The sequence below is a fragment of the Triticum aestivum genome, chromosome 7A (genome assembly GCF_018294505.1).
Source record: "Triticum aestivum cultivar Chinese Spring chromosome 7A, IWGSC CS RefSeq v2.1, whole genome shotgun sequence".
In the NCBI taxonomy this organism is placed as follows: domain Eukaryota; kingdom Viridiplantae; phylum Streptophyta; class Magnoliopsida; order Poales; family Poaceae; genus Triticum; species Triticum aestivum.
The window spans coordinates 695,968,034-696,040,122 of NC_057812.1; the positions used below are offsets into that span (position 1 = coordinate 695,968,034).

The 72,089-nt window shown below is 44.7% G+C and overlaps 2 protein-coding genes, 3 non-coding genes and 2 pseudogenes across 6 annotated transcripts; 2 read left to right on the plus strand and 5 right to left on the minus strand.

Moving 5' to 3' along the window:
- Positions 1-18,450: 18,450 nt before the first annotated feature.
- Positions 18,451-20,291, minus strand: LOC123154891 (fibroin heavy chain). 2 transcript variants are annotated; one of them, XM_044573507.1, is made up of 3 exons: positions 19,453-20,291; positions 19,075-19,368; positions 18,451-18,880 (listed from the first exon to the last, which is right to left on the minus strand). In XM_044573507.1, exons 1-3 carry the CDS (start codon positions 20,258-20,260, stop codon positions 18,627-18,629), a joined length of 1,356 nt encoding a protein of 451 aa, XP_044429442.1. In that variant the 5' UTR covers positions 20,261-20,291; the 3' UTR covers positions 18,451-18,626. The 2 variants fall into 2 exon arrangements, with proteins under 2 accessions (XP_044429442.1, XP_044429441.1); XM_044573506.1 differs by having other exon boundaries at positions 19,039-19,368.
- Positions 20,292-22,633: 2,342 nt separating this feature from the next.
- TRNAE-CUC (transfer RNA glutamic acid (anticodon CUC)) lies at positions 22,634-22,706 on the minus strand. Its single transcript has one exon. It is a non-coding gene; the product is annotated as a tRNA-Glu (tRNA).
- Positions 22,707-25,511: 2,805 nt separating this feature from the next.
- Positions 25,512-25,584, minus strand: TRNAE-CUC (transfer RNA glutamic acid (anticodon CUC)). The gene has a single exon. It is a non-coding gene; the product is annotated as a tRNA-Glu (tRNA).
- A 472-nt stretch (positions 25,585-26,056) lies between these two features.
- Positions 26,057-27,812, minus strand: LOC123154892 (E3 ubiquitin-protein ligase GW2-like). The gene is made up of 5 exons (XM_044573508.1): positions 27,428-27,812; positions 27,275-27,326; positions 27,069-27,114; positions 26,754-26,835; positions 26,057-26,663 (listed from the first exon to the last, which is right to left on the minus strand). The coding sequence occupies exons 1-5, from the start codon at positions 27,614-27,616 to the stop codon at positions 26,589-26,591; spliced, it is 444 nt and encodes a 147-aa protein (XP_044429443.1). The 5' UTR covers positions 27,617-27,812; the 3' UTR covers positions 26,057-26,588.
- A 655-nt stretch (positions 27,813-28,467) lies between these two features.
- TRNAE-CUC (transfer RNA glutamic acid (anticodon CUC)) lies at positions 28,468-28,540 on the minus strand. Its single transcript has one exon. It is a non-coding gene; the product is annotated as a tRNA-Glu (tRNA).
- Positions 28,541-31,537: 2,997 nt separating this feature from the next.
- On the plus strand, positions 31,538-33,436 carry LOC123148504 (uncharacterized; annotated as a pseudogene).
- A 3,735-nt stretch (positions 33,437-37,171) lies between these two features.
- On the plus strand, positions 37,172-47,046 carry LOC123153760 (uncharacterized; annotated as a pseudogene).
- The last annotated feature ends 25,043 nt before the right edge of the window (positions 47,047-72,089 follow it).

Genomic DNA, 72,089 nt, shown 5'->3' on the forward strand with positions numbered 1-72,089 from the left:
TCCTTATTTCAAGCCAATAAAAAATGGCTCCTCCAAGTGGATTTCTGACATCTGGGTCCCATGCCATTGTCAACATAGTCAATAAACGAGAGAATTGCACAACGAGCGGCTGACACCAAGGACCCAACAGCTCGCCCAGTTATTTTTGTTTTGGGTTAATTTGATAAATGCCACTCCAAATCTGGTGTATCCGAGAAATGCCACTGCAATTTCCAAACTTTGAAAAATGCCATTTGATGCCATTTCTAGTGGCATTTTTCGAAGTCTGGAGTGGCGTTTTTCAAAGTTTGCAAACTGCAGTGGCGTTTTTCAAAATTTGCAAAAATTACAGTGGCATTTTTCAAAGTTTGGAAATTGCAGTGGCATTTTTATGAATCGCCATAATTGAGTGGCATTTATCTAATTTGTTTTTGAGACGGAAGCAGGGTGTCAACTGGGCTGTGCGGGACACTCTGGCCTGTCTAGACAACCTTTTCTTTTATGTTTACCGCAGACCAGCCCAGTAGTTTTTTTCTTTCTGAAAATGGAAAGCCCAGCTTTTTTTGTGATTTGTCAAATAAGTCGTTTTATCAGGCCTGTTGGGCTGCAAATCTTTCAAGACGAGGAGAGCTTCATTCGGCTGGCCGAGAAAATGGCCTATCAGTAATGAGAAATGGGTTGTACATTTTTAAAACACATCAAACCGGCAATTAGTTTCAAATATCTTTTTTTCATTTCGAGATTTTAAATTGCATTGATTTTTATGCGTGGACAATTTATTGGATTTTATATTGATATACATTTATTTTTAAAATCAGTCTGAATGTGACTCGAAATTTCGGGATTAAAAACAGTTCAGACCGCACCGACATATGCAAAATTTCGTATAATTTTTTAACCGTGGCCACAATATGGGCTGTGATGCTAACAAAAAGAATATGAGCTCCAAAAAAACCCGTAAGAATTAGCAAATGGGCTGTAAATTATTTGAAATAATGGCAGATAGGCTGTATGTTGTTTTCCACAGATTTGAGGCTTTCCACAGATGGCATGTATACTATTGGATGTCCATCCAACGGCCGTCGTGCTTCTTCAATATCTGCTCTTCCTGCTCCAGCCGCTCAAACAAGCGCCGGCGGGACTGCCTGCTCCCTCCTCCCCGCGGTCGGCTGTGCTGCCACGTAGTCCTCAGCGGCCCACCGTACTCCCATTGCTGGCCTAGTCATCCCTCTACTCACTCACACATGCTGTTATTCTCCCGCGACGGCAGACGAACCAGTAAACCCTCGTACAGTCGTACTCCCCTCCACGTGGGAAGCAAAAACAACTTCCGAGTCTTCCCTACCTCCGTGTCGTTCCCTTCATAGGCCTCGCCGTCGTCCAGTGCCCTGGTGCTCTCGGCGTGGCGTGGTCAATGTGGTCGACGACCGACATGCATCTGAAGTGGACTGTACGTGGAGAGGCTGACAGCTGGGTCCATGGCCGCACGCAAGGAAATGCCTCCTTATTACGCGCAAAATAATGATTCCTCCACCTGACATCTGGGAGCCACCGAAAGGGCTTCTATATTTCGCGAAAAAAACGTTACCGCCGCTGACAGCTCGGACCCACCAGCTATATCTTCGCACACAAGGAAGTGCCTCCTTATTACGCACAAAAAAATGAACACTCCCCTGCTAGCTGGGACCCAGTATAGTGGGCCTACTAAGTGGACGGGGACGAAGGGCTTTGTCAACTTAGTCAATATGCACGATTCTAGCTCGACTGACCGTACGATGTCCATCCAACGGCCGTAGTGCTTCTTCAACCTCTGGTCTTCTTGCTCCAGCCGCCCAAAGCAGCGCCGGTCATGCCGCCTGCTCCTGCCTCCCGTGGCCGGCTGTGCTGTCGCGGAGGCCTCACCGCCCCCATACTACTCCCACCGCTGGCCAGGCCATCCCTCCACTCCACTCACCCACACCCCATGTTATTCTACGACGACGACAGCGCAGCCGAACCAGTGAACCCTCGTACTCCTCTCCGCGTGGGTATCCACTACCGCGTCTTCCCCGGCTCCGCGTCATCCCCTTCCTAGGACTCGCTGTCGTCCACCGCCGTGGTGCTCTCGGCGTGGCGTGGTCAATGTGGTCAACGACCGAATTCCATCGGAAAAATACTGTACGTGGAGAGGCTGACAGCTGGGTCCACGGAAGCCGCAAGGAAGTGCCTCCTTATTACGCGGAAAATAATTATTCCTCCACCTGACAGCAGGGACCCACCGGACGCCCACCAGTATTTCACGAAAAAACGTTTGCCCCTGACTGCTCGGACCCACCCGACGGGCCACCGTATTTCGCGAAAAAAACGTTCCCCCTGAAGGAAATATGCCCTAGAGGCAATAATAAAGTTATTATTTATTTCCTTATATCATGATAAATGTTTATTATTCATGCTAGAATTGTATTAACCAGAAACATAATACATGTGTGAATACATAGACAAACAGAGTGTCACTAGTATGCCTCTACTTGACTAGCTCGTTGATCAAAGATGGTTATGTTTCCTAACCATAGACATGAGTCGTCATTTGATTAACGGGATCACATCATTAGGAGAATGATGTGATTGACTTGACCCATTCCGTTAGCATAGCACTTGATCAATTAGTTTGTTGCTATTGCTTTCTTCATGACTTATACATGTTCCTATGACTATGAGATTATGCAACTCCCGTTTACCAGAGGAACACTTTGTGTGCTACCAAACGTCACAACGTAACTGTGTGATTATAAAGGTGCTCTACAGGTGTCTCCGAAGGTACTTGTTGGGTTGGCGTATATCGAGATTAGGATTTGTCACTCCGATTGTCGAAGAGGTATCTTTGGGCCCTCTCGGTAATGCACATCACTTAAGCCTTGCAAGCATTGCAACTAATGAGTTAGTTACGGGATGATGTATTATAGAACGAGTAAAGAGACTTGCCGGTAACGATATTGAACTAGGTATTGAGATACCTAAAGGAAATATGCCATAGAGGCAATAATAAAGTTATTATTTATTTCCTTATTTCATGATAAATGTTTATTATTCATGCTAGAATTGTATTAACCGGAAACATAATACATGTGTGAATACATAGACAAACAGAGTGTCACTAGTATGCCTCTACTTGACTAGCTCGTTGATCGAAGATGGTTATGTTTCCTAGCCATAGACATGAGTTGTCATTTGATTAATGGGATCACATCATTAGGAGAATGATGTGATTAACTTGACCCATTCCATTAGCTTAGCACTTGATTGTTTAGTTTGTTGCTATTGATTTCTTCATAACTTATACATGTTCCTGTGACTATGAGATTATGCAACTCCCGTTTACCGGAGGAACACTTTGTGTGCTACCAAACGTCACAACGTAACTGGGTGATTATAAAGGTTCTCTACAGGTGTCTCTGAAGGTACTTGTTGGGTTGGCGTATTTTGAGATTAGGATTTGTCACTCCGACTGTCGGAGAGGTATCTCTGGGCCCTCTCGGTAATGCACATCACTTAAGCCTTGCAAACATTGCAACTAATGAGTTAGTTGCGGGATGATGTATTACGGAACGAGTAAAGAGACTTGCCGGTAACGAGATTGAACTAGGTATTGAGATACCAACGATCGAATCTCGGGCAAGTAACATACCGATGACAAAGGAAACAACGTATGTTGTTATGCGGTCTGACCGATAAAGATCTTCCTAGAAAATGTAGGAGCCAATATGAGCATCCAGGTTCTGCTATTGGTTATTGACCAGAGAGATGTCTCGGTCATGTCTACATTGTTCTCGAACCCGTAGGGTCCGCACGCTTAACGTTACGATGACGGTTTCATTATGAGTTTATATATTTTGATGTACCAAAGGTTGTTCGGAGTCCCGAATATGATCACGGACATGACGAGGAGTCTCGAAATGGTTGAGAGATGAAGATTGATATATTGGAAGCCTATGTTTGGACATCGGAAGTGTTCCGGGTGAAATCGGCATTTTACTGGAGTATCGGGAGGTTACCGGAACCCCCCGGTAACCTAATGGGCCTTAATGGGCCTAGTGGAGGAAGTGGAGAGGAGGCCAAGGGGCAGTCGCACGCCCTTCCCCCCAGTCTGAATTGGACAAGGAGGGGGGTCGGCGCCCCCCCCCCCCCTTTCCTTTTCCCTCTCTCTCCTTTCCCCCCAAGTCCTAGTCCAACATGGAAAGGGGGGAGTCCTACTCCCAGGAGGAGTAGGACTCCTCCTGGCGCGCCCCTTGCCTGGCCGCACCTCCTCCCCCTTGCTCCTTTATATACAGGGGCAGGGGGGCACCCCAGACACAACAGTTGATCATTGATCTCTTAGCCGTGTGCGGTGCCCCCTCCACCATAGTCCTCGATAATATTGTAGTGGTGCTTAGGCGAAGCCCTGCGACAGTAGAACATCAAGATCGTCACCATGCCATCGTGCTGATGGAACTCTTCCCCGACATTCTGCTGGATCGGAGTCCGGGGATCGTCATCGAGTTGAACGTGTGCTAGAACTCGGAGGTGCCGTAGTTTCGGTGCTTGATCGGTCGGGCCGTGAAGACGTACGACTACATCAACCGCGTTGTGCTAACGCTTCCGCTTTCGGTCTACGAGGGTACGTGGACAATACTCTCCCCTCTCGTTGCTATGCATCACCATGATCTTGCGTGTGCGTAGGAATTTTTTTGAAATTACTACGTTCCCCAACACCGGCCGCACCTCTCCCCTCCCTCCTTTATATACGGGGGCAAGGGGGCACCCCATGACACACAAGTTGATCTTCGTGATCGTTCCTTAGCCGTGTGCGGTGCCCCCTTCCACCATATTCCACCTCGGTCATATCGTAGCACTACTTAGGCGAAGCCCTGCGTCGGTAGAACATCATCACCGTCATCACGCTGTCGTGCTGACGAAACTCTCCCTCAACACTCGGCTGGATCGGAGCTCGAGGGACGTCACCGAGTTGAACGTGTGCAGAACTCGGAGGTGCCGTACGTTCGGTACTTCGATCGGTCGGATCGGGAAGACGTATGACTACTTCCTCTACGTTGTGTCAACGCTTCCATTGCCGGTCTACGAGGGTACGTAGACAATACTCTCCCCTCTCGTTGCTATGCATCACCATGATCTTGCGTGTGCGTAGGAATTTTTTTGAAATTACTACGTTCCCTAACACCCCCTGCTGTCAGCTCGGACCCACCGGAAGTGCCTCCTTATTACGCACAAAAAAATGAATACCCCCTGCTAGCTGGGACTCACCTTGGTGGGAGGCTGACTTGTGGGCCTACTAAGTTGAGGGGGACGGAGGGCTTTGTCAACTTAGTCAATATAAATGATTCTAGCTCTAGTGACCGTACGATGTCCATCCAACGGCCGCAGTGCTTCTTCAACCTCTGATTTTCTTGCTCCAGCCGCCCAAAGCAGCGCCGGTCGTGCCACATCCTCCTGCCTCCCGTGGCCGAATGTGCTGCCGCGGAGGCCTCACCGCCCCTACTATTCCCACCGCTGGCCAGGCCCTACGACGACAGCAGCCTCACACTGTAGCCGAACCAGTGAACCCTCGTACTCCTCTCCGCGCGGGCTTCCACTGCCGCGTCGTCCCCTTCCTAGGCCTCGCCGTCGTCCACCGCCCTGGTGCTCTCGGCACGGCGTGGTCAACGTGGTCAAGGAACGACTTCCATCGGACGTGGACTGTACGTGGAGAGGCTAACAGCTGGGTCCACGGCCGCAGCAAGGAAGTGCCTCCTTATTATGCAGAAAATAATGATTCCTCCACCTGACAGCTGGGACCCACAGGACAGGCCACTATATTTCGTGAAAAAATGTTTCCCCTAACTTTTGGGATCCACCAGCTACATCTTCGCACGCAAGGAAGTGCGTCCGGGCAAAAAAAAACGATTCGCCCCCCTGACTGCTGGGACCCACCAGCTACATCTTCGCACGCAAGGAAGTGCGTCCGGGCAAAAAAAATGATTCGCCCCCCTGATTGCTGGGACCCACCAGCTACATCTTCGCACGCAAGGAAGTGCCTGACAGTCGGGACCCACATGGTCGAAGCGTACGTAGCGTTGTCATTTTGGTCGCGAACGTGTACGTACATATATACTGGTGAATATAGAGGCGCGCAAATAGCATGTACACGTACATACAGCGGCCAGGGTGCAAGAAAGAAAATACGCCACGTATGTGTACATACGGGGCGGGGTCTCGAACGCCTACTCGCGGATAAGTAAGGCGAGGGCTCGTGTACATGGCTGGGTCGGAACGGAGAAACAATGTCGTCGTCGTGTTCATGGGGAGGCAACGAAATGCGTCGTGTTCATGGGGAGGCAACGGAATGCGTCGTGTTCATCGGGAGGCAACGGAATGCGTGGGAGCCAACCGGCTGGGTCGGAACGGAATGCGTGGTCGTGTTCATCGGGGGGGCTTGGACGGAACAGGTGATGGAAACGAGGCCTGGCGTACCGCAGAACGGAGGAAACGGACCTCCTACAGTCGAAACGGGGGTCCTGTTGATCGGGACGGGTGTGGCGTACCGCAAAACGGAGGAAACGGACCTCCTATGATCGAAACGGGGGTCCTGTTGATCGGGAGGGGTGTGGCGTACCGCAAAACGGACGAAACAGACCTCCTACGGTCGAAACGGGGGTCCTGTTCATCAGGAGGGGTGTGGCGTACCGCAAAACGGGACTCCACGGGATATTGTTCATCTCCACCGTCGACCTCCTCCAGCCTCCACGGGCTACCGTCGACCTCCTCCAGCCTCCACGGGCTCCTGTTCATCCAGCCTCCACCACGCGCTACTCCACCGACTACTGTTCAACCACCCCTCCACCGTCTATTGTTCATCCAGCCCTGCACACCACGGGGTTCTGTTCAACCACCCCTCCACGGGCACCCCTCCACCGTCTACTGTTCATCCAGCCCTCCACCACACCACGGGGTCCTGTTCATCAAGAGGCAACGCCACCGTTCACTGTTCATCCAACCCCCACGGCAACGCTCACTGTTCGTCCAATCGATCGGCTTCAGTTAGCAGCAGTAGCGAAGGAATCACTCGATTGGGTTCAGTTAACAGCCATCGATCGATCGCTCGGGTTCAATAACGCATAGCCTTCAGTGCAATCGCTCGGGTTCAGTTAGAGCCCAACGCCTCGTTCGGGTTCAGTTAGAGCCAACGCCTTGCACACACGCGCGTACGTGTACGAGAGAAACGCGCATCGCTCGGCCCCCGACCTCCCACCGTAACCGGGAACTCCCCGAAATCCCCTCCCCCCCCTCGCTTCTACCACGGTTTTTTCTGTCATGGACGGCCCAAAGAATGTCATATAGCTACGTCTCCGGCCTGCCCAAGACGAAAAACCCATTTTCTGTCATGACTTTTTGTCATAGAAGTAGGAGCCCACCACATCTATGATGATACCGGGTTTTGTCACAATTATCGTCATAGAAGTGTCATATCTATGACAGAAAAAAATTTCATTCGGCCCAAAATGTCACGGATGTGTCTTTTTTTTGTAGTGCTTACGCTTCCAGCAGCTTATTTTTTTTCAAATCGATCTTCGATGCATTTCCATTCTTTATTAGTCAATTTACGATGTTGAATCGGAGTACCTAGATAATTGAACGGTAAGGATCCCAATTCACATCCGAACAAATGCCGATATACATCTGGTCCTTTTTAGCCCTACCAAAGCAAAACAATTCGATCTTATGAAAGCTAATCTTTAGTCCCAACAGTTGTTCAAAAAATACACAGCAGTAGCTTCATATTCCTAGCCTTTGCAAGATCATGCTCCATGAAAATGACAGTGTCGTCGGCATATTGTAGGATGGAGACTCCCCCATCGACCAGATGAGGGACGAGTCCACCCACTTGGCCGTTCTCCTTTGCACGACCAATAAGCACGACCAACATGTCAGCCACTATGCTGAATAAGATAGGAGACATCGAATCTCCTTGATTTAAACCCGTATGAGTCTGAAAATAATGACCGATGTCATCATTTACCTTTACCTGACACTACCTTTTTGGACCAAGGAATCCACCTAATTCCTCCATGTTTTGTTAAACCCCTTCATGAGCATGGCCTGCTGAAGGAACGGTCACTTGACTTTATCATATGCCTTCTCGAAATCCACTTTGAAGATCACTCCATCAAGTTTCTTCTAATGGATTTCATGCAACGTTTCATTTAAGACAACAATCCTTTTTAGGACATGTCTCCCAGGCATGAAAGCGGTTTGACTCGGTTGCACCACCGAATGTGCGATCCGTGTCAGTCTATTGGTTCCGACTTTTGCGAGTATTTTGAAACTCACATTCAAAAACCAAATTGGCCTAAACTGCTCGATTCGAACTGCTTCTTTTTTCTTTGGTAGCAACGTTATCGTACCAAAATTGAGATGGGGGAGTTGCAGGTGAGGAGGGGCACTAATTAGTAATTACATAGAGTAGGCTGATGATCATTCGCTGTCCGTCTCCGAGATGTTTGTGGAGGTAGGGTACTACTACAAGTCAGTCTGCGTGCCTATCGTGTGATGGCCAAACTGAACCGCATGTAGGTAATCCATCTTATGATGGTATATCAATACTGTAGCTGGCTGCACCGGACCGTGTCCCGCGGTCCTTTGGTCCAGCCCGGCCGTTGCGGCCGTCTTGTCAGGTATATTTAGCAGACAGATGAGGGTTAACGTGGGTCCCGTCTCAGTTCTGACGATGACTAGGAGCAACACTAACAGGTGTGTCATATTCGCAGCCTTCAGATTTGTTATAGAGCGTCCTGCATGATATTTCGAGGTGGAGTGAATATCAATGGAAGTCAGTCTACGTGCCTGTCAGATTTGCATCAGATTAACGAACCCGAAGTGTATATGTGGGTATCCCTGGATGATAGGGCATGCTATGAGTTCACTGCACAACGCCTGACAGCCCGACTGTTGCAGCCGTCTTGTCAGGTTTAATTGGCAGGCAAGTTAACTATCATACAGAGCAGGGTCTGATGTGCGTCCCATCCAATCTTTCAGTTTTGACGATGACGAGCCAACCAGGGCTTGAGATCAAGATCTGGATGCCTCACATGGTTACTGATGCCTACAAGTCTAAATAACTCCATGCATGTGCTGCTTCATACATTTGTTAGTGGCTGTGAGTGTGACCCACGCATTTGAGTGGCTAGATTGTTATATATTTTGGTGTTTGTTATTGCTATATCTGTCTTCTAATGTTGGAAGCACTTATGGTAAAAATACATTTACAATTTCACTTTTTCGGCCGTACACACAGGGGATGCCCAGCAAGAAGGATAAACTAACTTCTCTGAAGAATATTCAAAATGACTATGTCTAGGTCTTAGTCAAGTGACATAAGATGTATGAAGAAAAAACTAAAAAGAAAAATTCTTCATGAATGTTCACTCAAGATCTAACAAATATAGCATGGACTGAGATTCAACAAATGCTGATTCAACACAAAGTCTCATTGGGCTTTCTTTTTGAGTCAATTATTTGCACCATGTACATTATTTCATTACGAAAACCAGTTTCGTACTTTTAACGCTGGTAACGTCATCAATAATAGAGTTATTTACCCAAAACCACCACACTTGGGGCTAGGGTAACCGGTCGGTATCACATTTAAGCCATGTCACAAAAAACCACCAACTCTGGGACTAATCGGTACCGCGGAGCACTGACTGGCCGTTTTAGCCGCGAAAACAGCGAAACCGACAGGTCGGGCCCACCTATCGGGTCGACATGGCGCGGGATGACGGACGCCGTTAGACGGAGGGGGACGGCCGTTTCCGCGCCCGTGTATTAGGTCACGCCCCTGCCATTTCGTCCTCCAATCCCCGATTCAGTTTCCCTCCCGCGCGTTCCTCCCGCTCTGCTCATGGCGACCAGCTCCGGTGGCGGCTATGGCGGAGAAGGTCTCGACGGCTCCGGCGGCGGTGGTCATTCTTCCGGTGGCCACCGCCCGCAATGCGACTCCATTGGCAAGTTGGGCCCCAACCCTGATGGCGATTCGCACTCGACGGCGGATTGGGGAAAAGCTGTCCTGCCGCCACCGTTGCAGCATGCAGAGGAGGCAGAGAAGGATGTTGCGGACATGGAGAAGGCGTCGGCGGCGGCTGATTCGTTGGGGGAGGAAGTACCCCTCGGGCATCCATCTCCACCCAGGTAAATCTCAGTGCAAAAATCTAGGGTTAGGGTTCTAGCAATACTGCTTAGTTAGAGTACTCAGTTAGTTAGGATGCCTAGGGTTACTTCTAGCAATACTGCTTCGTTGGGGGAGGAAGCTCCTATGCCTAGATGATGTTTTTTCTTTGTTTTTTTCTGAATTACTAAATGTATCATAGTTTATTCTGCATTTGTTGGCTCTTGTGGCATAGACCTTATTGCTGTTACTTTGTTTTATATGTGAATATGTCATAGTTTTTATTGTGGCACTCAAAATGTCATGGTCATGAATTTGATTTGTGTTCTGTAGGCTTGAAAATGTTACTGAAAATGTCATGGTCATTAATATGTTTAATATGTTTTGTTTTGTAGGCCTGAGGAGCCATGGTCATTATATTTTCAGTTTCCTTCTAAAGATGCTGCCAAAAAATATGCCCTTGTGAAGATGTATGAGAGAGACATCACTTATGGCAGTTTGCTTAATGTGATGGTCAGAAATGGATATGGAAGTGATGACAGTATTTGCTACTTGAGGAAGGATTGCACAGGGCTGCAAGGGATTACTTTCGTCAGAAACAACACTGAAGTGGATGAGATGATAAAGCAGTTTAAAAGCAGTCAGACACTGTGTTTGTATGTTAAAGAGGGGAAATTAGATATAAAGCAAGCACCAGTTAACAAAAGTGCAGAAGATGAAGAAGTGGACCCAGATGAAACAATTGAAGATTTAACAGTGGACCCACCAGTTGTATTTGCTGTTAATGAGTCAGGTGTTGTGCACAAAACAAACACTGATCATGTTGGCTCATCATATTTTCTTGGTACACAAGAAAGTGTGAACTATATGCCAATAAAATCAGTTCCTCCACCATGCCAGTTACTGCTTGGGACACAAGATCACCCAATTGAGCCAGAGATGGTAGATGCAGATGAGGAAAATAATGCATTGCAGCAGGTTAACACTCAAGTTAGTGTTAATTATGCAGATTTCCAGTTTGATACAGATGAGGAAGAGCATGCAGGAAATGAGGACACATCTGATGAAGATGATGACTCAGTATTTGATGAAGACTTTGTAGCTCATGAAGACCTCTCAGATGCAGATTCAGATTCCATGGACTATGAAGAAGAAGATAATGTAGCTAGAGAAGAAGAACAGAGGAGGAAAGTGGACAGTGATCTGAAAGACACAATTGCTGACATTAAGAGGAAGAGAGCTCAATACATGAGCAGTACACACTGTGAAGGAGACACAGACCCTGAAGATTTATATGACATAGACTTGGAGGAAGAGGATGATGACTGTCAAGAGATAGCAGTTCCCGAGCCTGTTGAGAAGAAGATAAAGAGGCCTGGGCCTACTAGTAGGTCCCACTCTAGTGCTAACAGAAGCATGAATGAGGACTGGTATCCATCTTCAGAAGAGGATGATACAGGCTTTGAAGCTGATGATGATGGCAATGAACCTATGTCTTTTATAATCCCCTCTGGTAGAAAGAGCAGAGCTAAGAAAAGACCACCTAGGGTCTGGTATGATGAGGGCAGGCTGCATCCAGAGCAGCAATTCCAGCTTAGGCTTTGTTTCAGAGATGTGTACCAATTTAGAGAGGCTCTTGTGAATTTGCATGTGAAACAACTTAGAAGATACAAATATCACAGAAACTGCAGTGATAGGGTAATAGTGTGTTGTGATGGAGAGGGCTGTCAGTTCCACATGGTTGCAGCAAAGATCAGTAATGAGCCCACTTTCTGCATTAAGAAGATGGTATTGGAGCACACCTGTCCCACCCAATCTGAGAAGACAAGGATCAGCTCCAAGTGGCTTGGCAACAAAATGCTTGAAACTATCAGATCAGACCCCAACACTACTGTACCTGCTATAGTTGACAAGGTAAAGAGGCAGTTTGGTGTTGAGGTGCCCAAGATGATGGCATGGAGAGCAAAGAGGAAAGCAAAGGAGATTGTGCTTGGAGATCACAAGAGGCAATACAAGAGGCTGAGAGATTTTTTGGAGACTGTGAAGGCTACAAATCCTGGATCAAGATGCATTGTCAGTACTGTGAGTGGAAAAACAAGAGAAAACCCAACTGCAGGACCAAGGTTTCATGGTCTTTTTTCTGTTTGAATGCATGTGTTGAGGGATTTTTGAATGGATGCAGGCCATTCATAGGCCTAGATGGTTGTTTCATTAAGTTAACTAGTGGGGCACAAATACTAGCTGCTACTGGAAGGGATGCAAACAACAATATGTACCCCATAGCATTTGGAGTGGTTGGAGTTGAAGACACACCAAATTGGTCATGGTTTTTGACTCAACTCAAATATGCCCTAGGAGGGATTGGAGAGGGAAAATTTGGGAAGTACACATTCATGTCTGATAGATAGAAGGTGAGTTTATCTACATCGTCACTTGTCCCTAAATTAGTACTCTAATTAGTTCATTAATTTGTTTAATTAGTTATGCATTTAGTGTATTTAGTCTAATTAGTTCTGCATTTAGTGTATTTAGTTCATTAATTTGTTGAACACTTACCCTAGTTGGCATGTGTATAGTGGTCAAGGTAGCCTAGGGTGACCCTTATGGGCCACCATAGCCCAACCAACCTCCCACCTACCCTAGTTGGCATGTGTCGAGTGGTAACGCATCTTGTCGATACTTCGGTCAAGATAGCCTAGGGTGACCCTTATGGGACACCATAGCCCAACCAACCTCCCACCTACCCTAGTTGGCATGTGTCGAGTGGTAACGCATCTTGTCGACACTTCGGTCAAGGTAGCCTAGGGTGACCCTTATGGGCCACCATAGCCCAACCAACCTCCCACCTACCCTAGTTGGCATGTGTCGAGTGGTAACGCATCTTGTCGATACTTCGGTCAAGATAGCCTAGGGTGACCCTTATGGGCCACCATAGCCCAACCAACCTCCCACCTACCCTAGTTGGCATGTGTCGAGTGGTAACGCATCTTGTCGATACTTCGGTCAAGATAGCCTAGGGTGACCCTTATGGGCCACCATAGCCCAACCAACCTCCCACCTACCCTAGTTGGCATGTGTCGAGTGGTAACGCATCTTGTCGATACTTCGGTCAAGATAGCCTAGGGTGACCCTTATGGGCCACCATAGCCCAACCAACCTCCCACCTACCCTAGTTGGCATGTGTCGAGTGGTAACGCATCTTGTCGACACTTCGGTCAAGGTAGCCTAGGGTGACCCTTATGGGCCAACATAGGACAAGCTACAACAATTAAATTGAATTAAATCAATGTAATATTAAATCAATATAATATTACTACAACAATTAAATTGAATTAAAATTTGTTTTGATAATTTATTTCATTTTAACAAATTCAAAATCCTTTGCAGGGTCTGTTGAATGCAGTCACAACAGTCTTTCCCAACTGCCCTCATAGGTACTGCTTGAGGCACATTTATGCCAACTTTCAGAGAGCAGGATTCAGAGGAGAAGACTTGAAGAAATGCATGGATGCAGCTGCATATGCTTACACTGAACATGACTTTCAGTTGGCAATGGAGAGCATGAAGGCTGAGTGCAAGGCTGCTTGGGAGTGGATGTCAAGGATTCCTCCAAAAGCTTGGTCAAGACATGCAATGGATACTAACTGCAAAACTGATCTGGTTGTCAATAACTTAAGTGAAGTTTTTAATAAGTACATACTTGATGTAAGGAACAAGCCAATTGTCACCATGATCAATGGGATCAAGGACAAACTTCTGGTAAGGTATCAGCAAAAGAGAGAGGGTGGACTAGTTTCAAGATGGGAAATTGCACCAACTTATGTTGAGAGGTTAGAGATGAACAAGAGATATGCAAGGGACTGCAAATCATTGATAGCTGGACCAGGTCTTTTCCAAGTGAGTAGTGGGGATAAGACCTACTCTGTTGACACTAATCTGAAAACATGTGGTTGTAAGAAGTGGGACATCTCTGGAATTCCTTGCAACCATGGTTGTTCTGCCATCTACAGGTCCAAACAACTACCAGAGGACCATGTAAATATTTTCTTCAAAAAGGCTATGTACTTGGAGTCATACAAGCCTATCATTTACCCAGTTCCTGGTCCTGATTGTTGGGTGAAAACTGCAACTCCTGACATTGACCCACCTCAGTTCAAAGAAGACAAGAAGGGACCAGCAGAAGAGAAAAGGAAGAAAGGCAGGTTTGAGCCTCCTCAAGCAAAGCAGACATCAAGAATGGCTACAATAACTTGTAGTAACTGCAAGTTGCAGGGCCACAAATACACAAGTTGTGCAAAGCCATTGAGGCCAGATCTGCAAATCAGGAAGAACAAACACATGGTATGTTATTTTTGACTTCCTTCTCTATCTCATCACTCATTAAGTATCACTGAAATTTATCCAACAAAAATAATTGCAGGAAAACAGGACAGCCCCTGCATGGCAGCAAGGGGGAAGCTCAACATCTGGTACAACAACTCCTAGGGGTGCAAGCTCTACATCTGCTTCAAGGGGATCTGCTGCTGCTGCTGCTTCAAGGGGCAAATCTGCTAGAGCTGCTACATCTGCTAGAGCTGGTTCATCTGCTAGAGCTGCAAATTCTTCTCCTTCTGGTGCTGGTACTGCTGCTGCAAGGAGAGGTGCAAAAACAGGTGCAAGAAGCTTCAATCCTCCAAGAACTACTGCAGAAGCTTCAACTAGCCAGCCAACAGGAAATAGGCCGAAAAGGGCAAGATACATGAGCAAAAGGATGGAGGGGTACTTCTATGCCAGTGGGAACTACTGAGAGTTCTTGTTTGACTATGTATCCAAGTGCATGTGTGCTCCATCAGGCACTAGAGCACTTTATCTATGCCAACACTAAATTTGAACTTATGTAATGCTGTGTTGAACCTATGTGTGCCACTATGAACTACTGTTGTGTAATGTTATGCTAAACCTATGTATGGATCTTGGTTTTATGCTATGAGGAACTACTATCTATTATTCTTGTGTACTGCTATGTTGGCTTGCTTCAATCATCATGTACCTATCTACAATTATGTGCTTGCACTGCTACATTTACTCTGTACTGCTATGTTGTTTGCACTCCCTGATCATCACATTATGTGCATAATAATAATGCCAGAAGTTCCTGGTATACTCATGCCATAAGTTACTAGTATTTCAAATTTTTCTGTGCACAATAATTTGACTATCACACCAGTTTCACCTGGAGTGAAGTAAATATAATAGAGTACTCAATATGATACAAGAGATAGCACTACAAATTAAGTTCAAATTCATGCCATAAGTTCAAAATCTAGACTTGCAGATAAAAACTGCATAATTCAGTACAAATTTAACCATTACAACAGTACAGTGCACTTCTAGTAGGGCTGATTATTCAGTGCAACAGAGCACAACTACACCAGTACAATGCCACATTACATAATTAAAATTCATCACAGATCTCCTTCAACTTCTTGATCTTGTCCTTGTAGCCATGCTTCTGTTTCAGCAAATCAGAGATGATGTACTCTAGCTTTTTCTTCTCTTCCTTTAGTTGGTCTCTCTCTGTGAGCACTTGGTCTCTCTCTACCACAAGCTTGTCCCTCTCCTTCTCTGCCTTTGCCCTGAGTAACTGATGTAGGTTTGTGCAACCATGGTCTGCCAGCTTCTTCTTCTCCATCTCCTCTTTCAGATCATTGAGAGCCAACCTAGTATTGCCCAGCTCAGTAATAGCATCCTCCTTGTCAGCCACCATTTTTGCAAAATCAAGTTTGAAAAAGCTCAGCTCTTCTTCCATCTTCCTCTTTTCTCCAACTAATTTGTAATTCTGATCACCAAGCTGAACATTGTCTCTCACCCTGTCATTGATTTCTTTGTCATACATGCCCCACAATTCAGTTAGGCAGAACTGCATAACCACTGACCACTCAGGGTCTATCCACTCCAAATAGTTGCACTTTAGTTCAGCCTATAATTTAGAAAAAATATTGTCAATCATACTACACAAGAGAGCCTATCAAATTAATATGTGTTGTCAATAAGAAAGCCTATCAAATTGTGTTCATTTAAATGCACAAACAATTAAGAAAGCCTATCAAATTAATATGTGTTGTCAATAAGAAATTTTTGTCACTTTTAACGGCATATAAACTAAATATATGTTGTCATTAGTAAGTACAAAATTTAGTGCTGGCACTAACAATGTTGTACACTACTTAATTATTTGAGCAAATTACACTGCCATAGCATAATTTCCTACTGGCACTAACAATGTTGTACACTACTTAATTATTTGGAGCAAATTACACTGGCGTAGCATAATTTACTACTGTCAGAGCATAATTAAATCCAACTGTGGGCAATGACAATTGTTCACACTAATAAGCAGAGCAAAATTTCCTTTTGGCATTTGAATGGAGCAAAAACTAACTAAGGTTAACGAAATACAGTACTAACCAACATACCTTCTCCTCAGCGCAAGCAAGAAAATGTTGGCCAGTGTCCGTAGATTCAAATGCTACTAGAAAGCTTAAAACCAAAGAGATTGAAGAAATCAGTGACTTGGTAAGAAATCCTCAACTCAAGAACCCTAACCCTAACCCTAAATGTTGGAATCCTCAAATGAACGTACCTGGCTAGTCACTGACTCGTCGTCCGAAGAAGAAGAGCTTGACCCCTCGCTCCAGGAAACCATGGCGGACCGGCGGACGGCGGCGAGACGACGGTGGCGGCGGCGGCGGCGGTCGTCGAGGTCGAGACAGAGGGGTCAGATGTGCACTGGTGCGGTCTGGTCCGACGAGCGACCCGCACGGCCCACTAATACACGGTCGCGAAAACGGCCGTCCCCCTCCGTTTAACGGCGCCCGTCAGCCCGCGCCACGTCGACCCGACCGGTGGGCCCGACCTGTCGGTTTCGCTGTTTCCACGGCTAAAACGACCAATCAGTGCTCCGCGGTACCGATTAGTCCCAGAGTTGGTGGTTTTTTATGACATGGCTTAAATGTGGTACTGACCGGTTACCCTAGCCCCAAGTGTGGTGGTTTTGGGTAAATAACTCTCAATAACATCGCAAAACATGTAGCGATTATTTTGTCTCAGGTAAATATCTGTAAACACTTTTGATGCTAGAGCCAGAAATGTGATTTCTTTTGGTATTTCGGTTGTGAATTTGGACAGTTTGGAAAACTCATAATGAATGCTCGGTATTTGATGGGTGGCGATGGACTCGTGTAGGAGGACGATACTGACTGGCGTCGTGGTGGCGTCGATGGCAGATAGGCCTGGCAAGATCGATGCGTCAGTATCGGATATGAGGATGGATCGATGGATGAAGGAGATGACGGCCCTTGTAGCGTGCGCATGTGGTGTCCACTGAAATATAGAACACCCCCCATTAGTGTTTCGGTGTTTGGCGTCGTGAGCTAGGTGTCGGATTTAAAACCTGGCGTAGAAGTCACGCGGTATACTTTGGTTCAGCAATGAAACTAGAAGCTGTGTTCCTCTCTTCAAGGGAAAAAAATGGTTGCATCATTTCGAACATGAAGAGGGGGGAGGAGAGGGGAGAATCCAACCAAAAATGTTTTATAAACATATACGTCTCTTCTATATTCTCTCTCATAAACATTGTTATCAAGATATTATTAGGCACTGGTGATGATTTCTTTTCAAAAATTTCCGTTCCAAAAGCATAATAGTGTTTTTTTAGAACAAAAAGAATAGTGGTTGTTAGAAAAGTAGAGTAGTAAAAATGTGTACCTACACCAATACGTCCACTTCATCTGAACAAAAAGAATAGTGGTTGTTAGAAAAGCAGAGCAGCGCATACGGAGCGCTCCATGTGCTCCACGAACGCGTGTCCCGACCCGTGCCGAGAGCAGCGGAACGGCCGGGCGGCCGGATGGAGTCGCGCGTCAGGATCGATCGCCGGAGCGCCCGTCTCGTGCATGGCGACGGGGTCCGGCCGGCGGTACGTGCGTGCCTGCCCAGATCGGGGAGCGGTGCCCTGGCGCGCGCGACGCGCCGGCGCGTGGCCTTTGCCTCGCCCTTTTCCGGCTAGCTTCCGTGCCCTTGCCGGCACGGACGATCGAAACGGATACCGGTGACGTCTCATCGGCCCATTCACCGGCCGGGTCCGCCGGATCGCCGGACGGGACGAGATCGACCGATCGACCGCGGCCGGGAATCACGTGGCACAAGAGCTCAAGCAATGCCGGTTTCGACGACCCGACAAGGGAACAGCCTGCCGGCAACGTGACTTGCCGAGGAGTTTCGCTCAACTTTTCCATGACTTGTTCTTCACAAACGCATGATTCTGCAACGATCCATTCGATTGAAATCGCAAACTCGTCCACGAGACGTAAAATAAACAAGTTGGTGCATGCGTACACCACCCAACCAGAAACAAACGAAAAATATCACGCGTGATGAAGGCCTTAAAAAGTGCACGTGAACGATCACTCGTTCACTCGACGAGGATCAGTTTTCAGTGGTGCTTGCCCCAGCCAGACCCGCCACCGGACCCGTAACCCGCGCCGTAGCCTGTTCCTCCTCCGCCCACGCCGAACCCCGGCCGTCCCCCGGGACCGAACCCTGCGCCCGAGGTTGAGCCGGACGTCGAGCTGGACCAGCTGGAGGATCCTGCTCCGGAGAATGAGCCGGGGTTCGAGCCGGAGCCGGCGCCGGACCAGGCGCTCGAGCTAGAACCGGCGCCCGTGCTGGAACCGAATCCAGTAGACCCTGTAGAAAAATCAAGCACGTGTTACACTTGATTGCAGTTGCAATGAATAAAACTTTTTGTGGGGTTGCAAACGTAGGATTAGAACATTGTGCAATGTTACATATCAACGTGCAATCCTGTAAAGTACTCCAGTAATGACGAGGAGTAAACATCGAACCTGAGCTCGAGTCGGATGCTGAGCTTGAGCCGGAACCTGAACTAGACATGGAGTTTGATCCACTACCGGATGCACCGAACGCACCAGAGCTCGAACCAGCATCCGAGTTTGCACCCGACATAGAGCCGGAGTTAGAGCTTGACCCCGAACCCGACATGGAGTTTGATCCACCGCCTGATGCACCGAACGCACCCGAGTTTGCACTTGACATGGAGTTTGATCCACTACCTGATGCACCGATTGCACCAGAATTTGACCCTGAGTTTGCACCCGACGTAGAGCCAGAGTTGGAGTTTGAACCGACACGTGATCCACCAAATGAAGCCGCACCTGAGACACGCAAAACCTTGGTGAGACACGTGAAAAAAAGCGTGAATGTTAGCAACGAGAAGAGTAACCAAACACAACACTAACCTGACCCAGAAGATGAACCTGAACCTGAACCTGAGCCAGAGGAATCATATCCCGAGCCTACGCTTGAGCCGGACCCAGCTGCAGTATTCGAGTAAGAACCGGCATTCGACCCACCATACGAGTTGGAGCCTGAACCAGTGCCCGAATTCGAATTTGAATTCGACGAGGAGCCACCAACAACACCACCAATGCCGGAACCACAAGATAAGCACCCACCACTTGGCCCGACATTCGACCCGCCGCCAACCCCGGACGATACACCAGAACCCGACCCAATACCAGATGACTCACGCCCACGTGAGGAATATGAACCTCCACCTGACCCGGACCCGGACCCAGAGCCCGAACCCAAGCCCGCTCCGGAACCATAGTTCGACCCGGTACCCGTGTTACAGTCCGGACCACCGTTCGCCCCACCATTCGAGCCGACGCTGACACCAACACCGACATTTATCGATGTGTCCAAGCCTACGGAGCCAGAGCCAGAACCCGAACCCGAGCAAGACGACGTACCCGAACCGCAACCGAAAGCTGAGCCCCCATTAGCAGAGCCCGAGCCATACCCGTAACCGGAGCCCGTGCCCGACCCACGACCGGACGCGGTGTGAGAGCCACCGTTCTGACCCGACCAAGCACTGTAACCCGACCCCTGGCCCGAACCCGATCCACCGAGCCCAAGATCAAGCCCTATGCCTAGCCCACCACCTAAACCCAGACCCAAGTCGCTTCTCACCGGCCTGCCCATTGCAACACCTGCTGCCATTGACACTAGCAGCGCCACAAGAAGAACCCGACGGGACGACGCCATTGGCGATTGATGTGACTGTGTTAGTACTATGATCTTTGCTGGTGATGTGTGCAGTCCTGTGCCGTGTATGCGTGTTTATATAGCCGCAGCTTGATGCATAATGTATTGGTGGCACATGATGCTTACTGTAAAAGGTGGCGCGAACGGTGACTGGACGGATTCCTTCACGGGCGCTATGGCATGTGAAACATGACCTAACTCTTTGGAGCTTAACCATTGGCGGTTCGTGTTATCTTAGGAGCTGACGAGGGGTTTGGCTCAATCTATGGTCGCTATTGCCAGTTTGCTAATACTATATACTGGTACTTCTCGTGAGTTCTGGATGGAAGTTTCTAGACTGGTTCCAGATGGCTTTGGTATGAAAATGCATCCCTGAAAATGGACTCTGTAATGTAAGCATGGTAGCATGCAGAATGTTCTGCAATGTAATTCATCAGTAAACATATTGTAAATGCGCATAGTGAGTAAACAGTTTTCAAAACAAAACTGAGCTCCAACATATCATCGCAAGAAGCTGGAATGGAGTTATCAATTGTAACATCTAACAAAGGAAGTGGATCTAGTTTGCATCTCATATGAAGAATCTCCAATCGAGCAAAAAGTTTTCATCTGATCTGAAGAATAAATTTGATGCTGATGTCGCATTCCGAACTTTGACAGTAGTTAAGAGTGAGCGCAAACCTCCGAACCTTAACGGGCTAATAAAAATGATAAAGACAAAATAATTACAGGCTGGGATTCTGTAGTAGGGAAGGTGCACCGCATGGAACAAAAGCAACTGCGGCAGCATGATGACTGGACGCTAACGTGGAGTTCTTGACCACCACAAATATAATTTAGGCCTGAACATTTGGGACTTTATCTTTGTCTTCAGAGCCGCCCACAGAATCGTTCTACACTCCTTCCCATGAATAATACTAATCATTCTACACTCCTGTACCAAATCGCCATTCTAACTGCCACTGGCAGATTTGTTTTTTCTTTCAACATGCAGTGTAGCAATTACTCTGTTCATCATACATCTATATCTAGAACAGTTTCTTCCCATTGTCTCAGAATCATACAGACAAATGATATCTGAAAAATTTCAGGTACGGTCATGGGAGCCATGAGATCTCTCTCTCTGAAAGTCAGAAAAATCAACAGTTTACCAAGTGAGCTTTTAGCACTGCAGTGGGCTTGCAAGTTGCAACTACTATGGTGGTAGAATATGTGTCCACCGGTGTTCTTGGAATGTCTTCTCGTCGCAGCCTCATTAATGCTATGTTGTTCCTGGAAGAAATTCAGAAGAAGGACCTGTTGGAAATCATCAGGTAGCATGATGCTGTATGTTGATCAGAATCACTGGGCAGAAAGCTTACCTCTTGCTGAAGTTTTTTCCCACTCAAGGTTCTAGCACCTCGGTATTTAACAGCGTAGTTTGTGGTTTTGCAGAATGGGCAGCTGCATTGCTAGTTAAGGTTCCAAAGGGCAGATGCAAAATTCAGCTAGAGAGCAGTAAGATTTTAGGTCCAATACATCATTCAAAGTAAAGAGTCTTCAGTATAAACGCGTATCAGATTAAATTTGGTACAGATGTTCATGGGGTACAGTACATGTGCAGAGTATTGCACGGCTAGGTAGCAAAGTAGGATACTGGACAGATTTGGAAGCCTTCGACAGCATCAACTGCAAGAAGCACTCTGCACAACCTTGAAACATGATAGGCTATTTGAGAACTTCTTAGAATAATGATGACAGTGAAAAACTTCTCTGAGATGAAGCATTATTTTGGAGGAATGGGGGAATATGCTTTATAAGCAATGATATTCAGTTAGTAGTGACTTCTGGGATCGGGTTTATAGCCCCGCCGCGGCCGCATCGGTGTGACCTGCGGGTGTGCAAGGAGCAGAGCCGGAGAGCGGGAGGTGGCTGTCGGTGGCTGCTTTTCGATCGGCGGAGGGAAAGGAGAAGAGGGAAGGAAGCAAGGGATCAAAATTTGGACTCTTTCTTTTCAGGCGGGGTCGGAGCGGAGTGGACGGCCGTGATGAGCCGATCATGACGTCTCTTTCCGCATAAACAGATTACCAAACTTAACTGAAAAAAATAGATAGTGAAATGAAAAGGCTCCTGAATATACTTACTTTTCAGTGTCAATGAGGGTTCAACTTTAGGAAAAAAGTAATCAAATTTTAGACTCCTCTTTCTTTTCAAACGGGATCGGAGCGGAGTGGACGGCCGCGATGCGCCGATCGTGACGTCTGTTTCCGCAGAAGCAGATTGCCAAACTGAACTGAAAAAATAGATAGAGAAATGAAAAGGCTTCTGAATATACTGTACTTTTCAGTGTCAATGAGGGTTCAACTTTAGGAAAAGCAGTTATAAAAAAAAAGCTTCCGTCGCCGGGACTTGAACCCGGGTCTCTCGGGTGAGAGCCGAGTATCCTAACCACCTAGACTACGACGGAATGAGTAACAATGCAAATACTACTGCATATCTCTTTTGGCACACCACACAAACATGCACTAGTACATGCAAGCCATATTCTTGGCTAGCTGAGCATAAAGTGACATGGCTAGACACCAACCACAAACAGAGAGAAAACTACATTTGCTCTATTTGATCAATTACATATTTGAATTCCGCCATGCATGCGAACACATGGACTGTCCATAATTCAGACAAAGCGGATCATGAGAATCCAAACCAACATATCATGTGTTTGTCTTGGCCAAAATTTCCAGCAATCTTCCAGCCTCCTCCCTACGTTGGAAGTTTCTAGGCTTGGTTTTGGTATGAAAATGCATCCCTCGAAAATGGAAATGGACGCCCTTCATGAACAGTTCAGGTAAACTGCATTCTTTTTCAGACAGTGCACTGAATGTTCTGTAATCTGATTCAGTAAGCATACTGTGAATGCACATTGGTGCTTACACAGCCTTCAGCTTCTAACAGTACAGTACAAAGTTCATAGCACAACTGATTCCAACGTACTATTGCAAGAAATTGAAATCGAATATTCTGATATTGATAGTAAGGTCTAACAAATGAATTGCAACTAGTTTTCATCCGGGATGAAGAATACATTTGATATTGTGACATTCTGTAACTTCGAAGCGCACTCCGAAGCTTACCAAACTAGAAATGATAAAGACAAAAGAATGACAGGCTGGGATTCTGCAGCAGGAAAGGTGCACCGCACGACACCAGAGTGACTCCGGCTGCCTGATGGCTGACGCTAACGTGGAGTTCTTGGCTGCCACAAATACAATTTAGGGCCTGAAAACTTTGGACTTGATCTTTGTCTTCAGAGCCAGTTACAGAATCGTTCTATACTTCTGCACCAAATCCTCACTCTACTCTACCAGTGCCGCTGGCAGAATATTTTTTGTCTCAGCATGCAGTACTAGCATTTATTCTGTTCTGCATACCTCTTGTATCTAAAACAGTTCTTTCCATTGTCCCAAAATAATGCAGAGAAATGATATCTGAAACATTTCAGGTACAATCATGGAAGCCTTGAAATATCTCTCGAAGGGTTCGAAAAATCAATAGTTTGGTAGGGAGCTTCTAGCACTGCAAAATCGAGCTTGCAACTCCTACGGTGGGAGAATCTGTCCACCGATATTCCGAGTCTTGGAATGTATTCTCATCGTAGCCTCATTAACGTTCTGTTCTTCCTGCAGCAAGTTCAAAATAGAAGGCTTGTTGGAAATTATAAAGTAGTATGGTGCTGTTGATCAGAATATCTGGGCACAAAGCTTACTTCTTGTTGAAGTTTCTTATCACTCAAGGTTCTAGCACCGCGGTATTTAACCGCGTAGTTGGCGGTTTTGCAGAATGGGCAGCTGCATTGCTAGTTAAGGACACCCACACTGAATTCAGATACAACAATCAAGGCAAAATATATTCTTCAGTATGAAACATAAGCATCATGCACAGTGCATCTTTGAGATCGAATTTAGTAAAGATGTTCAAAGGGATACAATATGCAGAGTATTGGAGACTAGCTAGGTAGCAAAATAGGATACTGTACAGCTCTGGAAGCCTTCGACGGCATCAGCTGTAAGAAACACTCTGCAGGACAGAATGATTGAAAGCTTCAGAGAAACTTCTCTTAGAATGTTAATATGTAGTTCTCACTTCACTTGGCCTAATATAGGTATTAACTACGAACTTCTGAATTTCAGTACAAATTTAGAAATGAAGAGAAGTATAACTGTAACCCGACGGATTACCTGGGCAGATCCCTTTGCCGAAGCCCAATTTACCTGTAACCAGAACTGCATCGATGGAGGAAAAAAAAACCATCAGACCAATGCACCAGAGAAGCGCAATTGTGAGAATTAGATGCGCATACGTACGTATACACCCATCAGCAGTTCAATAAGCAAGGTTTTAGCAATGCTAAATTGGGCTTGCAACTACTATGGTGTTGTTGATCAGGATCACTGGGCAGAAAGCTTACTTCTCGTGAAGCTTCTTCTAACTTGAGGTTCTAGCACCACAGAATTCGACAGCGTAGGCTGCAGTTTTGCAGAATGGGCAGCTGCATTGCTTGTTAGGGGCCCAAAGGGATTCAGGTGCAAGACTCGGCTAGAGAACAGTAAGATTTTAGGCGCATACATCAAACAAAGTAAAGATTTTCTTCAACATAAGCACGTATCGGACTAAATCTGGTACAGATGCTCATGAGGCACGTATACAGAGTATTGCACACTAGCTAGGTTGCAAAGCACTAAGGTTGAGACACTTATTTTGGGACGGAGGGAGCAGTAGGATACTAGACACTGGACAGCTCTGGAAGCCTTCGACGGTATCAACTGCAAGAAGCACTCTGCAAAGCAATGAAACAGACAGAACAGGATATTTGAGAACTTCTTGGAATATTGATGACAGTGAAAAACTTGTCTGAGATGAAGCATTATTTTAAAGAAATAGGGGCATATCCTTTATAAGGGATGATATTTAGTTAGTAGTTCTGCTACGTCTGGCAGCGGGTTTTTGATCGGCGAGAGGAATGGAGAAGTGGAGGGAAGGAAGCAAGGAATCAAATTTTGGACTCCTCTTTTTTTCCAAGCGGGATCGGATCGGAGTGGACGGCTGAGATGGGCCGATCCCAATGGTGACGGCGCTTTCCGAAGAAGCAGATTACCAGACTGAACTGAAAAAATCGAGAAAATGAAAAGGCTCTTGAACGGAGGGAGTACTTTTCAGTGTCAATGCGGGTTCAAACTTTAGGATTTTCTTTATTATTTTAAAAAGATTGAATTTCCGTCGCCGGGACTTGAACCCGGGTCTCTCGGGTGAGAGCCGAGTATCCTAACCACCTAGACTACGACGGAACAGTGACAGAACAAATATTGGAACATATCTGTTCGCGCACGCCACAGAAAATTAGCACCACCAGAGGTCAAGCCTTATTCTTGCACGAAATATAGGGCTGGGCACGAGCTGAATCGCAGCTTTGTTTGATTCAGACATGGCTAGAAAACATCGACAAACTGCATTTTCTCTATTTGATCCATTACATATGTGAATTCCGCCATGCATGCGAACACATGGACTGCTCCAGATTCAGACAAAGTGGATCCTGGGAATTGTTTGTCTTGGACAAAATTCCAGCAATCTTCCACCCTCCTCCTCCCTACATTGGAAGTTTCTAGACAGGGTTCCTGCCGGTTTTGTTACGACATCGCATCGCAGGAAAATGGAAATGGATGCCATTCATGAACAGTTCAGGTAAACTGCATTCTGTAAATGTTCTGCAATTCGAATCAGTAAGCATACTGTAAATGCACATGGTGCTTAAACAGCCTTCAGGTTCTAACGATACAGTAGGAAGTTCGTGGCGTAACTGAAGAATCCGGAAACGAGCAAAAGGTTTTCAACCGAGCTGAAGAATACATTTGATGCTGATGCTGTCACATTCTGAACTTCGACAGCAGTAGAAAAGATAGAAGTAGAAGAACTACAGAGTACAGGCTGCGGTTGCATGATGAGTGGACGCTAACGTGGAGTTCTTGGCCACCACAAATATAATTTAGGCATCAACACTTTATCTTTGTCTTCAGAGCCGTCAACATAATCATTCCACACTTCTGCACCAAATCCTCACTCAGAATATTTTTTGTTTCAGTTTGCAGTAGTAGCATTTATTCTGTGTCTCTGTTCTGCAAAGATATATATCTAAAACAGTTCTTTCCATTGTCTAAAAATTATGCAGACAAATAACATCTGAAACATTTCAGGTACTGTCAAGGCAGCAATGAAATCTCTCTCAAAGGGTCAGAAAAATCAACAGTTCGGTTTTGGAGCTTTTAGCGTGGCAAAATCGGGCTTGCGACTCCTATGGTAGTAGGATATGTCGACCGGCGTTCTTGGAATGTATTCTCGTTGCACCCTCATGAACGCTCTGTTCTTCCTGTAAGAAATTTAGAATAAAAGTTTTGCTGGCAAATATCAGGTAGTATGATGCTGTATGTTGATCAGAATCTCTGGGCTGAAAGCTTACTTCTCGTTGAAGTTTCTTCTCACTCAAGGTTCTAGCACCGCGGTATTCGACAGCGTAGGCTGCGGTTTTGCAGAATGGGCAGCTGCATTGCTAGTTAAGGGCCCAGAGGTATTTAGGTGCAAAATTCAGCTAGAAAACAGTCAGATTTCAGGCCCAATACATGAACGACTCAACTTAAAATTCTTCAGTATAAATATAGATGCAGAAGTATGAATCATAGAACAAGTATCAAATTAATTTAGTGATTAAAGATGTTCATGATGAGATACATATGCACAGAGTATCGCACACAAGGTAGGGAGCAGAGTAGGATACTGGACAGCCCTGGAAGCCTTGGACGGCATCAGCTGCAGGAAGCACTCTGCAGGGCAGGGTGATTGAGAACTTGGCAGAGTCATTACAGTGAACCATGTTTTATAAGTACAGTGTAATTGTGCAGTTCTCAGTTGACAGGAGTACTACTTCTGAATTTCAGTACAAATTCGAGCAAAAAACTGGACAGATAATTGTAACGGGGTCACCTGTGCAGATCCCTTTGCCGCAGCACTTGGATCGATTCAAGCTCGGGTAGAACTGCATCCATCGAGGACAGAAAAGAGAACCATCAGAACAACGCACCAGAGAAGCCCAACTGTCAGTCGAACTTAGGAGGGAGTCGTCATGCGCATACGTACGTGGAAGCAGATGGGGCACTCCACGGCGCGGCCGTCCTCGTCGGCGGCGTCGAAGCACGGCGCGAGGTCGCCGGAGCGGATGAGCCGCCGGAGCCGGTCGGGGTCGAGGTCGGAGAGCTGCCGGACCAGGCGGCGCGGCTGCGTCAGCCGCTCCTCCACCGCCGGACCACGCAGCGCAGCGTTGCCCATTGTGGTTGCGATTAGGGGTGTAGGAGCAGAAGGCTGGGCTGCTACGGCCGGAGGCCGGGTTTATAGCCCCGGCGCGGCGGCATCGCTGCGGCCTGCGGGTGTGGAAGGAGCAGAGCCAGGAGGAGAACGGGAGGTGGCCGTCGGTGGGTGGCGGTGGTGGTGGGGTGGCTCTGCTTTTTGATCGGCGGAGGGAAAGGAGAAGTGGAGGGAAGGAAGAAAGGAATCAATTTTTGGACTCCTCTTCTTTTCAGACCAGAGTGGACGGCCGTGATGCGCTCATCGTCACGTCGCTTTCCGCTTCCGGAGAAACTGATTGCTTTGGTGAAGCAGAACAAGCATGTCGAGAACTTCTTGTATCAAACTGATGAAAAATAGACAGAGAAATGAAAATAGATTTGTAGGCTAGGACGAGGAGCATGCCATGTGTTGCTCGCCGTGGTGTTTTCTTTGATCCATAACACATTTCTGAACTTCCCATGGCAACACATGACCAAATGCCTCACAGTGGATCGGTGTCTCCAAAGGTTAGGACTACCATCACAAACTGGCCACCAGCTCATCAAGCATCTAGCTTGCCCAGATTTACCTTATTATGAGCATTTGCTTTCACCAAAAACTACAAAGCAGTCTCAAAAATGAAGATAATTTCACCGAGCAGCTTAGGGTGACAAACTGTCTTTCCTATATCAACAATGAGCATGTGACAGAATGAGCTTCGATATGAACAGCACATTGCCAGATGCATTTATCCTTCACTCGGATCAGGAACTATGATCATTCAACTTCAGTGAAAATTACCCTGGGAAAAAAAGGAAGAACTTCAGGAAAAATTTATAGAGCAAAACAAAGATTTCCGTCGCCGGGACTTGAACCCGGGTCTCTCGGGTGAGAGCCGAGTATCCTAACCACCTAGACTACGACGGAATCGTGACGGCTAGAACACTGGAACATATGTGTTCACACCTACAGCACACACAACATGCACGAACGATAGAGCTGGCCATAAGCTGACTGGCTAGAAACCAACCACAAACCGAGAGAAAACTACATTTTGATCCATTAAACTACACTTTGAGAATCCAAGCCAACTCGTATGCTGTGCTTTTCTTGGACAGAGTTTGAGAAATCTGCCTGCCTGCCTACGTTGAGCAGAGTCAGCCAACCACAAACTAGCATGTCAACAGCTCATCATGCATCATGTTCATCTTGCAAGGCTTCTGCTTTCACGGAGCACTGCAGAAAGATATCTCAAACTGTTCGTTACTAACACTACATCTTGCGGTCTTAACACTACTGAAGAAATGAATGTGATTACGGTTCGTAACGACACATACAGTACTTTGAGAAAAATCCACATTACACCCCTGAACTTGCCACTCGGTTTAAGTTTTAACCCTGAACTACAAAAACCTGTCAACCCACACTCCAGACTAAACATCTGGTTTAAGTTTCAACCCTTCTCACGATGAAAATGGTTTTGACAATGTTAATTGCTAACTGAGCAGCGCCATGTCCGCTTTTAACCCCTCCAGCAAAAAAAAAACAAGCAAAAAATAGATGATTAATAGTTTCATCTCTTCCACAAAAGGGACATTTCTTATCACCCTTCGACCCTCTACAAAGCAACTTGTCTTTTGTAAGAATACTATTTCTCAAAGTTAACCACATAAAAACTTTCACCCTAAGAGGCGTCTTGACTTTCCACATGAAAATTGTGGATATTTAACTCCATTTTCAATTAAATGTCTATAGAAAGACTTAACAGAATATATGCTATTCTTTGTCAGGGTCCATCTAGCCTCACCCTTTTTATCATCTAGAACAACATAGGCACAAACCTCTTTGATGTGATTCCATAATTCAAGAGAATCTCCAATTAGAGTTCTTCTGAACCTCACATTATCTATACCAGTGTTCAGTATGTGTCTAACAGACTTGTTTTTATCAAAACATATATTATATAATCTAAGAAAACTGCATTTCAAGGATTTTGCTCCAATCCACCACTCTTCCCAGAATCTAACATTGTCTCCTCTCCCTACAATAAATCTATAGAGAGAGAGAGAGAGGAAATGTTCTTTGTGATTAAGGATTTCACTCCAAAACTGGGAGTCTCCCTGTCTAGATGTTACAACATTCAGAAATTGATGCTTATTGTATTTATTGTCTATAATATCTTGCCATAGTCCATCTGTATTAAAAAGTTTCCACCACAATTTACATAATAGATCTTTGTTCATCAAAGATAAGTTCTGTATCCCCAGCCCACCCATGTCTTTTGGTCTGCAAACCTCAGAGCACTTAACCAAATGATATTTTTTTCTTGTCAATGGTTTTTTGCCATAATAATCTAGCTCTATAAAAACCCATACGTTTACAAACACCCACTGGCAGTCCATAGAAGGACATCATAAAATATGGAATTCCAGTAAGGAGGATTGAATCAAAGTAATTCTTCCAGCATTTGCCAATAACCTCCCCTGCCAGTTTTCACACTTCCCCTCCATTCTCTCCCTAGGAGGTTTCCAATGTTTATTTCCGATTCTTTTCTCATCTACAGGGAGTCCCAATTATTTCATGGGTAAAGTACCAACAGGGCAAGTAAAAATCCTGTATGCCTCTGCGATATTAACAACATCCCCAAAAAGAAACAACTCACTTTTGCGAAAATTGATTTTTAGTCCAGACATTTGGTCAAAGAGACATAAAATAGATTTCAAATGATGAGCAATTTTCATAATCATCATGTAGCAAAAAAAAAGAATTGTATCATCTGCATACTAGAGCATGTTAATCCCATTCTCAACATTCTCATTTAGGACCCCTTTTATAAGATCAGCTTTCTTGGCATTATTGAGCATAATGGCCAAGCCATCAGTTGCCAGATCAAAGTTCAAAGGAGATACCGAATCCCCCTGTCCCTTTGTGTGTAGGGAAGTAGGTGCCTAAGCTATCTTTTTTTTCGAAAAGGGGGGTTTCCCCGGCCTCTGCATCAGACAGATGCATACGGCCATATTTATAAATAAATAAAGTAGTTCAACAATGTCTTGCAAAGTGCTGCAACAAAGGATACAACAATGCCTAAGCTATCATTTACTTTGATAGAAACTTTACCACCTCTAATACGTTTCATTACCCAATCTACCCACTTATCAGGGAACCCCTTCATTTTAATCATTTGGAAGACAAAAGACCATTTCACTTTGTCATATGCTTTCTCAAAATCCACCTTGAGGAGAATAACACTTTGCCTTTTTTATGAATGCTATTTAAGGCTTCATGTAGTATTAATACACCCTCCATAATATATCTAGCTTTAACAAAAACAGTCGGGATTGGGAAGATAACCTCTGCAGCTACTAAGTTAAGTCTTTTCATCAAGACGTTTGTCAATATTTTGAAGCTTACATTTAACAAGAAACTAGGTCTAAATTTCTGAATTTGGTTAGCATTTTTTGTTTTTGGAACCAGAGTAATAATGCCACAGTTAAGTCTTCTAATATCCATTTTGCTTCTAAAAGTCATCCAAGGGGCTTTTAGATCAAATTTAATCAAATCCTAAAAATGTTGATAAAACTCAGCAGTAAAGCCACCTGGTCCAGGAGATTTGTTGTGGGCCATATTAAAAACATCATCAGTTAGTATTACTGTTATTTAAATGATTTCTTAACGGAAACTCATATATTACATCATTGGACATCTTAATTTTTTTTACATCATCGGACACCTTAATTGATTGTGAGAGCTTAATTAACCCTAAGAAGTTTAGTGAAAAGAACATAAACATCTCAACATTATTTCAGCTTTGATTTCTTAACGGGGAATTCGTATATCTACACGGCTGGCAAACGGGGCTAGTAAAAGAATCTTCGCGTTGAAAACGGGGGCTAAACCTTTGGCCAAACCCTGGACCTCCGCTTCTGATGGCGGTCACCGTCGGCTGTTCCGACGGTTCGATTCCCATCTCGGAAGCGCGACGCCACGCGGCGGCGCCGGCACGGCCGCGCAATCTCCGGTTCCCCGTCACGCCCCCGCCCAGTCGTGCAGCCTCGAAGTCGCCGCCGACTAGCCATGACGACGCGGCGGCCCGCGAGATCCCGGTTGCTGTCGCCCTGCTACTCGCCGCCGCGGCTGCGAACGCGGCCATCCCGCCCGCCGCGATCGCTGCGTCAGGCGGCTCCATGGGCGGGCGCTCCTCCTCATCGTCTTCGTCCTCTAGCTCCTCTTCTTCAACATCCAGCAGCTCCTCCTCCTGGTCCTCCTCAACATCCTACAGCTCGTCCTCCTCAGGACCATCTTGGCACGATTCTTCGACGACTCACGAGTCGGTCGGGACGGCGGCCGCGCCACCCGTGGCAGCTGCGGGCGTCGACCCCGCCGTACTCGTGCAAGCGTGGCTGATGCTCATCGGCCTCATTCTCCTGGCCGTCGCCGTGTGGCACTACACCCGGCCGAGGAGGACCGTGGTCAAGCTCCAGGTTCACCTGATCTGTACTTATCATTCTCAAACGATTGACGAGTACCTTGATCTTTACCTCTGCTTACAAAATCATAGTGCCGGTCGATCAATGTAGTTCATCATGATTTCAGGTTGCATTGCTGGGCTTGGCAAAGCCGTTTCAGAAGGAACTGAACGAGATTGCTGAGAAGGTGGTGAGGCTTCTAACCAGCGTTGGTATAAGTTCATATTGACGGGTAATATGCTTTCTGAAATTTTGATCTGTAATGTAGTGTCATTGATTCAAGCCCTCCGCACTGACTTCCATGCCTCCTTGTGCAATAGCTTGAGTTTGTTGTTAGCTTGTGCATAATATTGGTCATTACCTGTATAGTGATCATTATCAAATGTTTTTACTGCTAATACATCGCGTTGAGATCTATGATAATATCAATTCTTCCTCAGTACTACCTTGTTCATTCTGTTCATGTGACTCATTATGCAGAGACCATATGTGCCTTGAACCGTCACAATGATTGCTGCGTCTCTTCAAGCTTATCAGTAAGAAACATATATACTGTACCTCTTGTTGATAAATAATGTCTATGGGGCTCGATGGATCTTCTCCGTTATGACAACTAGGATCTTGCATGAAGTCCGCTGTATTTTAGCCCACTTGATCTTGTAATTTTGTAATTTTTCGTTTACGTTAGGCTGATGTCAAAGTTGGAGCGGATTCTTGGGAGGGGCATTTCGATAAAATTTCTCTGGAGGAGAGGAGCAAATTTGATGAAGAAACACTTTACAACTTGGATGGAATCAAGAGGAAGAAAGAGTACTCCAAGAAACCAGATGGCTTCAGCAACGAATATATAGTGGTATATTAACTTCGTCAACCGTAAAATGCTTCTAGAAATATGGCTTTCCTAGTCAATGCGAACTAATTGATTTGGACATCTCAGTGATGATAATTCTTCACGTAGCCTGATATTCTTGTGTTAGAAATGTGAAGTTACACGTTTGCAGATAATGACTTTTGTGATGATTCACAATTTCTTCAGGTAACCATCCTAATGGCTGCTGATGGAGCACTGAAGTTCCCAGAAATCAAAAGACCCGCTGATCTGGTAGCAGTACTGGGAAAACTTAATTCTATACCTGCAAGCAAAATGCGGGTATGGAGCATCTTTCCTTCTATTTCATAATTCAAAACTGCTTCCAGATCTAATTTCACCTGACATCGCCGATGATTAATTTTCTACTTGTTCCTGCTATCTCAGGGCATTAATGTTTTATGGACTCCTCAAGAAGAGAATGACGTTCTTTCAGAAGGGAGGTTTCTTGCAGATTATCCTAATATGAAGCCCCTGAGTGATTACTAGGACGGCGTCCCTATCATGTTCTTAGATGCCTGGATCATTTTTTAAGTGCAATGTCTACAAGTTAAATCATTTAGAGTATGTACTGTAAGTTTCCATTGCGGCGATTATGATGAGGCCTAAATTCTAGTTATCTCTTTCATTTTTTTAGCTTATTAGGATATAGTAAGGCTTGTATTAGACGCTAGTCATCGATGAACTAGCAAAAAAGACTAATTCATATTACTTGTAAAATTACCTAAGGAGATGAGGTGGATGAATGCTAGTCATCAATGAACATTGTACCTTCCTAATTCAAATTACTTGTAAAATTATCTTCATAAACCACTAAAAGTTTTTTTTCTTGCAGGAACTCTTTAAGTAATTAATTCATATGTGCATTAATTAAATATATAAAGAAGAAACAAATTATTGCAACTCACTGGTTTGCAGTCATGGTGCCTAAACTATCATGGTTTTCTCACCTTTGGCCTATGTCCTTGTTTTGCATTGAGATATTGAGATGGGAGTTGGCCCTCTCCATTAAAATTCTGTGATTGAACTCATTTGATATTTCTAACCAGCCATTGTTATCAATTCAGACTACTATGTCAGAATTGTAGATCTTAGATATTTAGCACACATTTAGCATTGCATACATAAATTAAGCTGAATTAGTATGCAATTAGCCACACAGTTATCACATTAGATAGAGAAATGACCAAAATCAACAATGAAATATCATATAGTGTATCTTTTTCATTTTTTAGCTTAGGATACGAGGCTCGTATTAGACACTAGTCATGGATGAACTTGCAAAAAAGACTAGTTCAAATTACTTGTAAAATTATCCTAGGATATGTGGTGGATGAACGCTTGAACTTTTCTAATTGAAATTACTTCTAAATTATCTTCAATTCTTCATGAAACCACCAAAAGTTTTTTTTTGTGCAAGAACACAGTAATTCATGTGCATGGTCCATAAATTATTGCAAGCCCTTGGTTTGCATGGCCCGTAAACCCTCTCCATTAAAATTCTGCGATCAAATTAATTTGATATTACTTGCCATTGTCAACATTTCAGACTTCTATGTCAAAAATTGGGAGTGCTCTACACTATCATTGATTTTCTCGCACTTCACCTATCTCCCTGTTTCAACAAAATCATCAAATTTGAGGTTGAGTTTGCAGAAACATCGATTTCTAAAAGTCGTGTAAAAACACCATCAGTAATGATTTTGCAGATGATGACCCTTAATCTCATTGTAGACAATTCACAGCTCAATAGATGGTACGTAGAATTTTTGCCACATAACTCAATATTCAAATTCAGAGCCAGAATTTGACCCAACATACGAGAGGATGCTTATAAACTGAAAGGCAGGGGGATCTGAGAGTACTTGAATGTGTTCAAGCGGTCATCAAGCAAAGCTTAGTCAGATCCACATAATCAGGCCAAGTCAAGGAAATAAGATAAGCATAAACATAAGCAAAAGTTCATAGCAGGCACTCTCATCTGCGGACAAGGCAACAAACGAGCTGCCAACAAGGTAACATAGTCCCCGAGCTAATGCAAGAGCACATCTCTGTAACAAACCCTCTCGTCACTGTCAAATTGTGTCAATGAAAGGGCATCATCTTCCACTTCTGGTTCGGGCCGCCGTTGGCCTCGAACAAGATGACGGGCGTCCCGTCGTGCGCCCCGCCGGTTTCAGGCACGCCCTCCGCAGCGTCGAGGACGTACCCAAGGTCGCTGACGCTGTGGATGCAGTGGAACCCTTCTCCAAGGTCGCCGCCCCGCGTCCACAGCAGGGCAACGTCCACCGAGTCCGGGCAGTAGCTGACCACCTGAAGCTTCTGGTCGCCGTGGGAGCGCCACAGCACCTTCCCGGTGGCCTTATTGACCAGCGCGAACGAGCTGCGCCCCTCCGAGTCCGTCACTCGCCCGGTGTTCCGGAAGCTCTGGATCCAAGCCTACGTACAAGAAGAGAGAAGCGATGATGACACGCCGTGCGAAATGCAGATGGTCTCTGCGCATCTAAAGCAACCAGCAAGGTTAACTGACTTGTTTGTCATCCTCCAGATCCGTGCGCGCGAGGACGGCGGCGCCGTTGCGGACGGTGAGGCTCAGCTCCTGGTTGCACTCAGACGAGACCCGCATGGGCGGCCCACGCCCCGCAGGCTCGTCGGAGATCCTCCAGAGCTGGTTGTCGCCGCGGATCCAGCGGAAGAGGATGAGCCGCGTGCCGTCGCGCGGGCCGCCGTACTCGGGGCCGCCCCGCTCGGCGTCGAAGATATACTCCATGTTGTTCACCATGTGGACGCGGCAGAAGCCGCCGGCCACGTCCCTGCTCTCCGCCCACAGCACCGACTCGTCCAGGTACCCCGGGTTGAACCGTATCGCTCTCACCTGTAAGGAAAGAGAAACCAACCACAGTTAAGGACAAATGGTACTATTGTTGCACCTGTTTAGACAGATGAACAGCCCGAGTTGTTGGCTTACTGGCAGATGGTAGCCGAGGGAGTGCTTGAGGGCGTCCCCGGTGGCCTTGTTGACGAGGGCGAACGCCGGGTTGCCGGCCTCGTCCTTGAGGCCGCCGGCGTACATCACGTCCTTGTACCACCGCTGCATGCATCGAACGCACAGGGAATGCACGGATCAGGAGACTGGTACACCGGAAGAGGAGGAGAAACCGGACGCGTGGAAGCAGACGACGGAAGGTAGGCTTGCCTGGCGGTCGTCGCCGGGGTCGGCGGCGGCGAGGACGACTTGGCCGTCGACGAGCGCGAGGCTGTGGCCGTCCGAGGCGCGGCAGTGGATCCGGAAGGTGTAAGCCATGGCTACGAAATAGTACTGCTGTCGGAGCTCGTGGTGTTGGTGGCCTGCGATTTTACTACGATCGAACGACTGGCGCATGGCTCGCGTTTTATACTACTCTATCATGGAAGTTGAATTAAAAGTACTACGTACGGAGTAGCTAGGTGCCGTCGTCGTTCGAAATTCCGGAATAAATTGGCGTCGCCAACGATTCGTGACCCCGGCCCCAATGCATGGGAAATGTATACCGTCGCTTGTTAGTTGGAAAGGGCGAGTCTCTTAATTAAACCATGACGGAAGAAATAATGGCGGGAGAGATCAGTGCCGTTCGAATTCGTCTTCTCGGTTGTGGCGGCAGGTTTGCTGGTTCGTAGCACCCAAAGACACGTTCAAAATCATCGAACCATCAGATGTCAGTGTTTCAGTCAGAGGAACGTTTAACTTGAGCGGTTTAAGAAAAGGTTCATCAAACTAGTCATCAGCACACCGTGCAATCCAGTTTCACCAAGTTTAAGCTCACAACGCTTTGCCCTGCACTGACCACTGCAGAAAGCGATCTCTAAGGAAGACAAAACACTGTCTCTCACTGATTGACGCAGCATCCTGCAGCCTTAACGCTACCACTTTAGCTAGATTTCAGTCAGCTGAATTTTAGTTTCGTGGTTAATCGATTTTCTGACTCTTGGATTGTGCTTTAAGATTTGTGTAGCTTTTCTTTTTTCTGTCAAATTTTGCTGGTGGTGCTGTTTCGATTCGATTGGCACCTATATATTCTGGATCAGTCGATTTCCTGCTGGGCTGGATTTTGGTGTGTGTATGCTTTTTTTCATGTGTTTACTTTTGTTTTCTGCACATGTATGCTTTTATTTTATTTTATTTTCTGTTGATTTTTTTTCTTCTTTACATGTATGTTTGGATGTTGAGTGCGTGAAAATGTATACATGCAAATACTACAGGTACAAATTTTGCATATTATAAAACTGTATTTTTTGTGCTAATTGTGTGGATTTTTTTAAAAGCCGTTTCAGAAGGAGCTGAACGAGATTGCTGAGAAGGTGGAGGCTTCCAACCAGCGTTGGTATAAGTTCATATTGAAAGGTGATGAATGTGCTTTCTAAGTTTTCAGTCTCTAGTTGTACTTAAGTGCCTCCTGCAATAGCTTCAGTTTGTTGTTAGATCTAAAAAAATCGGATATATACGTTGCCGATTATATGCACAATATTGGTCATTTACCTGTATAGTGAATTAGTGATCACTGTGAGACGTTTTTACTGCAAATAATACATCTCGTAGAGATCTACGCTGATATCAGTTGTTCATCAGTACTACCTTGTTTATCCAGTTCATGTGACTCATTATGCTTTATCCAAAAATGAGACTCATTATGCAGAGACCATATGTGCCTTGAACCGTCACAATGATTGATGCGTCTCTTCAAGCTTATCAGTAAGAAACATATATACTGTACCTCTTGTTGATAAATAATGTCTATGGGGCTCGATGGATCTTCTCCGTTATGACAACTAGGATCTTGCATGAAGTCCGCTGTATTTTAGCCCACTTGATCTTGTAATTTTGTAATTTTTCGTTTACGTTAGGCTGATGTCAAAGTTGGAGCGGATTCTTGGGAGGGGCATTTCGATAAAATTTCTCTGGAGGAGAGGAGCAAATTTGATGAAGAAACACTTTACAACTTGGATGGAATCAAGAGGAAGAAAGAGTACTCCAAGAAACCAGATGGCTTCACCAACGAATATATAGTGGTATATTAACTTCGTCAACCGTAAAATGCTTCTAGAAATATGGCTTTCCTAGTCAATGCGAACTAATTGATTTGGACATCTCAGTGATGATAATTCTTCACGTAGCCTGATATTCTTGTGTTAGAAATGTGAAGTTACACGTTTGCAGATAATGACTTTTGTGATGATTCACAATTTCTTCAGGTAACCATCCTAATGGCTGCTGATGGTGAAGGAAATATGTCCTAGAGGCAATAATAAAGTTATTATTTATTTCCTTATATCATGATAAAAGTTTATTATTCATGCTAGAATTGTATTAACCGGAAACATAATACATGTGTGAATACATAGACAAACAGAGTGTCACTAGTATGCCTCTACTAGACTAGCTTGTTAATCAAAGATGGTTATGTTTCCTAACCATGGACAAAGAGTTGTCATTTGATCAACAGGATCACATCATTAGTTGAATGATCTGATTGACATGACCCATTCCATTAGCTTGGCACCCGATCGTTTAGTATGTTGCTATTGCTTTCTTCATGACTTATACATGTTCCTATGACTATGAGATTATGCAACTCCCGTTTGCCAGAGGAACACTTTGTGTGCTACCAAACGTCACAACGTAACTGGGTGATTATAAAGGGGCTCTACAGGTGTCTCCAAAGGTACATGTTGGGTTGGCGTATTTCGAGATTAGGATTTGTCACTCCAATTGTCGGAGAGGTATCTCTGGGCCCTCTCGGTAATGCACATCACTTAAGCCTTGCAAGCATTGCAACTAATGAGTTAGTTGCGGGATAATGTATTACAGAACGGGTAAAGAGACTTGCCGGTAACGAGATTGAACTAGGTATGGGATACCGACGATCGAATCTCGGGCAAGTAACATACCGATGACAAAGGGAACAACGTATGTTGTTATGCGGTCTGACCGATAAAAGATCTTCGTAGAATATGTAGGAGCCAATATGAGCATCCAGGTTCCGCTATTGGTTATTGACCGGAGACGTGTCTCGGTCATGTCTACATTGTTCTCGAACCCGTAGGGTCCGCACGCTTAAGGTTGCGATAACAGTTATATTATGATTTTATACATTTTGATATACCGAAGGTTGTTGGGAGTCCCGGATGTGATCACGGACATGACGAGGAGTCTCGAAATGGTCGAGACATAAAGATTGATATATTGGAAGCCTATGTTTGGATATCGGAAGTGTTCCAGGTGAAATCGGGATTTTACCGGAGTACCGGGAGGTTACCGGAACCCCCCGGGAGCTATATGGGCCTAAGTGGGCCTTAGTGGAAAAGAGAAGGGGCAGCCCTAGATGGGCCGCGCGCCCCTCCCCTCCCTTGGTCCGAATAGGACAAGGAGAGGGGGCCGGCCCCCCTCTCTCTTTTCCCCCCTCCGCGAATCCTATTCCAACTAGGATTGGGGGGGGGGGAATCCTACTCCCAGAGGGAGTAGGACTCCTCCTGGCGCGCCTCTCCTAGGCCGACCGTACCCCCCTTGAGCCTTTATATATGGAGGCAGGGGCACCCCAGAACAACACAAGTTGATCCACGTGATCATATTCTTAGCCGTGTGCGGTGCCTCCTTCCACCATATTCCTCGATAATATTGTAGTGGTGCTTAGGCGAAGCCCTGCTGCAGTAGTACATCAAGATCGTCACCACGCCGTCGTGCTGACAGAACTCTTCCCCGACACTTTGCTGGATCGGAGTCCGGGGATCGTCATCGAGCTGAACGTGTGCTAGAACTCGGAGGTGCCGTAGTTTCGGTGCTTGATCGGTCGGGTCGTGAAGACGTACGACTACATCAACCAAACGCTTCCGTTGTCGATCTACAAGGGTACGTAGATCATACTCTCCCCTCTCGTTGCTATGCATCACCATGATCTTGCGTGAGCGTAGGATTTTTTTTTGAAATTACTACGAAACCCAACAGTGGCATCCGAGCCTAGGTTTTTATGGTTTGATGTTATATGCACGAGTAGAACACAAGTGAGTTGTGGGCGATATAAGTCATACTGCTTACCAGCATGTCATACTTTGGTTCGGCGGTATTGTTGGATGAAGCGCCCCGGACCGACATTACGCGTACGCTTACGCGAGACTGGTTCTACCGACGTGCTTTGCACACAGGTGGCTGGCGGGTGTCAGTTTCTCCAACTTTAGTTGAACCGAGTGTGGCTACGCCCGGTCCTTGCGAAGGTTAAAACAACACCAACTTGACAAACTATCGTTGTGGTTTTGATGCGTAGGTAAGATTGGTTCTTGCTTAAACCCGTAGCAGCCACGTAAAACTTGCAACAACAAAGTAGAGGACGTCTAACTTGTTTTTGCAGGGCATGTTGTGATGTGATATGGTCAAAACGTGATGAGATATAATTTGTTGTATGAGATGATCATGTTTTGTTAAAGTTATCGGCAACTGGCAAAAGCCTTATGGTTGTCTCTTTATTGCATAAGATGCAAGTGCCAAATAATTGCTTTACTTTATCGCTATGCGATAGCAATAGTTGCAAGAGCAATAGTTGGCGAGACGACCGTGTGACGACACATTGATATAGATCAAGATGATGGAGATCATGGTGTCATGCCGGTGACGATAGAGATCATGACAGTACTTTGGAGATGGAGATCAAAGGTGCAAGATGATGATGGCCATATCATGTCACATATTTTGATTGCATATGATGTTTATCTTTTATACATCTTATTTTGCTTAGTTTGACGGTAGCATTTTAAGATGATCTCTCACTAGTTATCAAGAAGTGTTCTCCCTAAGTATGCACCGTTGCGAAAGTTCTTCGTGCTGAGACACCACGTGATGATCGGGTGTGATAGGCTCTACGTTCAAATACAACGGGTGCAAAACAGTTGCACACGCGGAATACTCAGGTTATACTTGACGAGCCAAGCATATACAGATATGGCCTCGGAACACGGAGACCGAAAGGTCGAGCGTGAATCATATAGTAGATATGATCAACATAGTGATGTTCACCAATGAAACTACTCCATCTCACGTGATGATCGGACATGGTTTAGTTGATTTGGATCACGTGATCACTTAGAGGATTAGAGGGATGTCTATCTAAGTGGGAGTTCTTAAGTAATATGATTAAATTGAACTTAAATTTATCATGAACTTAGTCCTGGTAGTATTTTGCAAATCATGTTGTAGATCAATAGCTCGCGTTGTTGCTTCCCTGTGTTTATTTTGATATGTTCCTAGAGAAAATTGTGTTGAAAGATGTTAGTAGCAAAGATGCGGATTGGATCCGTGATCTGAGGTTTATCCTCATTGCTGCACAGAAGAATTATGTCCTTGATGCACCGCTAGGTGACAGACCTATTGCAGGAGCAGATGCAGACATTATGAACGTTTGGCTAGCTCAATATGATGACTACTTGATAGTTTAGTGCACCATGCTTAATGGCTTAGAATCGGGACTTCAAAGACGTTTTGAACGTCATGGACCATATGAGATGTTCCAGGAGTTGAAGTTAATATTTCAAGCAAATACCCGAGTTGAGAAATATGAAGTCTCCAACAAGTTCTATAGCTAAAAGATGGAGGAGAATCGCTCAACTAGTGAGCATGTGCCCAGATTGTCTGAGTACTACAATCGCTTGAATCAAGTGGGAGTTAATCTTCCAGATAAGATAGTGATTGACAGAATTCTCTAGTCACCATCACCAAGTTAGTAGAACTTCGTGATGAACTATGATATGCAAGGGATAACGGAAACGATTCCCAAGCTCTTCGTAATGCGGAAATTGATGAAGGTAGAAATCGAGAAAAACATCAAGTGTTGATGGTAGACAAGACCACTAGTTTCAAGAAAAGGGCAGAGGGAAGAAGGGGAACTTCAAAAAGAACAGCAAGCAAGTTGCTGCTCAAGTGAAGAAGCCCAAGTCTGATCCTAAGCCTGAGACTAAGTGCTTCTACTGCAAAGGGACTGGTCACTGGAAGCGGAACTACCCCAAGTGATTGGCAGATAAGAAGGATGGCAAAGTGAACATAAGTATATTTGATATACATGTTATTGATGTGTACTTTACTAGTGTTTATAGCAACCCCTCAGTATTTGATACTAGTTCAGTTGCTAAGATTAGTAACTCGAAACGGGAGTTGCAGAATAAACAGAGACTAGTTAAGGGTGAAGTGACGATGTGTGTTGGAAGTGGTTTCCAAGATTGATATGATCATCATCGCACACTCCCTATAAATTCGGGATTAGTGTTGAACCTAAATAAGTGTTATTTGGTGTTTACGTTGAGCATGAATATGATTTGATCATGTTTATTGTAATACGGTTATTCATTTAAGTAAGAGAATAAATTGTTGTTCTGTTTACATGAATAAAACCTTATATGGTTACACACCCAATGAAAATAGTTCGTTGGATCTCGATCGTAGTGATACACATAATCATAATATTGAAACCAAAAGATGCAAAGTTAATAATGATAGTGCAACTTATTTGTAGCACTGTCGTTTAGGTCATATTGGTGTAAAGCGCATGAAGAACTCCATGCTGATGGGCTTTTGGAATCACTTGATTATGAATCAGTTGATGCTTGCGAACCATGCCTCATGGGCAAGATGACTAAGACTCTGTTCTTCGGAACAATGGAGCGAGCAACAGATTTGTTGGAAATCATACATACTGATGTATGTGGTCCGATGAATATTGAGGCTCGCGATAGGTATCATTATTTTCTGATCTTCACAGATGATTTGAGCAGATATGAGTATATCTACTTGATGAAACAAAGGTCTGAAACATTTGAAAAGTTCAAAGAATTTCAGAGTGAAGTGGAGAATCATCGTAACAAAAATGAAAGTTTCTACGATATGATCGCAGAAGTAAAATATTTGAGTTACGAGTTTGGTCTTCAATTAAAACAATGTGGAATAGTTTCACAAACTCATGCCACCTGGAACACCACAGCATAATGGTGTGTCCGAATGTCATAACCGTACTTTATTAGATATGGTGCGATCTATGATGTCTCTTACCGATCTACCACTATCGTTTTGGGGTTATGCATTAGAGACAGCTGCATTCACGTTAAATAGGGCACCATCTAAGTCCGTTGAGACGACACAATCTGAACTGTGGTTTGGCAAGAAACCAAAGTTGTCGTTTCTTAAAGTTTGGGGTTGTGATGCTTATATGAAAAAGTTTCATCCTAATAAGCTCAAACCCAAATCGGAGAAATATGTCTTCATAGGATACCCAAAGGAGACTGTTGGGTACACCTTCTATCACAAATCCGAAGGCAAGACTTTTGTTGCTAAATTCGGAGTTTTTCTAGAGAAGGAGTTTCTCTCGAAAGAAGTGAGTGGGAGGAAAGTAGAACTTGATGAGGTAACTGTACCTGCTCCCTTATTGGAAAGTAGTTCATCACAGAAATCTGTTCCTGTGACTACTACACCAATTAGTGAGGAAGCTAATGATGATGATCATGTAACTTCAGATCAAGTTACTACCAAATCTCGTAGGTAAACCAGAGTGAGATCCGCACCAGAGTGGTACGGTAATCCTGTTCTGGAAGTCATGTTACTAGACCATGACGAACTTGCGAACTATGAGGAAGCGATGATGAGCCCAGATTCCGCGAAATGGTTTGAGGCCATGAAATCTGAGATATGATCCATGTATGAGAACAAAGTATGGACTTTGATGGATTTGCCCGATGATCGGCAAGCCATAGAAAATAAATGGATCTTCAAGAGGAAGACGGACGCTGATAGTAGTGTTACTATCTACAAAGCTAGAATTGTCGCAAAAGGTTTTCGACAAGTTCAAGGTGTTGACTACGATGAGATTTTCTCACTCGTATCTATGCTTAAGTCTGTCCGAATCATGTTAGCAATTGCCGCATTTTATGAAATCTGGCAAATGGATAAACAAAACTGCATTCCTTAATGGATTTACTAAAGAAGAGTTGTATACGATGCAACTAGAAGGTTTTGTCGATCCTAAAGGTGTTAACTAAATATGCAAGCTCCAGCGATCCATCTATGGACTGGTGCAAGAATCTCGGAGTTGGAATATACGCTTTGATAAGTTGATCAAAGCATATAGTTTTATACAGACTTGCGGTGAAGCCTGTATTTACAAGAAAGTGAGTGGGAGCACTACATCATTTCTGATAAGTATATGTGTATGACATATTGTTGATCGGAAATAATGTAGAATTATTCTGCAAAGCATAAAGGAGTGTTTGAAAGGAGTTTTTCAAAGAAAGACCTCGGTAAAGCTGCTTACATATTGAGTATCAAGATCTATAGAGATAGATCAAGACGCTTGATAAGTTTTTCAATGAGTACATACCTTGACAAGATTTTGAAGTAGTTCAAAATGGAACAGTCAAAGAAAAAGTTTCTTGCCTGTGTTACAAGGTGTGAAGTTGAGTAAGACTCAAAGCCCGACCACGGCAGAAGATAGAAAGAGAATGAAAGTCATTCCCTATGCCTCAGTCATAGGTTCTATAAAGTATGCCATGCTGTGTATCAGATCTATTGTATACCATACACTGTGTTAAGAGAGGGAGTACAATAGTGATCTAAGAGTAGATCAATGGACAGCAGTCAAAATTATCCTTACTGGAATAAGGATATGTTTCTCGATTACGGAGGTGACAAAAGGTTTGTCATAAAGGGTTACATCGATGCAAACTTTGACACTGATCCAGATGACTCTAAGTCTCAATCTGGATACATATTGAAAGTGGGAGCAATTAGCTAGAGTAGCTCCATGCAGAGCATTGTTGACATAGAAATTTGCAAAATACATGCGGATCTGAATGTGGCAGACCCGTTGACTAAACTTCTCTCACAAGCAAAACATGATCACTTTTTGGGTCTTAATCACATAGCGATCTGAACTAGATTATTGAATCTAGTAAACCCTTTGGGTGTTGGTCACATGGAGATGTGAACCAATCACATAAAGATGTGAACTATTGATGTTAAATCACATGGCTGTGTAATCTAGATTATTGACTCTAGTGCAAGTGGGAGACTGAAGGAAATATGCCCTAGAGGCAATAATAAAGTTATTATTTATTTCCTTATATCATGATAAAAGTTTATTATTCATGCTAGAATTGTATTAACCGGAAACATAATACATGTGTGAATACATAGACAAACAGAGTGTCACTAGTATGCCTCTACTAGACTAGCTTGTTAATCAAAGATGGTTATGTTTCCTAACCATGGACAAAGAGTTGTTCATTTGATTAACAGGATCACATCATTAGTTGAATGATCTGATTGACATGACCCATTCCATTAGCTTAGCACCCGATCGTTTAGTATGTTGCTATTGCTTTCTTCATGACTTATACATGTTCCTATGACTATGAGATTATGCAACTCCCGTTTGCCAGAGGAACACTTTGTGTGCTACCAAACGTCACAACGTAACTGGGTGATTATAAAGGAGCTCTACAGGTGTCTCCAAAGGTACATGTTGGGTTGGCGTATTTCGAGATTAGGATTTGTCACTCCGATTGTCGGAGAGGTATCTCTGGGCCCTCTCGGTAATGCACATCACTTAAGCCTTGCAAGCATTGCAACTAATGAGTTAGTTGCGGGATGATGTATTACAGAACGAGTAAAGAGACTTGCCGGTAACGAGATTGAACTAGGTATGGGATACCGACGATCGAATCTCGGGCAAGTAACATACCGATGACAAAGGGAACAACGTATGTTGTTATGCGGTCTGACCGATAAAAGATCTTCGTAGAATATGTAGGAGCCAATATGAGCATCCAGGTTCCGCTATTGGTTATTGACCGGAGACGTGTCTCGGTCATGTCTACATTGTTCTCGAACCCGTAGGGTCCGCACGCTTAAGGTTACGATGACAGTTATATTATGAGTTTATACATTTTGATATACCGAAGGTTGTTTGGAGTCCCGGATGTGATCACGGACATGACGAGGAGTCTCGAAATGGTCGAGACATAAAGATTGATATATTGGAAGCCTATGTTTGGATATCGGAAGTGTTCCGGGTGAAATCGGGATTTTACCGGAGTACCGGGAGGTTACCGGAACCCCCCGGGAGCTATATGGGCCTAAGTGGGCCTTAGTGGAAAAGAGGAGGGGCAGCCCTAGATGGGCCGCGCGCCCCTCCCCTCCCTTGGTCCGAATAGGACAAGGAGAGGGGGCCGGCCCCCCTCTCTCTTTTCCCCCCTCCGCGAATCCTATTCCAACTAGGATTGGGGGGGGGGGGAATCCTACTCCCAGAGGGAGTAGGACTCCTCCTGGCGCGCCTCTCCTAGGCCGACCGCACCCCCCTTGAGCCTTTATATACGGAGGCAGGGGCACCCCAGAACAACACAAGTTGATCCACGTGATCATATTCTTAGCCGTGTGCGGTGCCCCCTTCCACCATATTCCTCGATAATATTGTAGTGGTGCTTAGGCGAAGCCCTGCTGCAGTAGTACATCAAGATCGTCACCACGCCGTCGTGCTGACAGAACTCTTCCCCGACACTTTGCTGGATCGGAGTCTGGGGATCGTCATCGAGCTGAACGTGTACTAGAACTCGGAGGTGCCGTAGTTTCGGTGCTTAATCGGTCGGGCCGTGAAGACGTACGACTACATCATCCAAACGCTTTCGTTGTCGATCTACAAGGGTACGTAGATCATACTCTCCCCTCTCGTTGCTATGCATCACCATGATCTTGCGTGAGCGTAGATTTTTTTTTGAAATTACTACGAAACCCAACAGATGGAGCACTGAAGTTCCCAGAAATCAAAAGACCCGCTGATCTGGTAGCAGTACTGGGAAAACTTAATTCTATACCTGCAAGCAAAATGCAGGTATGGAGCATCTTTCCTTCTATTTCATAATTCAAAACTGCTTCCAGATCTAATTTCACCTGACATCGCCGATGATTAATTTTCTACTTGTTCCTGCTATCTCAGGGCATTAATGTTTTATGGACTCCTCAAGCAGAGAATGCCGTTCTTTCAGAAGGGAGGTTTCTTGCAGATTATCCTAATATGAAGCCCCTGAGTGATTACTAGGACGGCGTCCCTATCATGTTCTTAGATGCCTGGATCATTTTTTAAGTGCAATGTATACAAGTTAAATCATTTAGAGTATGTACTGTAAGTTTCCATTGCGGCGATTATGATGAGGCCTAAATTCTAGCTATCTCTTTCATTTTTTTAGCTTATTAGGATATAGTAAGGCTTGTATTAGACGCTAGTCATCGATGAACTAGCAAAAAAGACTAATTCATATTACTTGTAAAATTACCTAAGGAGATGAGGTGGATGAATGCTAGTCATCAATGAACATTGTACCTTCCTAATTCAAATTACTTGTAAAATTATCTTCATAAACCACTAAAAGTTTTTTTCTTGCAGGAACTCTTTAAGTAATTAATTCATATGTGCATTAATTAAATATATAAAGAAGAAACAAATTATTGCAACTCACTGGTTTGCAGTCATGGTGCCTAAACTATCATGGTTTTCTCACCTTTGGCCTATGTCCTTGTTTTGCATTGAGATATTGAGATGGGAGTTGGCCCTCTCCATTAAAATTCTGTGATTGAACTCATTTGATATTTCTAACCAGCCATTGCTATCAATTCAGACTACTATGTCAGCATTGTAGATCTTAGATATTTAGCACACATTTAGCATTGCATACATAACTTAAGCTGAATTAGTATGCAATTAGCCACACAGTTATCACATTAGATGGAGAAATGACCAAAATCAACAATGAAATATCATATAGTGTATCTTTTTCATTTTTTAGCTTAGGATATGAGGCTCGTATTAGACACTAGTCATGGATGAACTTGCGAAAAAGACTAGTTCAAATTACTTGTAAAATTATCCTAGGATATGTGGTGGATGAACGCTTGAACTTTTCTAATTGAAATTACTTCTAAATTATCTTCAATTCTTCATGAAATCACCAAAAGTTTTTTTTGCAAGAACACAGTAAGTAATTCATGTGCATGGTCCATAAATTATTGCAAGCCCTTGGTTTGCATGGCCCGTAAACCCTCCATTAAAATTCTGCGATCGAATTAATTTGATTTTACTTGCCATTGTCAACGTTTCAGACTTCTGTGTCAAAAATTGGGAGTGCCCTACACTATCATTGATTTTCTCGCACTTCACCTATCTCCCTGTTTCGACAAAATCATCAAATTTGAGGTTGAGTTAGCAGAAACATCGATTTCTAAAAGTTGTGTAAAAACACCATCAGTAATGATTTTGCAGATGATGACCCTTAATCTCATTGTAGACAATTCACAGCGCAGTAGATGGTATGTACAATTTTTGCCACATAACTCAATATTCAAATTCAGAGTCAGAATTTGACCCAAAATACGAGAGGATGCTTATAAACTGAAAGACAGGGAGATCTGAGAGTACTTGAATGTGTTCAAGCGGTCATCAAGCAAAGCTTAGGGGGTGTTTGTTTCCAGGGACTTTTTTGTGTAGGGACTAGAAAAAGTCCCTCATAAAGACTTTTTTACCAAACGGGTGAGACTTTTTAGGGACTAAACTAGGCATTTGGGACTAAATGAAGAAGACTCTCAAGGAGAGTCTTTTTGAGACTTTTTGGGCCTTTTCCATCAATGCCCCTCCATGTACCCATTGGCCCGCCATCCCATGGTGTTGTTTGATTGTTATTTTTCTATATACTAGGGGTAACACGGTCATTTAATAGCCTCTAACAACATGGTCATTTAATAGCCTCTAGGAAGGGACTGACTTTTTAGTCTCTGAAAACAAACAGGGAGGGACTTTTTAGGGAAGGGGAGTTTAATGTAGGGAGTTGTATTGAGATTAGACATGGGATGAGTTGTTTTATTCCCAATCCTCTGTTTGGCGCATGATGAAAATTATGTGTGAGACTTTGATGAGAAATTGTATTCCCGTGTTTGGTTCGTGGGAATTGACAAGGAAATAGACAAGGGAAATTAACGTAAGTTATGATGAAGGGCTAAGATTGATTCACTAAAACAATTCCCTTCCAACTCCAACCCCCTCCCCTGTTAATAAAACGGTGGGAGTTGGAGTCTCAAGTCCCATGACTATTCCCTTATCAATTCCCAATCCCCCTAACCAAACAATAGATTTGAAGTCTCGTACCCCTTCAATTCCCAATCCCTAGCTCTAACTACCCCCAACCAAACATGATGTAGGGACTTTTTAGTTATGACTAGAAAAAGTCCTAGGACTAGAAAACCAAACACCACCTTAGTCAGATCCACATAATCAGGCCAAGTCAAGGAAATAAGATAAGCATAAACATAAACAAAAGTTCATAGCAGGCACTCTCATCTGCAGACACAGCGCATATACACTGCGGCCAACAAGGGAACATTAGTCCCCGAGCTAATGCAAGAGCAAATCGCTGTAACAAACTCCTTGGTCAATGAAACGGCGCCATCTTCCACTTCTGGTTCGGACCGCCATTGGCCTGGAACAGGATGACGGGCGTCCCGTCGTGCGCCCCGCCGGTTTCGGACACGCCTTCCGCAGCGTCGAGGACGTACCCGAGGTCGCTGACGCTGCGAATGCAGTGGAACCCTTCTCCAAGGTCGCCGCCCCGCGTCCACAGCAGCGCGACGTCCACCGAGTCCGGGCAGTGGCCGACCACTTTGAAGTTTCTGGTCTCTGTGGGAGCGCCGCAGCGCCTTCCCGGTGGCCTTGTTGACCAGGGCGAACGAGCTGCGCCCCTCCTCGTCCGTCACGCGCCCGGTGTTCCGAGAGCTCTGGATCCAAGCCTACGTACAAGAAGAGAGAAGCGATGATGACACGCCGTGCGAAATGCAGATGGTCTCTGCGCATCTAAAGCAACCAGCAAGGTTAACTGACTTGTTTGTCATCCTCCAGATCCGTGCGCGCGAGGACGGCAGCGCCGTCGCGGACGGTGAGGCTCAGCTCGTCGTTGCACTCACACGAGACCCGCACCGGCGGTCCGCGGCCAGCCAGCGCGTCGGAGATCCGCCAGAGCTGGTTGTGGCCGCGGTTCCAGCGGAAGAGGATGAGCCGCGTGCCGTCGCGCGCGCCGCCGAACTGCGGGGTCGCCTTCTCTGCGTCAAATATGTAATCCATGTTATTTACCATGTGGATTAGCCGGTAGCCTCCGCCCACGTCCCCGGTCTCCGCCCACAGGACCGACTCGTCGAGGTACCCCCGGTTGAACCGGATGGCTCTGACGGGCAGATTGTAGCCGAGGGAGTGCTTCAGCGCGTCTCCGGTGGCCTTGTTGACGAGAGCGAACGCCGGGTTACCGGCCTCGTCCTTGACGCCGCCGGCGTACATCACGTCCTTCTGCCAGAGCTGCATCGAACGTGGGGAGAATGTACAATGGTCACACAGGAGTAGGACTGTAGTACACAGGAAAGAGGAGGAAGCAGACGATGGAAGGTAGCCCTGCCTGGCGGTCGTCGCTGGGGTCGGCGGCGGCGAGGACGACTTCGCCGTCGACGAGGGCGAGGCTGAGGTCGTCGGAGGCGCGGCAGTGGATCCGGAACGTGTAGGCCATGGCTACGAAGTACTGCTGTCCGTGCGGGTCGATGGTGGGGTCTGAATACTCGCGCTTTATACTGCTACTACCTTGGAAGTTGAAAAGTGGATATATAGGCACCATCGACGTTCGAAATTCTGGAGCAGAATAAAGTGGATAGGTTCGTGTCCCCATTATTGCATGGGGAATAATTAATGGCGGGAAGGGAGGGAGGGACTGCCGTTCGTTCGAATTCGTCTTGCAGGTGTGGGTCCGCTGCTGCGCATCAAGCGCTCTGTCTTTCGTGCGCGTTTGCCCCTTTCGACGCCGGACAAATGGCAAGACGGTGTGGGGCCCACGCATCAGGGTTTCGTCCGAAACAGTGCGAACTAGGATATAGTCAAATCTTTACCTTGGATAGTGTCGATCAATTCATCGATCTTGGCAGTCAGCCCATCGTTCATCTCCTCAAAGATGGAGTTCACCTTTCTTGTGGTTTTCTTGCAAGTCATAAAGTACTCAATTGGTCGTCCCATGATGATTCCTCCTACACAGCTGTGTCTAACATGGATTTATGGATTCTGACATGGGGTTAAGGAAGGATATTATAAAATATATGAATAATAAGTCACTTTTTCACACACCCCACACTAGTAGAAAAAGAGTCAAATGTGAAGCACATTAGTGCCGGTTTGAATTTGAGCCGGTACTAATGTGTACATTAGTGCCGGTTTCAACGGCTAGCCGGGCCGCTCTCATTAGTACCGGTTCGTGGCGAACCTTTAGCACCGGTTCGTGCCACGGACCGGTACTAAAGTGAGTGGTGGCAGGATGTTGTGGGCCCCTCCAGCACCTTTAGTACCGGGTCGTATCACGAACCGGTACTAAAGGTCGTCCTACATAGACCCTTCGTCCACCCGAGCTCGCTCTGTTCTTCCCCTTTCCCCTCTCCTCTCTATTCTTTCCCCTCTTCCTCTCAAGCTCATCACACATTTTGCCCAAGATTTGAAGGCCCCCATCCATTCAAATGATCACAAAGGTTAGCAACTCTTTCCTTTCATCTCTCATTGCTAGATTAGCTCGTGCAATGCTTTATATAGTGATTGATTTTTGAGTTTAGTAATTTGGGAGGAATTATATATATGTGCTAGTATTTGATTTATATGCAATTTGAGGTCAAAAATAACACTTAGTTTTGCATATATAGGTGTGGTTTACTTAGTACCTTCTAAATCTCCGCCGTAACCATCGTCGATCACTCGCAACGTCTCGTCACCGGCACCACCTTGTGGTGAGTCTCTTGTTCATGAAGTTTTATATAAAAAATGATGTTTGTGTGATTTGGATATATAGTTACTCGTATAATTATCTTACCCATACGTTGTTTGTTATGCATAGTGTCATGGTTTTGATATCCGTCCCCGTCGGCCCTCGTCCGGGTTATGATTCGGATGTGGTATATTCTCTTTTAGAACTATTCATTGCATTTCGTGTTTATGACAAATTATGCCCATCAAGTTGACATAGATATTTGTATGTAGGAGATAGTTGAACCCGAAATTCCAACCGACCCTATTGTCGAGAGGTTAAATTTAGTTGAAAGAGAAAACGAGGATTTGAAGGAAAAATTGAAAAGAATTGAGGGGGAGAAGATGGAATTGGAGTTGCATGTTGCCGATGTCGTCGATGATCACAAGATTAAGATGGAGAAAATGCGCTTGAAGATTAGAAAGATTAGAAAATATGCCATTCATAGTGAGGCTTGGTATCATTATGCTGTTGGATCAATTGTTACCTTAGTTGCGATTTTGATCGCATTTGTTGTTGCATTTAAATTCTTTAGCTAGAGAGTTATTTGTTTGTTGCATTGAAGTGTTGTATGCTCTTTATGTATGAACTTTATGTATTGTATTAATTTGATGTTTTTGGTGTTGTGTATTGAAGATGAGCCGGCAATGGATGTATGATGACCGATGCTCTCCCAAGTTCATTAATGGCGTGCGTACTTTTCTGCTTGCGGCTGAGGCAAACAAGCGAGTGGATGGTTTTATGCATTGTCCATGTGCTGGCTGTAAGAATGGTCGCAATTACTCTACGTCAAGAACCATTCACGTCCACCTGTTTGAGTCCGGTTTCATGCCCCACTATAATGTTTGGACCAAGCATGGAGAAAGAGGGGTTATGATGGAAGACAATGAAGAAGAAGAGGACGACGACAGCTATCCTGGCCATGGGTTCCCTGAATACGATGATACAACAATGAGGGAAGAAACTGAGCCGGCAATGCGGGAAGAAGCTGAAGAAGAGCCATCAGATGAGCCCGTTGATGATCTAGGTCGGGTCATTGCCGATGCAAAGAGAAACTGCGCAAGTGATTTGGAGAAGAAGAAGTTGCAGCGCATGTTAGAGGATCACAAAAAATTGTTGTACCCGAATTGCGAAGGTGACAAGAAAAAGCTGGGCACCACACTGGAATTGCTGCAATGGAAGACAGAGAATGGTGGGATTTGGAAAGTTGCTGGTAATGATAAAGGATATGCTTCCAAAGGACAACGAATTGCCCGAGAGTACGTACCAAGCAAAGAAGGTTGTCTGCCCTCTAGGGTTAGAGGTGCAGAAGATACATGCATGCCCTAATGATTGCATCCTCTACCGCTGTGAGTACGAGGATTTGAACGCTTGCCCGGTATGCGGTGCATTGCGCTATAAGATCAGCCGCGATGACCCTGGTGATGTCGAGGGCGAGCACCCCAGGAAGAAGATTCCTGCCAAGGTGATGTGGTATGCTCCTATAATACCACGGTTGAAACGTTTGTTCCAAAACAAAGAGCATGCCAAGGCGATGCGATGGCACAGAGAAGACCGTAAAAAAGACGGAAAGTTGAGAGTACCCGCTGACGGGCCACGGTGGAGAAAAATCGAAAGAAAGTACGGGAATGAGTTTGCAGATGACACAAGGAACGTATGGTTTGGTCTAAGCGCAGATGGCATTAATCCTTTTGGGAGCAGAGCAGCAACCATAGCACCTGGCCTGTGACTCTATGTTTGTATAACCTTCCTCCTTGGTTGTGCATGAAGCGGAAGTTCATTATGATGTCAGTGCTCATCCAAGGCCCTAAGCAACCCGGCAACGACATTGATGTGTACCTAAGACCATTAGTTGAAGAACTCTTACAACTGTAGAACGGAACAGGTGTACGTGCGTGGGATGAGCACATGGGGGAAGAATTTGACCTAACGGCGTTGCTGTTCGTGACCATCAATGATTGGCCTGCTCTCAGTAACCTTTCAGGACAGACAAACAAAGGATACCGCGCATGCACGCGCTGTTTGGACGATACCGACAGTATATATTTGGCTAATTGTAAGAAGAATGTGTACCTGGGACATCGTCGATTTCTTCTGAGCAGGCATCCCGTAAGAAAGAAAGGCAAGCATTTCTCTGGTGAGGCGGATCACCGGACGAAGCCTCGCCACCGTACTGGTGCCGATGTACATGATATGGTCAAGGATTTGAAGGTGGTCTTTGGAAAGGGTCCTGGTGGACAACCTATTCCGAATGACGCTGACGGACGCGCACCCATGTGGAAGAAGAAATCTATATTTTGGGACCTGCCCTATTGGAAAGACCTAGAGGTCCGCTCCGCAATCGACGTGATGCACGTGATGAAGAATCTTTGTGTGACCCTGCTTGGCTTCTTGGGCGTGTATGGGAAGACAAAAGATACACCTGAGGCACGGGAGGACCAACAACATATGCACGGAAAAGACGGCATACATCAGGGTCATGCAAGCTACGCTCTTACCAAAGAAGAGAAGGAACTCTTCTTTGAATGCCTGCTTAGTATTAAGGTACCGTCTGGCTTCTCGTCGAATATAAATGGAATAATAAACATGGCAGAGAAAAAGTTCCAGAACCTAAAGTCTCATAACTGCCACGTGATTATGACGCAACTGCTTCCGGTTGCATTGAGGGGGCTTCTACCGGAAAACGTTCGATTAGCCATTGTGAAGCTATGTGCATTTCTCAATGCAATCTCTCAGAAGGTAATCGATCCAGAAATCATACCAAGGTTAGAGAATGATTTGGTGCAATGTCTTGTCAGTTTCGAGTTGGTGTTCCCACCATCCTTCTTCAACATCATGACGCACGTCCTAGTTCACCTATGCGAAGAGATTAACGTTTTGGGTCCTGTATTCATACACAATATGTTCCCCTTTGAGAGGTTCATGGGAGTCTTAAAGAAATATGTTCATAACCGTGCTAGGCCAGAAGGAAGCATCTCCAAGGGCCATGAAAATGAGGAGGTCATTGAGTTTTGTATTATTCCTGACCTTAAGCCGATTGGTGTTCCTGAATCGCGGCATAAGGGCAGACTGGATGGAAAAGGCATGCTAGGAGGGGAACAAATAATATGTATGGACGGACATTCTCTCACTGAAGCACACTACACAGTTCTACAAAATTCCGCCTTGGTGGCTCCGTATATGGATGAACACAAGAATTTGCTACGCTCCAAACACCCGGAGCGGTCTGATGACTGGATTACACGTGAACAAACCAGGAGTTTCGCCAGCTGGTTGCAGACACGTACCATGCATGACACCTCTATTGAAGATGACCTGTACTTGCTGTCCCAGTTACCATCTTCGAATATAATGACTTTCAAAGGGTACGAGATAAATGGTAATACATTTTACACGATTGCCCAAGATAAGAAGAGCACCAACCAAAACAGTGCTGTCCGCTTTGATGCAGAAACCAAGACAAGAAAGGAAACATATTATGGTTATATACAGGACATATGGGAACTTGACTATCGACGTGGTTTGAAGGTCCCTTTGTTTCGGTGCAAATGGGTCAATATGACACGAGGTGGGGTAACGGAAGACCCACAGTACGGAATGACAACAGTGGATCTCAACAATCTTGCATATGCAGACGAACCATTCGTCCTAGCCAATGATGTGGCACAGGTATTCTATGTGAAGGACATGTCTACCAAGCCAAGAAAAAGAAAAGATAAGTAAGCGAATGCATCCTACGATGAGCCAAAGCGGCACATAGTTCTTTCTGGGAAGAGAAACATCGTGGGAGTGGATGACAAGACAGACATGTCAGAAGATTATGAAAAGTTTGATGAAATTGCTCCATTCACAGTGAATATTGACCCGAGCATCCCGTTAAATGATGAAGATTTTCCATGGTTACGGCGCAAAGGGACACACGGAAGAAAAAGTTCCACACCCAAAGATCTGGGATGTGATCGGCTTCACTATCATCACTTTCTTCTGTGTTTCACACCCAGGAGGGAATCTCTGTAATAGTTAGGGTAGTTATGTGTTTTTGCATTTGAAACGCGAAGAAATTTTATGTGCAAACAAATTCTTTCATGCCTTTACTGATTTTTTAAGCTAAATGACCCTGAAATTGAAAAGCATTTCAAATGAACTCAGAAAAGGTTGAAAGTTGGCATGGTATCATAATTTCACCTACATAGCATGTGCAAAAAAGTAGAGAGGGTTACCGCAAAAACGGGATGCACTTCGTGTACTAAATGGACAATCTCTTTCGAAGTATCAGAATTTCGGACGAAAACTCATCCGTTACAAAAGGCATTTCATTTTTTTAAATAACCTAAGCATTACCAAATTGAATATAATGATAAAACACACTAATATTAAACATAAAAAAAAGAATCACTGAAAAATCTATTCTCAAAGTTAAGTTATTCACAAACTAGTGATTCACACAAATTTCAAATAAATCAAAATTTAAACTATTCAAATTTGTAAACTACCGATACTAACATAAAGTTTGTAATTTTTTGTACCTAAAGCAAAAATATTCACAAAGAAACTCTAAATACAGCAAAAACAACTCAAACAAAAATAAATAAAGCAAAAAAAATTAAGAAAAAAAAATAAGAAAAAAAAGCCCACCTACTGCGCCACAACGGCCTGCATACGACTAGAAACCCAACCTATTGTTGGGCCAGGATGCAGGCCCGCAAAGGCCCAGTAGGCCCACAGGGCAGCACAGAACATTTAGGCCCAGTAGGCCTGCTTTGTAGAGGAGCTCGAGGGAGCTACCGCACTGGGGCTTATAAACCAGTGCGGACGCCCCTCGGCTAGTGAGGTGGGACTAAACATTTCGCACCGCACCTGCACCAGCGCACCCCCTTTAGTGCCGGGTGGTGGCTCCAACCGGTACTAAAGGGGGGCCTTTAGTACCGGTTGGAGCCACCACCCGGCACTAAAGGGGGTGCGGTTCCCGCCGCTTGGCCTGGCCAAAACAGGCCTTTAGTACCGGTTGGTGGCTCCAACCGGTACTAAAGGTCCATCCTATATAACTAAACACTTCAAAAATTTCAGTTTCTCCTTTGCTTCTTCTCCTCTACCCCGTCGCCCGCCGCCCCCGTCTCCATAACCATCGTCGCCGCCCCCGTCCCCGTCATCCCCGTCGTCACCGCCGCGTCGTCCCGCCCGTCCCGCGTCGTCCCCGTCCCCGTCGTCGCCGCCCCGACCCGTCCCCGTCCTCGCGCCCCGTCCCTCCCCATCGTCGCCATCCCCGTCGTCGCCGCGCCCGTCGCCGTCCCCGTCGCCGCCCCCCGTCGCCTCTCGCCTCGCCAGTGAGCACACACACACACATAGCATTGTTAGAAATTTTTCTTTTTTTAAGTTATAGAAATAGTTAGTTACTAGCAAATATGCCCGTGCGTTGCAACGGAAGACAAAAAATTATGGCTCGCCAAATAAGTATGACTCAATATCGTGATGTATGAGCATACTCTATTTTAACATAGTGGCTCACCATGTTGCCATTTTTTTTATTTTTCTCACCCTAGTCGATGATGGTCGCGATGTCCACGTGATCACAATGCATTCCGCGGTAAATCCCAAGGCTATGAATTTGCCAGTGTATGCCACACTTATCATTATGTTGCGCAAGGGAACATTTAAAACTTTAAAAACAAACCACATTGACCACGAACTACTCCCAACGCCAAGATATATAAAGACTTTCGAAAAACTAATCAAATCCTAGACATAAAATACTTTTGAATCAGTGAACAATTTTTCGAATCGACAATTTTGTTTTGAAATTTTTGATTTTCTCAAAAAAAATCATGAAAATCAGGTTTGTTCACAATTTTTTAAATGTATGAACCGGTTTCGAATTCATTAACATTTTTTGACTCAACAAACATTTTTTTGAATCGACGAACTTTTTTAAAATAATTGATGAACAAATTTTTATTTTTATTTTTGTGAATGGACATTTTTTTTCAGATTCCCAAATATGTTTTGAATACACGATCATTTCTTCAAAATCATGAACATGATTTTATTTCCCGACCATTTTTTCCAAATTGTGATTTGTTTATAATTTTGTGAACAATTTTGCAAAACCACCAACATTTTTTGAATCTGCAAATTTTTTATGATTTTCTAAACATTTTGGAATTCACATATATTTTTATGATTTCTCAAACATTTTTTTAAAAAACTCGCAACTTTTAGAATATTACAATCCCGAATTAATTTAAATAAGAAATAATAAAGAAAACAAAATGAGAAAAGAAAAGACAAAAAAGTAAACTGAAAAGAAACAGGGGAGTAAAGCTCTGCACATGGGCCGGCCCAGCCCATGAACGCATACATGGGTAGGACATACGTGAGAAAGGAAAGATAAAAATTGTCAAAGCTGGGATTCGAACCCTAGTCTCCTGGCTAGGGGAGGAGATCAGCCAACCACTCTCCTACTCATCATTCTGTGACTTATTTTCGTCGTGCTTCTATATTACCACGAAGGAGGCGGTGATTTTTGGTCCGAAAACTTGAATCGTTTTCTCACTTATTATGGATGGCATTGGTGGGTAATTTTTACCAACTTTGAGGGTTATTTTAATGATGGACAACCAGAAACGATAACCGCTTTATTAGTAGGTAAAGATATAGCATTGTTAGAAATGTTAGAATTGTTAGAAATTTTTCTGTTTTTTAGTTACAGAAATAGTTATAAAAAGTTAGAATTTTTTTTAGTTATAGAAATATTAGAAATGTTATACAAATGTTAGTTATATATATAGAAATGTTATAATTTTTTTTTCTGTTTTTTAGTTATAGAAATATTAGAAATGTTATAGAAATATTAGTTATATAGCATTGTTAGAAATGTTATAGGAATGTTAGTTATATAGAAATATGAGAAATTTTAGTTATCAAAATCCAATCATTAAAAAATATTACTTTTTGCGGGCATATAGCTAGTATTTGTTCTCGACGTGCCCGGCCCGCATCCTCGCCATCGACCCGTCCGCGACGACGTCCGGCTGACCCATGTTCGGGACTGGGCTCCGCTGGGCTGGCACTGGGAGGTGCTGCCTGGAGGGGCGCGCCGCTTGATGAGGAACCCGGCCCCGGGTCCTGTTGTCGACCCTGATCTCGTTTGGTGGCGTTCGCGTGGGCCAGTGCGGAGGGAGCCGGCCCCGCCGGAGGTGGTACGTCGCCTTGTCAAGGAGGAGGACGAGCACGTCCATCGCTAGATGGTTGCGTTAGAGGGCGGCAGGTTCTCCAATACCTGACAGTTTCTTCAGGGATCTCACTTCAGCTATGATCCTGTGAGGGTTCCTTCTCTTTGGGTGTCCCGCGCCGCAGGAACCGCAAGTGTCCTAGATTCTTCTGTAGTATTCGATCTTTATTAGCTACCTAGCCAGTGATGTACTCGATATATAATATTCGAGACGATGTATTCGAGATTATATATTATTCGAGACGATGTATTCGAGATTATATCTATTATTCGAGACTATGTATTCGAGATTATATCTATTATTCGAGACGATGTATTCGAGATTATATCTATTACTCGAGACGACGTATTCGAGATTATATTCGATGATGCTTATTATGTACTATGATTGATTCAGTTTTTTCTTATTAATTGATTGCATCCATGCATTGTAATTTGAATATATTTCTTTTGGATTAGTTAAACAAAACCTATGGCGGACAATACCGGCAGAGAGGGAGAAGAGGCCCTGTTCAATATCATACACAATCCTCGCGGGCCAGATGATCAGAATGAAGAAGATTATGATGGCTCCGAATATCTAAACAACACCGGGGAGGGTGATATGATATTCGATCGCGACGACCGAATTGATGAAGTCGTGAACTATGAACATGACGAAGAAAATGTTGATCTTGAAACAACAAAGACCGGCGAGGTATATATATTTATATAAGTAGGCATCTGGTGATCACCACATGTTTTATATGACTTGAAGATATATTAACGAATCGATCTTTCTTCTTTCAGCCATCCGGATCGAGCAAATCTTTAGGCAACAAGACAAAACGAGGCCCGAACAAAAAGTTGAAGGAGGGCGTAAAGTACAATATCGAGGCAATCAGACCTAATGGCGAACCATTCGCGCCTAAGAAGATTGCGGACAAGTTCGTTCGTCAGTGCGGAGTTCTTGTGAAGGACCAACTCCCTATCTCCCTTCAAGAATGGAGAGAGCCATCAAAGCCACGTCCAGGAGTTACTTTTGTCGATGACAGACAAAAACAGTTGCTTTGGGAAACGCTCATGGAACATTTCACCCTACCAGATCATTTCACAAATGCAGATGTGGAGAAAGTCAAGGACGCTGCTCTTAGGAAGATGGCGGTTGCATTCAAGAACCACAAGATTCATGAATGGGCCAAGTACATCAACGAAGGAAGGAAGACTCCAGTATTCGAGGGAACACTAGAGAACCAAAGTGCTCATTGGGATGATTTCATGAAATTCAAGGATTCGAAATTATCTAAGGAACGGTCGAGAATAAACAAGGCCAATGCCGCAAAAAAGGATAAGTTCCATAAGCTGGGGCCAGGTGGCTATGCGGTGGGATTGCCTAAGTGGGATAAGTCTGAGAAAGAGATGCTGGATGCAGGTGTCACTCCAGAAACATTGCGCTGGCCCCCCAGGTGCAGGACTTGGTTCTATGCGCATGGGGGGGGAGTTGGACCCGAAGACAGGGAAAGTTTCCAAGAAGGCATGTCTGGACGGAGCCGAAGATAAGCTACTTGTTGCAATAGAAGAGGCTCGATCCGGGTTGTTCGAGCCCAACAAAGAGAACGACGAGCTTACGTGTGCCTTGAGAAATCCTGAACACCTGGGAAGAACACGAGGCATGGGCGCTATTCCATGGTATGAGGGGTTTTCGGACTAGAACGCCGACTACAGAACCCGTGCGACAAAGAAGATTGCGGAGGAGAAGAAGAGGAAGCTGGAGGAGGAGCAGAGGAAGCTAGACTATGAACGCCTTCAAGGCCTAGAATCAGCGCACGCGGACTTGACAATCAAATTCCAGCGGCGGCAGGAGCAGATCGACTCACTTAGCCAGCAAAGGGGGTCTCAGTAGCTAGCGGATGATCCACCAATGGATAGAACCATCCCATCCATGCCGAGAAGCAGCGTGGGTTCCGTCCCGGGCGACGCATTGCTGGATAGCTACCCAGTGGATGACATCATGGAGAACACTAACTGCGAGCTACACTTCAAAATGAAGAACATATCCATGAAGGTGGCGGACGCCCTTGCTTTTACAAATCCCCCCGAGGCAACCTTCCATTGCAACCCGATTCCAGCAGGCTATGCTCGTGTCTTGGTTGATGAGGTGGTGGACCAATATTCGGGGCTAGAGCTTGACATTCCTAGAGGTGACGATGAGCACACACTAGGAGAGGCCAACCATCATATCATCCTATGGAGAAAGGATTGCATCATCTTTCGAAGGCCACTAACACCGCGTCATCCGACTCCTCGTCGCAGTCCGCCACCGAGTCAACAGACTCCCGCTCCTCCAAGTCCACCAACGCGTCAGGCCACTCCTCCTCCAAGTCCGGCACAGCTTCAGGCCACTCCTCCTCCAAGTACGGCAAAGCGTCAGGCCACTCCTCCTCCAAATCCGGCACAGCTTCAGGCCACTCCTCCTCCAATTCTGGCACAGCTTCAGGCCACTCCTCCTCCTCCAACTCAGCCACGTCAGCTGTCTTCGCCGCCTCAGCAATCACGGAAGAGAGCCGCCTCAGCTATGGTGCGTAGCGGTACAAGTCGAGGTAGTACTGCAGGTACAGGCGGAGGCAAGCGATTTCAATATGGTCCAAGCCTCGCGCCTCTTCTGCAGAGGCCTTACGACAAGTCCGAGGAGGAAAACGTAGCCATATCGAAGGCCGAGGTGGAAGCCCATTTTGCACCGAAACCGCCACTGCCGCCAAGGGAGAAAGTGCCTGTGGAAAAGATTGACCACTTCATTCATATGGCTAAACCACCAGCTCCCAAGCTTGTTGACACAGACTATGAGCGCCACCTCAGGAAGTTAAATCGAGCACGTCTACAGAAAGAGGCGAGCTCGAGCTCGAGCAAATCAGCTGGCAAAAGGAGCGGTAAAACCGTTCCCCAGCTGGGAGAACAGGCTGCGCAATCAACCCCCCCCCCCCCCCCCGCTTGTTGTGCCAACAACACATGAGAGTAGGCGCGCCCAATATTATTGTGGGCAAACCGTTAACGTTCCCGGGGTGGGCGATGTGGTAATAACCGAGGAGCATATTGTGCAGGCTCAATCGATCGGGATCACTGTTGGACAACTCCTCGATATCGAGCCCATGTCTCCGACTAGAGAGGAGGAAATAAAACGAAAATATGCCCGGGGCCAACCTTTGGTCGAGCTAGAGGAGGTCAATAAGCTCCCAACGAGAATGTATGAATTGCATCAATGGTACATGGACATTACCAAGATTTCCAATCGTGAGTCCCTCATGGTGAATGTCAACGAGGAGCATTACTACCATAAGAAAGCTGTGACCATTGAGTATTCAGAACTTTTTCAGCTATACAATAAAGATGCACTCGACAAATCTATCGTCAGTTGCTACTGTCTGTAAGTGATTCCTTTCTGTAATTTAAGTCTCAAGCTAGCTGATCATTTTGATCAATCATTACCTGTAATTATCCTCACTATATTCTTTTCTGTGGTATTATGTAGGATGAAGATTTATGAAATGAAAAAAGGTGGACGCTATGGCATTGGGTTCATTGACCTAAATACCATTAATGAATACACATGGAAATTAGATCCATATCACGCAAAATGTGTAGAGGAAAGCATGCTACAGTTCTTCAAGGAACTCAAATACAATGAAGATATACTACTTCCTTACAACTTCCAGTGAGTCATACTGTCTTATACTACAAATTCTGTTTTTCCTTATTAGCTATAGCTACATGTTTTTGCTTACATATGCCCGCTTAATTAAGACATGCAAATGTGTGTGCATGCAGATATCACTGGATCTTGTTAATCATTAAAGTTGATGAAGGAACAATTGAAGTACTAGACTCGCTACTTAAGAAAGCAAGTGACTACACCATCGTGAATGGGATAGTCAACAGGTAATTTCAATCATTACTAACTATATCTCGGCCTATTTAATTAGTTCGTCATTTCCTGATAACAACTATTTAATAACCCATTTATTCATTTTCTTTGTCGGCGGGCAGGGCTTGGGCAAAGTTCATCAGGGTCACTCCAGGCCCATGGAAACAAAGTCTGAAATGGTATCGACCCAAGGTAAGTAATTAAGTAGAACTAGCTAGCTGCCATTTCTTTAATTATCATGCTTGATTAATTATTATCTCATCAAAATTCCATTCTCGTAAAGGCCCTGAGGCAGGCGCCGGGGAATGATCTATGTGCATACTAAGTTTGCGAGAACATTCGCATGATGGCGTCCGAAAGGAGCAAATCTCAAAGAGAGGAGTGGGTACGATATCGATTGTCAGAACACTATTCACAATTTTTACACCATTATCGATATCTAGTCACACAACTAATACACATGCATATTGATCTCCTTCTTAACAGTTCAAAGAGGTGCGGGACAAGCTCCTAGCACAGGACCGCATAGAAGCAATTCAAGAGAAAATAGCGGGATTTTTGCTCGACCAGGTCATAGATCCCAAAGGAGAATACTATTACCCGCTACCGCCCCCATGAACCACTTCCAATTGTTATCGTGCTCCGAAGGCACCAATTAGCTAGGCTAATGCCACTGGCTCCGAAGGCACCAATTAGGAGAAATTGTATATATATATACATGTGTGTATATATGTGTGAATTAATTAATGGTGGTTGTGAGACATTCGATGATATATATATATATATATTATGACCGGTTCTACTAGAAATTCTATTTGTATATATGCATAACGTGTACAATATGTAGTATCGTAAAATACCAGCAAACGAAAAACAATTAAATGGAAAACACAAAATTAAATGAAAAAGAAATCATAAACCCAACCCCCCCCCCAACATTTTAATACCGGTTGGTGACACCAACCGGTCCTAAAGGGCTCCCTGCCCCCGAAGCTGGCTCGTGCCACATGGTTGCCCTTTAGCACCGGTTCATGCTGAACCGGTACTAAAGGGGGGGGGCTTTAGTGCCTACATTTTAGCGCCGGTTACCAAACCGGCACTCAAGGGCCTTACGAATCGGTGCTATTGCCCGGTTCTGCACTAGTGCCATGGTTCTGGAAGTTTCTTATGGCCTCCTTCATGCGGTCCCATGCAGGTGCTAGTGCCTTACGATCTTCCTGCTTAAAACCTGCAATTTGTGATAGTAGTTGCATTATGTTTGTATGGGCAAAACTTAGACATAAACATGTTTCAATATAAATTGCACGAAGTTATAATTCCTATAGGCAAAGCTAGAAGTCATTATTTTCTTTTTTTTAAATAATAAGAAAATAGAGCAACTTCAAAGTGTCAGGTTCATAATCTTTAATATGCGGCATGTCGCACAGTTCAGTAAAAGTATGCAAATGCATACCGACATCTTCGAATGTAGAGCCTCAAAATTGGTTTTGTTGAACCACATTAGCAAAAAGGGCTTAATTTCAAATTGATTAGTAGCAACATTGGGTAATGCGGTTGGTGCACTCATAAAGTTATCATCGGGAGTTGCAAACTCTCCGAGTTTCTTAGCCATGCTATTTTTGGGTTTTTGATTGAAACAAGAACTAGAAATAAAAATGGAGAAAAAAAGAAAAAAAAAGAAAAAGAACTGAAACAAAAACTCTACTCTAATGACTAGTGACAGCCCTTCCCGACAATGTCACACAAAAACATGGTTGATGACCATTTGTGATCCGGTTTCGAATTGCAGATAGTCATCTTACCTTTTCCCCAAGGAGTGATCTTGGGCATTGAACCCACGGGAGGATATGCTTATGACAAAGATTCAAACAAGATATTGTTCTCGTAAAATTGTCTAGGGTCCGGACCTTTTAAACAACCTTTTAGATGTAAAAAGTAATATTGAAATAGGCATAAGTGTGAGGACTTACACTTACAACCTTGTACTTGTGAGCGGGGCCTCGTCTTGGTCTATAACATGGCTCTGGCAGACACCCGTTACGTGTGCTCACGACACGATGAAGTGGGGGATGTGTCCAAAGTATGTCACGACTAGTTCATGAAATGAATTGATAGTCAGTTGTCCAACTGTTGTAACTCACTTCCTATTTAAGTGCAACGAAGCGGCCGCGTTATGTCGCCTTTTTGGACGAGATTATGAAGAGGGCATGCGACGTCGACAGGGCAGGTGAAGTTGCACTAGACTTTTTTATCCAGATCCTGTACAAGACCTTGGTTTTCTCGGTCAGAATAATATACATGAAATAATAGCCATCTCCACTTGGTACCTTTGGTAGGAAAGAAGAAAAATTTCCCATGGTGAGCAAACACATAATTCTAATCAAATAGTATCAACCATCAAAGCTTTGATAGCGAATTTTGTCCTCTCATTGGATCCAAATTAAGGCAATGACTTTGGGGTGGCTGAAACTACCAGGTGATTTTTTCGAACTTAATTTGGATGCAAATTTTGATCGAGACCTCGTAAAAGGTGCATCTAGACCAGTCTATTGTGATTCATCTAGTAATTTCCTAGCTGTAGCTAACTGGAAGATCGACGTCTTCATGAATGTATTATCTGTTGAAGCTATGTGATAACCCACAAGTATAGGGGATCGCAACAGTTTTAGAGGGTAGAGTATTCAACCCAAATTTATTGATTCGACACAAGGGGAGCCAAAGAATATTCTTAAGTATTAGCAGCTGAGTTGTCAATTCAACCACACCTGGAAACTTAATATCTACAACAATGTATTTAGTAGCAAAGTAATATGATAGTAGTGGTAACGATAGCAAAAGTATTTTTTTTGGGTTTTGTAGTGATTGTAATAGTAGCAACGGAAAAATAAATAAGCGAAGAACAATATATGAAAAGCTCGTAGGCAATGGATCAGTGATGGATAATTATGCCGGATGCGATTGATCATGTAACAGTCATAACATACGGTGACACAGAACTAGCTCCAATTCATCAATATAATGTAGGCATGTATTCTGAATATAGTCATACGTGCTTATGAAAAAGAACTTGCATGACATCTTTTGTCCTACCCTCCCGTGGCAGCGGCATCCTATTGGAAACTTAGGGATATTAAGGCCTTCTTTTAATAGAGTACCGAAACAAAGCATTAACACATAGTGAATACATGAACTCCTCAAACTACGGTCATCACCGGTAAGTATCCCGATTATTGTCACTTCGGGGTTAACGGATCATAACACATAATAGGTGACTATAAACTTGCAAGATAGGATCAAGAACTCACATATATGCATGAAAACATAATAGGTTCAGATCTGAAATCATGGTACTCGGGCCCTAGTGACAAGCGTTAAGCATAGCAAAGTCATAGCAACATTAATCTCAGAACATAGTGGATACTAGGGATCAAATCTAACAAAACTAACTCGATTACATGATAAATCTCATCCAACCCATCACCATCCAGCAAGACAACGATGGAATTACTCACGCACGGCGGTGAGCATCATGAAATTGGTGATGGAGGAAGGTTAATGATGACGATGGCGACAGATTCCCCTCTCCGGAGCCCAGAACGGACTCCAGATCAGTCCTCCCAAGAGAGTTTAGGGCTTGGCGGTGGCTCCGTAACGTAAAACGCGATGAATCCTTCCCTCTGATTTTTTCTCCTCGAACACGAATATATGGAGTTGGAGTTGAGGTCGGTGGAGCGTCAGGGGGCCCACGAGGCAGGGGGCGCGCCCCACCTTCGTGGACAGGGTGTGGCCCCCCTGACGTGGATTCTTCTTCCAGTATTTTTATATATTCCAATAATAATCTCCATTGATTTTCAGGTCATTCCGAGAACTTTTATTTCTGCACAAAAATAACACCATGGCAATTCTGCTGAAAACAGCGTTAGTCCGGGTTAGTTCCATTCAAATCATGCAAGTTAGAGTCCAAAACAAGGGCAAAAGTGTTTGGAAAAATAGATACGACGGAGACGTATCAACTCCCCCAAGCTTAAACCTTTGCTTGTCCTCAAGCAATTCAGTTGATAAACTGAAAGTGATAAAGAAAAACTTTTACAAACTCTGTTTGCTCTTGTTGTTGTAAATATGTAAAGTCAGCATTCAAGTTTTCAGCAAAGATTATGAACTAACCATATTCACAATAACATTTAGGTCTCATGTTTACTCATATCAATGGCATAATCAACTAGCAAGCAATAATGGTAAATCTCGGATGACAACACTTTCTCAAAACAATCATAATATGAAATAACAAGATGGTATCTCGCTAGCCCTTTCCGAGACCGCAAAACATAAATGCAGATCACCTTTAAAGATCAAGGACTGAGTAGACATTGTAATTCATGGTAAAAGAGATCCAGTCACAGTCATACTCAATGTAAACTAACAGTAATGGATGCAAATGACAGCGGTGCTCTCCAATTGGTGCTTTTTAATAAGAGGATGATGACTCAACATAAAAGTAGATAGATAGGCCATTCGTAGAGGGAAGCAGGGATTTGTAGAGGTGCCAGAGCTCGGTTTTGAAATAGATATGAATAATATTTTGAGCGGTATACTTTGATTGTCAACATAACAACTGAGAGATCTCGATATCTTCCATGCTACACACATTATAGGCGGCTCCCAAATAGAATGGTAAAGTTTATACTCCCATCCACCAACAAGCATCAATCCATGGCTTGCTCGAAACAACGAGTGCCTTCAACTAACAAGAGTCCCGGGGGAGTTTTGTTTGCAGTTATTTTGATTTGATTTACATAAAGCATGGGACTGGGCATCCCGGTGACTAGCCATTTTCTCGTGAGTGAGGAGCGGAGTCCACTCCTCTTGAGAATAACCCGCCTAGCATGGAAGATACACATAGCCCTAGTTGATACATGAGCTATTCGAGCATACAAAACAGAATATTTATTTGAAGGTTTAGAGTTTGGCACATACAAATTTACTTGGAACGGCAAGTAGATACCGTATATAGGTAGGTATGGTGGACTCATATGGAACAACTTTGGGGTTTATAGAGTTGGATGCACAAGCAGTATTTCCGCTTAGTACAAGTGAAGGCTAGAAAAAGACTGGGAAGCGACCAGCTAGAGAGCGACAACAGTCATGAACATGCATTAAAATTAAGGGACAATTCCATTTCTCCCCCTAACTTGAACCCACACCTAGCATGTGCCCCTAATTTTCGAGTATGCTCAAAAATACCCCTCTTCCGTTTGGCACCCTTACAGAAATGCCCATCCGTGCCGTTTCCGTCCAGTCAAAAGGCTTTGACTGTCTCCTTGGCATTTTTGGGACAATTTTACCCCTCCTTACAGGTGGGATGCACAAGTAGAAAAAACGAAAATAATAATGAAGTCAATGTTAGACCAGCCAACAAGGACGGGTCAAATTAGACTTTGGGGGCCCACATGTCATTGTCTCTTTAATGTATTTACCTTTATTTTTATTATTTATTTATTTATTGACAATAGGTATTAACCTTTATTAGTTAATATACTTAGAATAGAGGGTCCATGGGTCAGTGGCGCATGCACACTTTTTTAGGGCAAGTGGCACACACACTGAAGTACTTAACAGGAGGGTTAGCCTAAACAACTTTTTAACGACAGGGGCTAAACGCCGGTGGCGGCGCGTGCGTAGCACAACGGCGACGTACACGAAGAGGCCGAAGAGGTCTATGGGCTGCGAAGCGGTCCTGCGAGGCTGTGGGCGTGAAGCCGAACTGTGCCGAGGTGGCCGGAGCCAGTGGGCGGCCTCGAGGACATGCAACAATGAGCTCGAGCGGCGGCAACGGGCGGCGCTCGGCGCAAGAGGAGAAGAGAGCACGTTGACTCAGAAAATAGCGGCAAAGGGAGGATGGGATCACCTGGAGCATGACTGGGTGTTCGGGGACGGTGGGGAGACACTATAATGTTGGCTTGGACCTGCACGACGGCCGCCGGAGCATGCACTCACGGGGGGAGGTTCTTGGGAATGGGGAGAGGCTTGAGGGCGCACCAAGACATCCGGGGGGTTGTCTTGGAGCTGATATACTTGGAGGAATCCACCTAGATTCATGGGTAGAGGATATCAGGCGACGGCCGTGCTCCACCGGAGTTGGGGAAGACAAGAAGTGAGCCGTCGATTCGGGGTGCTTCGTCCGATTCATCCCGCTGGAAAAGGAATCAGAAAGTGGTCGATCTAATGGGCATGATATAGAGGCTTGAGTCTGCTCTTGGTCGTCCATGCGTGAGACGTTGCCGGTGACGACATGAACCTTGCGCCGATTCCGTCGTAGTGTTGGTTCCATGGGCCGCCCACGCGCCCAACTATGGCCGATCGACAACGATTGCACGGTGCTAAGCGCAGCGCGATCACGCCGACAAGCCTGATGCTAGCCACGGCCGCCTGACTTTGGCCGCTGCCGATGGTAAGCGATAGAGAGAAACAGAGAGGAACTAGAGGGAGAGATTTATTTATTATTTTTGTTTTATGGTTGGGTCCACCTGTAAGTGGGATAGAGAGGAAAGAGAGAGTTTTTCTACTGTTTTCTTCTTTTTAGGGTAGGTCCCACCCCTAAGTGTCACACACTGATACACGAAGGGGCAAAATTGGTCAGAAAATGCCCCGTAGACGGTCAAACATCTTTGACCAAACAGAAATGGTACGGAAGGGTATTTATGTAAGGAGCTTTGACGAAAGAGGGGTATTTTTGAGCATACTCGAAAATTAGGAGCAAATGCTAGGTGTGGCTTCAAGTTAGGGGGAGAAATGGAATTGTCCCTAAAATTAATCAACACCGAATGCAAGCATGAGTAGGATATAATGCACCATGAATATAAATATCGTAGAGGCTATGTTGATTTTGTTTCAACTACATGGGTGAACATGTGCCAAGTCAAGCCACTCAAATCGTTCAAAGGAGGATACCACCCTATCATACCACATCACAACCATTTTAATAACATGTTGGCACCCAAGGTAAACCATTATAAGCTCCTAGTTAATTAAGCATGGCATAAGCAACTGTAATCTCTAATTGTCATTGCAAACATGTTTCTTTCATAATAACCTGAATCAGGAACGATGAACTAATCATATTTACAAAAACAAGAGAGGTTGAGTTCATACCAACTTTTCTCATCTCAATAAGTTCATCATATAATCATCATTATTGCCTTTCACTTGCATGACTGAATAGTGTGGATAATAATAATAGTGCACGTGCGTTGGACTAAGCTGGAATTTGCAAGCATTCAATTCAAAAGAGAAGACAAGGTAATATGCGCTCTTTGTTAGATCAACAATAATGCATATGAGAGCCACTCAACATTTTCATTATGGTCTTCTCGTCTTGACCCCCAAAGAAAAGAAAAGAAACAAAACTATTTACATAGGAAAGCTCCCAACAGGCAAAAGAAGAACGAGAAATCTTTTTGGGTTTTCTTTTAATTATTACTACTACGTCATGAAAAGTAAACTAGCTAAAAGCTACACCTAAATTTTTTGTTTTTCTTAAGGTTTATCAAACACACAAGAAGAAAGCATAAAAAGGGAAAATAAACTAGCATGGATATTACAATGAAAAAGTATGAGCACCGACAACTAGCATGAGTGTGTGAACAGGAATGTAATGTCGGTGAGAAGTACATACTCCCCCAAGCTTAGGCTTTTGGCCTAAGTTGGTCTATTGCCACGGCTGGCCTGGCGGATATCCAAAGTTGTAGTTGGGGTCGTACTGTGAAGGAGCCTCGGGTTGCCACTGGTTGGCAATCTCCTCCAGATCCCACTGGTAAATAGACTGTCATGAAGGATCAAATTGTGGTTCCGGCTCTGGCTCTGTAGCTGATGTGGGGTTTCGGTAGGCGTGAATGGCTTCCGGCGAAACAAGGTACTTGCCTGCAGATAAGTCAAACAAGGAAGGAGCAGGCAAAGTGATAGTCTCAGGGTGATTTTTATCAAAAATTAGCTTGTGTTTAAGCATCTTTTCCTTATTCTTAATGATAAAGTCATGTGCTACCATACTCTTATAGTCTAGAAAAACAAGAGGCAACGACTTTTCTTCTTTCTCATAGTGTCTAATAGGTATGTTAAAATGTGCAGCGAGGTGCAAGGCAAAGATGCCTCCAAGGACGGGGCCATTAGTGCAGTTCAGGTTTAACCGCTTTGCAACAATAGCGCCCATACTAAATGTGTCATCACGGAACAAGGCATGGCACAAAATAACAATATCAGGGGCACTAAGGTTGCCACAGTTTCCACGACCAATCAAGCATCTACTAGCAAATATTGCAAAGTAACGTAGAATGGGAAAATGTATGGTAGTGATTCTTGCATCAGAAACCTTCCTAGTTTCTGCTACAACAATCATATAAATAAACCCTTCCACATCACTACGATGTGGTTCTTCTATGCTGCCTGTAAAGGGTATCTTACAGACCCAGCAGAAATCAAAAAGGGACATCTCCTTATACTCATCATATAAATAGAAATCCACCGAAGGTGGTGACCTCCTAGCATGGAAATGAAAGTTTTGCACAAAAATATTAGTGAGTAAGAGATACTGTTCGCGTTGGTCGTGGAGGAAGTCGGTGAGGCCTGCATCCTCAGCCAACTCATAAAAATCATCATAAATCGCGGCTGCTCTCAAGAAATCATCACAAGGCCATTCACAAGGCTGAACTTCCGCGGTGCGAGGGAGATTATATTTGGGCCTCTTATCCTCCTCACTTTTCTTGCCCTTCGAGCTTCGGCTCGACGAGCCCCTAAAAAATCTCTTCATCTTTTTCTGAAATTTTCTGAAATTTTTAGCAACTTAAAAATAAAAGTGAACCAAACTCAACAAAATTGATAGCAACTACTCCTACAAGTGCCTAGAGACTATATCATGCATTAGAACTACTTGGGACTATATAAATTTGGCATGCAAGCTCAAGAACAGGGTCACCTAAGCAACAAAAATTTGCAATGAAGAAAACACTAGAACAAAAACTAATTGGACCATTGGAGGAGTCACATACCAACGAACAATCCCCCAAAGCAGTTTTGTGAATGGAGCTTTGAGCTAGGAGATCGAAAATGGCAGCAAGATGAGCTAGAACCGGTGCTTGAGCTGGTTGTGTTTTTTTGGG

Excerpts from the sequence above, each read along its gene's own strand:
- LOC123154891 (XM_044573506.1), bottom strand. The coding sequence starts at position 20,260 with ATGGCGTCGTCCCGTCGGGTTCTTCTTGTGGCGCTGCTAGTGTCAATG. Across the intron at positions 19,369-19,452 it reads AGGTTCATCTTCTGGGTCAG|GTGCGGCTTCATTTGGTGGA; the intron begins GTTAGTGTTGTG and ends TGCGTGTCTCAG. Across the intron at positions 18,881-19,038 it reads AGCATCCGACTCGAGCTCAG|GGTCTACTGGATTCGGTTCC; the intron begins GTTCGATGTTTA and ends ATTTTTCTACAG.
- LOC123154892 (XM_044573508.1), bottom strand. The coding sequence starts at position 27,616 with ATGGGCAACGCTGCGCTGCGTGGTCCGGCGGTGGAGGAGCGGCTGACG. Across the intron at positions 27,327-27,427 it reads AGTGCCCCATCTGCTTCCAC|TTCTACCCGAGCTTGAATCG; the intron begins GTACGTATGCGC and ends CGATGGATGCAG. Across the intron at positions 26,664-26,753 it reads AGAAGAAACTTCAACGAGAA|GAAGAACAGAGCGTTCATGA; the intron begins GTAAGCTTTCAG and ends AATTTCTTACAG.